We start from the raw sequence: 60,948 nt of genomic DNA, 5'->3' as shown, positions 1-60,948 counted from the left end.
AAAAGAAGGGTCCTATAGGTGAATCACACAAACCTCCCAGAGAAGGCTCCATGTCGTTGTGTATTTGTAGGCTGCCGTCTTCCAGCTCCTCTTGTGATTGATGTCAGCAGCTGTCAGATACATTTGTGTTATATTTATCTGCAGTTACATTGTGCTCACGTCCCCTTTCATACGTTGCCAGATAGTATTTTCCCCGCCGCCTCTGTCCTTAGTTGTTACCATCCTTACATCTTTAGGTTTCTGTTTTTATTTTTGTTTCAGAGGCTTCGGCTTGAGGACCAAAGAGATCTGAACCGACATGATTTCACTGGAAAGGATGAAAGCGTGAAAATGATCAAGAGAAGCGGTTCTCTTGTGATCAGCGAGCCCGGGCTTTGATAGAGCCGCCTGCTCTGCTCCCGACTACAATGCTCCCATTCAGCCTGTGCTGGCACTCATGACCCCCTTCCCGAATTTCCTTCTGTCTCTTCCCTTTCACAAGCCGGCGAGCTGCAGCCAGGTCCTCTCTAGGAGCATCCGATTTGTCTTTTCTGATGTCACATAATTAACCTCTGGGTTTCCAATCATTAAGACTGGCTTTGATGAGGGTTTATAATGTATGAATGGTAAGATTTGTATTTCTACAATATATATTTTTTTAATTCTATTTTTATACAACAAATTTGATCCTCCCTTTTCCTAAAGTATAACTGTTTTCTTTACAATATTAAAGGGGTAGTTAACAAAAAAATTCTTTAAAATCAACTGGTGCCAGAAAGTGCCAGAGATTTGTAATTTACTTCTATTTAAAAAATCTCCAGTCTTCCAGTACTTATCAGCTGCTGTATGTCCTGCAGGAAGTAATGTATTCTCTTTAGTCTGACACAGTGCTCTCTGCTGCCACCTCTGTCCATGTCAGGAACTGCCCAGAGCAGCAGCAAATCCTCATAGAAAACCTCACCTGCTCTGGACAGTTCCTGATATGGACAGAGGTGGCAGCAGAGAGCACTGTGTCAGACTGAAGAGAATACACCACTGCAGGACATACAGCAGCTGATAAGTACTTGGAGTCCTGACATTTTTTTAATAGAAGTAAATTACAGATCTCTGACACTTGCTGGGACCAGTGGATTTGAAAGTAAAAGGTTTTGGTGAACTATCCCTTTAAATGTGTAGCCTCGCTTGAGCCAGTATGTTCCATGTATTGTTTTATTTGTGGGATGGATTACCAATGAAGATGATACTGTATAGATGTCACCAAAATAGCAAGTAAGGGAACTATTACACTGAGCGATTTTTAATGACTAACGATAAACGATCGCAAACGAGATTGTTTATCATTAACCAGAAATCGTTCACCATATTACACAGAATGATGGTCGTTAATTACGATCGTTACTACTATCGTTATTGCGATCATTACTATGATCTTTTACTCCTTCTGATCCCAGCAAAACAATGGACAATGTGCAATTACACTGAATGATTAGTGAAAAAACGCGGAACATGAGCGGAAAAATGTTGAATTACAGCGAACGATTAATGATAATTTTAGGTTCAGCCCCTAAATCAACGATCAACGGCATACAAAGGATTTTTCGATTGTGGCCTGCAATTACACAGAACGATTATCGTTTTAAGTCGAACAATTTAACGATTTTTCATACGATAATCGTCCCGTGTATTAGGGCCCTCAGTCAACATCAGTACTGAGGTTCACAATATTCCAGTGTAACAACTTGTATCTCTGATGAGGCTGCTGTAGGGTCTGTAAGGATGAACCTTATAACTTTACAGCAACCAAATAATAACGATGATCTAATAGTAACGGTTATATGGCAACCCTCATAGAATCCTAGAGAGCCTGCTGGAAGGAATTAGGGCTTTTCCTAGTATAAGATTATAAATCTTATTTATAGACTGCCATATTCCTTCTCTGTGATCCACATGTTGCTCTAAGATTTAGCCGTCTATTGGAGACAAAAATCAGACTCGTAACCGATCACACTTGAATACGGCAGGCAGCCGCTGAAATTTTGCATCTTTGTATGCTGCACGAGGTTTTTCAAATAAACTTCATTTTATTTTGAATGTTTATAATGGAGTGCTGTGGGCTTTCCTACATTAGATAGATAGATATTCCATTTGTATTAGCGAATTGGGCCCCATCATACAGGCTTGGACCTTGCGTTTCCATATATATATATATATATATATATATATATATATATATATATAGTGGTACCTTGGTTTAAGAGCTCACAGTTTTTCAAAATTGTAACTTGGTGTAAGAGCATTGCTTTGGTGTAAGAGCTCCCTGTACTGGGTCGGAGGGGGAGCGGGGGAGGGGCATGGTCTGCATAGCGGGGTCTACAGCACTGTACTCTGACCCAGGAAGTCTCCATCACCTTCCAAATCATAGCAGACAGGGCTGATTCTGGGGTCTCTGCCGCCTGAGGCAAACCTCAGGCGGCCTCCCCCTGAGTGATGGCCGGCATCGCCCCAGCGAGTCCCCCACCGACCCCAGGCACCACAGCCTGGAGGTCGATGATAGCTGCAGGGTGAGGTCGCGGGACCTGACGGGATGTGGAGAGCGCAGGCGACGGGACAGGTGAGCGGCCGCTGTCATTTTTGTTAAGTGATACTTAACAAAAATGACAGCAGGGGGGACATAATGCCGCCCCCTGCCGGACCGCAAAATGTGCCGCCTGAGGCGGAAGGCTCATTCCGCCTCATGACAGAAGCAGGCCTGATACCAGATCTACTTCAGGCTGGGGCTTGCTTCAGGGGACAGGACTGTGGAGGTAATCTCTCCATAGCTGTAACCCCTCTCTCCCCGGACATAGAGTGCTGCTATATTGTGCCCACATCTGTCCTGCTCATTCCTTCATGCTCCCTGCAGTCTCTGTCCGCCCTTGTGTTTCCCATCCTCTCCATTACTGTACAGTAACTTATAATATCACAGATTCTGCTGCTTCTGAATGTTTGTTCCATCTGTTTTACATGTTATTTAGAATAATAAATCATGAGTTTTGCGGTGTGGAACCAATTGTCTGCATATCAGTGATTTCTTATGGGAAAATTTGCTTTGGTTTAAGAGTGGATTTAGATCACAAGCACAGTCCTGGAGCAAATTATGCTCTTAATCCAAGGCACCACTGTATATATATATATATATATATATATATATATATACACACAGCAGTGTAGTAGATGCAGTTACGTTAGGTGACGGGTTACATGGCTGAGTGCATTTACAGTACAGTCCAACCAAATATTCATAACAGAAGATGATGTAGTGAGGCTTAAGAACAATCCTGGTGCTAATGATCAAAACCCCCTCTTTTCTCACCCGGTCCACCCCGCCTGCCCCCTCCCACCGCCTCCTCCTGTCCTGGCATCTGTGTCACAGCATTAATGAATCGAGCAGTTTATCAGGACGCTTGGGAACTGTCCCTTCTGCCCCCCAGCCCCCCTCCTGCGCTCCTGGACATATGCAGCTCCACCAACCATGCTGCCTATTGTCTGACTGTCATCTTCAGAGGAGGCTGCAATGAGACAAAAGCAGCGGGGAGAGTGACAACACACACACAGAGCCTGCAGAGTGACAGAGAGGTAGAGACAGCGTCCATGGTGGGAGCAGTATAAAAGGGAGGGACAGGAGAGCAAACTGCAAGAGCCATACAGTAGAGAGGGATGCTGAGGAGCCCACTGCCAGGACCCAAGAGAGTGACAATCCTCTGAATCATAGACATTGGAGACAAATAACAAAGCCAAAATCTTTCATTCTTCTTGCTGTGAAATAACTGGGGTTGTATAAGATGCAGCTCCTGTGCTGGACGCTGCTTCTTACATCTCAGCTGATCTATGGCGCGCCAGTCAGTAAGGAGCAATACCGACTACCCGCCGGCGCCTTGCAAGGTAAGTCTGGGGCAACAAGTGGAACACATGAATCTCTGGACTTTTCTACATCCACATGTCTATGTTGTCATGATTTCCTAGGGGTGTCAAACGCAGGCCCCCCAGCTGTTGCAAAACTCCCATCATGCCTGGACAGCCAAAGCTTTAGCTGGAGGGCCTGAGTTTGACACCTGTGTCTAGAGGATCCACCAATCAGTAGGAGTAGAGCCAGGCCAATGAGGATGGACCACTCTGAATACTATGTTATTGCTATTAGGCTGGGTTCACACTACTTTTTTTTTTTTTTCATCCGTTTTTGGCAAAAAAATTGATAAAAAAATAGATGCATCTGTGTGCATCGGTTCGATCTATTTTTCTATTGACTTCCATTATTATTATTATTATTTTTTTTTTAAAAAAAGGATCAAAACACATCCATTTTTTTATGTGACCACATTTTGTGTTAAAAAAAAGATGCATTTTTATCTGTTTTATGTTATAATGGAAGTCAATGGACAAACAGGTCAAACCAATATACACAGATGCATCCATTCTTCCTTCTGTTTTTTTGCAAAAATAGGTAAAAAAAACCATAGAGGAACATGTGACTCTTCTAATGAAGATCGGTGGATATTTTGTTCCAATATCTTGTGATTGATTTATTAAAATGTAGCACCGCCATAGTGATTGCATCGAAGTAAAAAGTCACAAAAATTGTGCAAGCATATTTCCCTGGTAGTGACGGACGTAGGCCGGCACTTGTTGATACGACTTCTTAAAAAGTTGCAAATGATAAATTTGGTGCAAATCCATGATTATGGGAATTTTTGGATAAATACTCAAAACAGGCAGAGTAAAAAAAAGTCTAAAAAAATATTCACCCATAGAATACCGGTTCATAAATAGAACTACTAGAAATCCAATTATTCACCTAAAAATAGAAGCAAAACCCTTGATAAATTTCCCCCATAGTGTGAACCCAGACTTACTTTGCAGGAAATATTCTCAGTGATGCGACAGCAGCTCAGTCCCATTTCCCAGTATATATACCTTATACCCTATTAGGCTGATCATTCCCTGACACTTCTGTACATCCGTCAAGTAATCTGGTTTCCATCGTGTTTTCATGTGACATTGGAAATGGTTCACACTGACTGTAATTCGTGCACATGTAACTATATATACCGCCTGATGTGTGATGGATTGCCTTTATACCTTTAATTATGTTCATACATTGATGTTTTCTTGACAGCGCTCTCTAACAGGGGGACGTTAATTCTTGAAGTTGCACTTAAAGCAGCACTACAGGCCTTAGAGGGAGCGGTGACGGAGCAAAGCCTTCGCCAACAGGAGTGTGCAAGGTGCATTATCTGCCTCTTCCCGGAATGTAGAAGCCGAACTACACGATGCAGAGGTAAGTAGCATGTACTGTTCATACAAGGACTTATTCACACTTCCCGTAATGTTAAACTTACGGTTCAACTTCGATCGCATTGATTTATATGGGGCAATTTACAGAGTCCATTTTAATTTTGATCCCTAATTGGTTTCATAAAAAAAATAAAAGTTTTTATGTGCGGATTGTGATTGCGGTATGGACTCAATGGGAAACGGGATTCTTACAGATGGCTGTAAAAATCAAAGCTAAAAACGTGTTCAACTTTATTACTATTACTGTTCACATTTTACGGAAATGGATGCAATTACGGACGATTTTCCACGGATCGCAGAGGAAAAATAGCGGGAGGTTTTGTGGCTCAGAAAAATCACTGAACATTTAAAAGAGGCTGCACGCCCACAGTTACAAGCACGCTGACTTCTGTGCCTTAAAAATTCCCTCCATATTTGTTATTATCTATTCAGTCGCCTTAACCAATTTCTCAGCTGCTGCTTTCTGCTGTAAATACAAAAATCTGTGTGTGAGCTTTTCTCTCCATCTCCCCTTTCTCCTCCCCCTTCCTTCTGAGATGACTGATGTAAACAAGTCCCTGGCAGGCCTTATCTGCAACATTGTAGCATCTTCGTAATGCTGGGAGGGTTAATCACAGTGAGATCATTAGCAACTTCACCTCAGAATAATGCTCCCAGCACTACAAAGAAGCTACAATGTTGCAGATAAAGCCTGCCAGGGACTTGTTTACATCAGCTGTCTCAGAAGGGAGGGGGGAGGAGAGGGAGACAGGGAGAAAACCTCACACACAGGGGGAACTGGGAGAAGGAGTCTGAATAGATAATAACAAGTATGGAAAGAATTGTTAGTCTCATCATGGGCAGCAACATATCAAAAGTTATGTTTGAGTAGAATAGTCCTCTAGGGTGTGTTCACACATACAGGATCCGCAGCAGATTTGATGGGGCAGATTTGATTTAATTTGAATCTGCAACTTCAAATCTGCTGCAGATCCTGTACATGTAAACGCACAATTCGATCTGGGTAAATTAAGGGTGAATCATGTGGGAATATTGACTTGAAATGGACACGTCATATTAAAACATGTCACAGGGATATTTCTAGCTCTAATGCTGCATTTACACGGAGTGACAATTCGCCCAATCGTACGATTAACGATTTCGAAGTAACAATGTTTTTTATACTGATCAGGGTTTAGATGGAACGATATATAGTTTATAAAAATTTGTTATTGCGATTGTTTTAAGATCGCTTACGCCTATCTCACACATAGGGTGAATGGGTGAAAGAAGGAAAGCGATTACACAAAGCGATCTTTGAATTTTTAGCGAACGACCAACGACGAATTGTTGAAAGATCAAAATTTCTCGTCGCTTGATCGTTCGCTGTGTTTACACGAGCCGATTATCGCTCAAATGTGGGGGTTTTTTTGCGAAAATTCAAACGATAATCGTTCCGTGTAAACGCAGCATAACTTCTGCTTCTAGAATGAGCCCATTTATTTCTGCCCGCTGGCAGGTGTGACTCGTAGTAAATGAGGAGCCATGTTCCCGCCACATAAATCCGCCCCTTGTGCACTAAACTCACCATTTTTTTGTAGGATTTGTGACTTTTTTGCCCCTCTGCCCCAGACTTCTATCCCATCCCCCATAGACTTCTGTATTATAAGCTGACTGCAGGAATCGGCGTCCGGGTAAACGACTAAATCACTTGGGTTCATTCATATGCTAGACAAGTTTGTGTGGACCCTGTGAGTCGGATCTACAATTTTCTAGTCTATTGAAGGGGCAAAGTGTTATAGATTAATCACTGAGCAGGGCGCTAATCTGTGGATGTGGATCTCCGGACGTATGTGACTGATCTCAGCTGCGTCTTGTTATTAATATTTTAGTTACAAGTCGTTGCGTCCTCGTACGTCTATCCACCCATTCCTCCTGCTCCGTCGTCTCCACCGTCTCATCTGCATTCTGCCTTGCAGAAATTAATTGAGGGCTGGTGAGTTGTTTGCACAGATGGTCACCTTGACAAGTCTATATAATAGATGGCGTCCGTGTTATTAATAACAAAATAAATCCTTTTTACCGCCTTACGGAACACTAATAAATAAGCTCTTTAATGGGGATTATAGATTCCAAATATAAATTAAGTTGTAGCAAGTTGTGCACTCGTGTGTCCATCGCTTCAGGACAAATTCTTCTTCTGTGAAATTTAAAGGGATTGTCCGTGACTGATTGGGCTAAAAGTATCAAGAGGTATCACTTGCCATGATGCACAATTACCGCCATTCTGATGGTGAAGGGGATGCCTACCTACCTGGGAGACTTTCTAAAAGGAAGGGGTAGCTAGTAGCTACTTGGATGGGTACCTGCAAAGAGAGGCCTAACAACTATGTGGGTGCACAGGGAAGGATAACTACTATATGGCGGCAAAGAGGGACACAACTATTATATAGAGACAGAAGGGCCTAACTACTAGTTGGGGCACAGAGGGTCTGAATTACTTTTTGAAAGCAACAGGGGCCCCTGTGTCTACGATATGGAGACAGAGGAGCCTAACTACTATATGGGGGTGTGGAGGGGCCTAATTACTATAGGGAGGCACAGAGGCGCTTTTCTATATGAGGGCATAGATGGGGGCCTTTCTAGTGTGTAATGGCATACAGAGGGCCTAAGTGTTATTTGAGAGCCCATGTTTGGCCTCCAGGTACATCCTCTTTAATCTGAGCCCACAAATCGAACGGCGCCGTCACAGGGAAGCCAGTGCCGCGGTCCATTTTTCGGACTGCGGCCCGGTTCCCGTGCACGGTGCCGTTCTATGCACCAGAACCAGCCGGTGCTCAAGCACTGGAGGCCGCCCGAGCTGCCCCCAGTGGGAGGGAATTCCCTCCCCTCTATGACGCGGCTCCATTCATTCTAATTCCCTCCCAGTAGGCGGGCCAGCCAACCTCCAGTGCATGAGCACCGGCCGGTTCGGGTGCATAGAACGGCGCCGTGCAGGGGAACCGGGCCGCGGTCCAAAAAACCAGCTTCCCCGTGACGGCGATGTTCCATCCGTCAGTTCAGATTAAAGAGGATGTACCTGGTGGTACATCCTCTTTAACTACTACACGAGGGCACTGTTACCATGTGGACCAATACAGACACAATACTTTGTATAGAGATAAGGAGTTGTAATGGGTGAAGCAAAGAGCCTAAAATGTTTGGCAGATTTTTACAGTCAACTGTCATCATATCCATAATATCAATCTGGCCTTCCTTTTTCATTGTGTTTCAGAGAAAGAGGCAAATACAGAATCCGAGCCGACGTGTGAGGCTATCCTGACAGCAGAGAAGGAGAGCGATCCTGTGGAAAGAAGCTGGGCCCTGAGCGGAGTCTGCGGCTTTTACCAACAATCGTGCACAGAAGTGAATCGTACATCAGAAAGTTGCATTAAGATCATGAGCGGACAATGTCATCTCAAGCTGCAGGAGTGCAGTAAGGCAGTACCAGGTTACCATATAGCACATTTGTGTAGTGCAAACATCGCCACTCTTACCCACAGGCTGTATCTGGTATTGCAGAAATGGAGCTGAGCTGCAAGACTGGACACAAACTATGAACCAGTCAAGCAGAATTCTAGTGCATTTAGCTTAGTGAGTCCCTACTCTCCTCTGTGCCCTGCTGTAAAGTGCTGTAAAGCAATTATTTATTGGAGAATACCTCTATAATACAGTGTATGATTAAGTGCACTACATGTTTTTTGGCACTGTGTGAAATTAGAGGAACACAGAGGTACAGCATAGTACTATAGGTTTCTAGGAGTGCAATATTATACATCTGTTTCTGAGACTTCAAAGGGAAACTATCAACAGGTGAGAGGAATCTAACCTGCTGATATGTCCCTATTGCACAGGAGACGCCGAGGAGGAAGGTATGTCTCCTATAGGATGTCTCTTATAGTGTGTCTCTTATAGGATGTCTCTTATAGTGTGTCTCTTATAGTGTGTCTCTTATAGTGTGTCTCTTATAGCGTGTCTCTTATAGTGTGTCTCTTATAGCGTGTCTCTTATAGCGTGTCTCTTATAGTGTGTCTTTTATAGCGTGTCTCTTATATTGTGTCTCTTATAGTGTGTCTCTTATAGCATGTCTCTTATAGTATGTCTCTTATAGTATGTCTCTTACAGTATGTCTCTTACAGTGTGTCTCTTATAGTGTGTCTCTTATAGTACGTCTCTTATAGTACGTCTCTTATAGTGTGTCTCTTATAGTGTGTCTCTTATAGTGTGTCTCTTATAGTGTGTCTCTTATAGTGTGTCTCTTATAGCATGTCTCTTATAGTATGTCTCTTATAGTGTGTCTCTTACAGCGTGTCTCTTATAGTGTGTCTCTTATAGCGTGTCTCTTATAGTGTGTCTCTTATAGTGTGTCTCTTATAGTATGTCTCTTATAGTATGTCTCTTATAGTGTGTCTCTTATAGTGTGTCTCTTATAGCGCGTCTCCTATAGCATGTCTCTTATAGCTGTCTCTTATAGTGTGTCTCTTACAGCGTGTCTCTTATAGTGTGTCTCTTATAGTGTGTCTCTTATAGTGTGTCTCTTATAGTATGTCTCTTATAGTGTGTCTCTTATAGCGTGTCTCTTATAGCGTGTCTCTTATATTGTGTCTCTTATAGCGTGTCTCTTATAGGATGTCTCTTATAGTATGTCTCTTATAGGATGTCTCTTATAGGATGTCTCTTATAGTGTGTCTCTTATAGTGTGTCTCTTATAGTATGTCTCTTATAGCGTGTCTCTTATAGCGTGTCTCTTATAGCGTGTCTCTTATAGCGTGTCTCTTATAGTGTGTCTCTTATAGTGTGTCTCTTATAGCGTGTATCTTATAGTATGTCTCTTATAGTGTGTCTCTTATAGTATGTCTCTTATAGTGTGTCTCTTATAGCGTGTCTCTTATAGCGTGTCTCTTATATTGTGTCTCTTATAGGATGTCTCTTATAGTATGTCTCTTATAGGATGTCTCTTATAGTATGTCTCTTATAGCGTGTCTCTTATAGCGTGTCTCTTATAGTGTGTCTCTTATAGGATGTCTCTTATAGTATGTCTCTTATAGGATGTCTCTTATAGTATGTCTCTTATAGCGTGTCTCTTATAGCGTGTCTCTTATAGTGTGTCTCTTATAGTGTGTCTCTTATAGCGTGTATCTTATAGTATGTCTCTTATAGTATGTCTCTTACCTTCATCCTCGGCGCTGTTCTAGTGCAGTTAGTAGTTTGCTTCTTGGTCCGGTGAGACTGTTAGGAGCCCCGGATCGGCCGTATGAGGTGCCAATAGAAAGTACAGATCATGGCCGGAAAAATGACACCTCACACAGCCCCATAGACCAGAGGATAAAAGTGCATAAGGATGGGAATGGAGAGATTTTAAACACATTTAGTTTTTTTTAAAAGGTTTAAATTTTTTAAAAGCCGTCATATAAGATAAAAGTTACACAAGTTACATATTGTTGTAATCGTACTGACTTGAAGAACATAGATAACATGTTAGTTTAACCTTAGGGCAAGTGGTGTAAACATGAAACCCCCTGAAATGAAAACAAATTGCTTTTTATTTTAAATTTTACCATGCAAATGATTTTTTTTTTTGGTTTTGCTGCATATTTTATGGAAAAACTAAGTCTGCCATTGGAAAGTACAGTTGGTTACAATTGGTGAAAGAATGCGAGCGCTTTTAAACCTGAGAAGGCAAAAACGAAATCGCAAAAGATTATAATATCTGGATTATAATAGATACAAATGTGTGTACCATATTGCATTTTTTTATTAAAACAATATATTTTATGACTCTGCAAATGTCCATCAGCAAAGATAGCGGCATCATTTATACTATCTCACCTCTCACCTGTCTGCCTGTGTCTGCAGCTCTGGACCTGGGACCGACCTGACACATTCCCTTTAACATCTATGGGGTTTTTTTTTGCAGAATTAGAAAGTGACTTGGATTATCTGAACACATCGCCTGACTGGGGAAGTCCGTGTAAGTGTACTGACAGTTTTATCATGCAATAATAATTGAAGGAGAAGTCTGGGGTCAGATATTTTTTTTAAAAAGAGTCTGGGAGGAGGTGGCTGAACATAACAACATGCACTTACCTCTCTGGCTCCAGCTTAGGGATCCGCTGTGGTCCGCTATGGTTTCAAGTCCTCCGGCTGCTTCCTGTGTGAGCGGGGCCCCGGATCATGATGTGTCAGCCCCGCTCAGCCAGTCAGCAGCCAAGGTAAGACCCGCTACAGGTCCCCGCTCAGCCAGTCAGCAGCCAAGGTAAGACCCACTACAGGTCCCCGCTCAGCCAATCAGCAGCCAAGGTAAGACCCGCTACAGGTCCCCGCTCAGCCAGTCAGCAGCCAAGGTAAGGCCCGCTACAGGTCCCCGCTCGGCCAGTCAGCAGCCAAGGTAAGACCCGCTACCGGTCCCTGCTCAGTCAGTCAGCAGCCAAGGTAAGACCCGCTACAGGTCCCCGCTCAGCCAGTCAGCAGCCAAGGAAAGACCCGCTACAGGACCCCGCTCAGCCAGTCAGCAGCCAAGGTAAGACCCGCTACAGGTCCCCGCTCAGCCAGTCAGCAGCCAAGGTAAGACCCGCTACAGGTCCCCGCTCAGCCAGTCAGCAGCCAAGGTAAGACCCGCTACAGGTCCCCGCTCAGACCAGGAAGCGGCCGGAGGACTGGGAACCGGAGCGGAGGACAGCAGACCCCGGTGCTGGAGGTAGGTGCATGTTATTATGTTCATCCACCTGCTCTTTTGAAAAAAAAATATCTGACACCGGACTTCTCCCTTAAATATTCATTATTCACATTTTGTGTTGAAAGTTGTCATGGGGGGAAGGGGGGGATTCCCATAAGTAATGCCCTAATTGCAAACAAGCTAGTTCGCTCCCCGTTACCTGCTTGCTGCCGACACTGTTACACGGGTGAGAGCCGAAGTGGGAGGGCTGCGGAGACGTTCGGGGGAGGGGGGGGCGGGGAAGCGCGGGGAGCTGAGGGGGGGGTTGGTCATTGCAGGGCTGCAGAGAGTTGCGGGGGGGAGCGCGGGGAAGCGCGGGGAGCTGAGGGGGGGGGTTGGTCTGTGGAGGGCTGCGGAGAGGTGCAGGGGGCTTCTATGGGCCGCCTGGGCAGCCCATAGAAGATAGCGGCGGTCTGCTGCTGCTGCTCCTATTCCACAGGGTGTCGGCAGCAGGTCGTTGCTATCATGGTCGTTTGTCTTTCAACATGAATGATGTCGGCTGATAGTTTCCTTCTATTACACCAGACGATTATCGGCCGTAACGGCCCATATCAGCCAAATGCGCCCGATAATCGTTTAGTGTAAAAGGGCCTTAACAGTTTATTCCTCAGGCCAAATCAGATCGCTCCCCGTGTTTGGCAGCTGGTAAAAAGTTTTGACATGTCCCTGTTTGAAGTTAGGTCACTGGGAGAGCTGCACAGACAGTAAATTTTGGCAGGAATAACCATTTAAAGGGATTGTTCACCAATGTTTCTTTTCAAATCAACTGGTCCCAGAAAGTGTCAAAGATTTGTAATTTACTTCTTTAAAAAAAATCTCAAATCTTCCAATACTTACCAGCTGCTGTATGTCCTGCAGGAAGTGGTGTATTTTTTTCAGTCTGGAAAGCAGGAGAGGTTTTCTATGAGGATTTGCTCCTGCTCTTATTGGACGGCCATCATTTAAGAACAAATGATGAATGTTATATTCAGCAATGTGAGAACATAGCCTAAAGGTTATTAATACTTATTTTAGACATAATACAAAAAAAAGTTTTTTTCATGTCTTCTCATGCATTTGTGGCATATAAGTGTTTCAAAATGCATGAGAATTGCAATGAGAGGCACAATACGGCCATAAAATTAAAGGGGTAGTTCATGTAAAAACCCCAATTCTTTCAAATCAACTAGAGATTTGTAATTTACCTCTATTAAAAAAAAATCTCCAGTCTTCCAGTACCTTTCAGCTGCTGTTTGTCCTACCGGAAGTGGTGTATTCTGTCCAGTCTGACACAGTGCTCTCTGCTGCCACCTCTGTCCATATCAGGAACTGTCCAGAGCAGGAGAGGTTTTCTATGGGGATTTGCTGCTGCTCTGGACAGTTCCTGACATAAACAGAGGTGGCAACAGAGAGCACTGTGTAAGACTGGAGAGAATACATCACTTCCTGCAGGACATATAGCAGATGAAAGGTATTGGAAGACTGAAAATTTTTTCATAGAGGTAAATTACAAATCTCTGGCACTTTCTGGCACCAGTTGATTTAACCAATTAACGACGCATGATGTCATGCGGCCGTTAAGGTGGATCAGAGAGGGCTCCCGGCGTGAGCCCTCTCTGCCGCTTGCGGTCCCCGGATGCTATGTGCAGCCAGGGACCGCGGGTATTAGCCGCCGCGGCCGGCTAATTAACTATTCAAATGCAGCTGTCAAAGCTGACAGCTGCATTTGTATAGTATCTGTGCCTCCTGTCCCTGGTGTCTAGTAGGGGAGATGCGATCGCGGAGGGGAGATCCGTTCTAATGAGCCGTCCGGGGCTCAGCGTCGGAATGACGCTGTTCCCGGCTCGTCAATCCATTCAGATGGTCTGCAGCAGACAATTATAATAGAGCACCGATCTGAGGATTATTGCTCTATTATATAGACCGCATTGATCTCAATGGGAGATCAGTGCTGTGTATATAAAAGTCCCCCAGGGGGATCAGTGCTGTGTATATAGGAGTCCCCAGGGAGATCAGTGCTGTGTATATAGAAGTCCCCCAGGGGGATCAATGCTGTATATATAGAAGTACCCCAGGGGGATCAGTGCTGTGTATATAGACGTCCCCCAGGGGGATCAGTGCTGTGTATATAGAAGTCCCCAAGGGGGATCAGTGCTGTGTATATAGACGTCCCCCAGGGGGATCAGTGCTGTGTATATATAAGTCCCCCAGGGGGGATCAGTGCTGTGTATATAGAAGTCCCCCAGGGGGATCAGTGCTGTATATATAGAAGTCCCCCAGGGGGATCAGTGCTGTGTATATAGAAGTCCCCAAGGGGGATCAATGCTGTGTATATAGACGTCCCCCATGGGGATCAGTGCTGTGTATATAGGAGTCCCCCAGGGGGATCAGTGCTGTGTATATAGGAGTCCCCCAGGGGGATCAGTGCTGTGTATATAGGAGTCCCCCAGGGGGATCAGTGCTGTGTGTATATAGGAGTCCCCCAGGGGGATCAGTGCTGTGTATATAGGAGCCCCCCAGGGGGATCAGTGCTGTGTATATAGGAGTCCCCCAGGGGGATCAGTGCTGTGTATATAGGAGCCCCCCAGGGGGATCAGTGCTGTGTATATAGGAGTCCCCCAGGGGGATCAGTGCTGTGTATATAGGGGTCCCCCTGAGGGCTTCTAATTACTGTATGTAAAAAAAGAATTAAGTGTTTTTATTAATAAATAACCCCTTCCCCTAATAAAAGTCTAAATCACCCCCCTTTTACTATTTTATAAATAAAAATAAATAAATAAATAAACAAACGTTTGGTATCGCCGCATGCGTAATCGCCCGAAATATAAATTTATTTAATTCATGATCCCTCACGGTAAATGTAAATGGCGTAAGAGCAAAACGATTCCAAGGTGCAAAATTGCGCATTTTTGGTTGCATGAAATCCAGAAAATTTTATTAAAAAGCGATCAAGTGATCAAGATCAAGGTACCAAAAGAAAGTATAGATCATGGCGCAAAAAATGACACCTCACACAGCCCCATAGACCAAAGGATAAAAGCGCTAATTGGGAATAGAGCGATTTTAAGGAACATTTATCTTCTGTAAAAGTTTTTATTTTTTACGAGCCATCAATTATTATAAAAGTTATACATGTTACATATCGTTTTAATCGTACTGCATTGAGGAACATATATAACATGTCAGTTTTTCCATAGGACACACGGCGTAAAAACGAAGCCCCCCCCCCAAAGAAATTTTTTTTTGTTTTTTTCTTCAATTTCACCGCGCATATATTTTTTTTCTGGTTTCGCAGCATATTTTATGCGAAAATTCAGCCTGTCATTGCAAAGTACAATTAGTGACGCAAAAATAGGGGTTCAAGTGGGTCTGTAGGTGTAAAAATGCAACTGCTATGCCCTTATATACACAAGGAGGGAAAAATTAAAACGCAAAAACGAAAATTAGCCCGGTCTTTAAGGGGTTAAAAGAATACTACAATGATGACATAAGGCTTTTCTATCTTTATATTTGTATTTATCATTATATTGGTGCACTTGTACACCAGTATAACTGTTTTTACTCCTTTATCAGTAACTTGTGGACAATCCATCCCATCCGCCAGCAACAACACTGACCCTAAAGGTCGCATAGTTGGAGGAAGCGTCACCTCACCTGGATCTTGGCCATGGCTGGTTAATATCCGCCTGAATGGAGAGCTCATGTGTGGGGGAGTCCTGCTGGGAGACGTGTGGGTTCTCACTGCTGCACATTGCTTTAATGGGTATGAGACTCATTTTCTTTTGCATTGTCATTAGCTGCATTTTTTGATTCTGTAAGATTATAATATCTGGAGATTATAACTTATAATAATATAATTATAATACATAAAAATGTGTGTACTGTACTGAATTTTTTAAATAAAATATATATTGAAAAATAAAACTTTTTTTATTTACCATATCAGCTTAGTGAGACAAATTAGTATCTATCTGGCCAACCCATGCAAGTATAAGGCCCACAATGTAAAAATAAGGGCAAATAATGGCCGTTGCTGCAACACAACGACCGTTATTAAAGAGACTTTGTCAGTAGGTTTGTGCCGTCCTATCTCAGGGTACTATAAAATAGTGGCAGAGAAGCTGAACAGAATGATGTATCACTTACACTGTTCTGTGCAGCTGATCCAGACCTCTCCATTATGTGCATGAGCTCAGTAGTCCTGGATATTCATGAGAAGAAGAAAACTCCACCCACCAGCTGCTGATTGGCAGTTATCTATACATAATCTATATAGGCAGTCACCTGTCAATCAGCAGCTGGAGGGCGGAGGGAGGGGTGCGGCAAGAATCCTATTCTCCTGCACATTAGGAGAACGGCTAAACAGAATGATGTAAGTAATACACCGATCTTTACAGCATTTCTGTCACTAGTTTATGCTGCCCTCATTTAATGCAGAATAATCCTAGTGACAGATTTCCTGTAATGATCATAATGATTAATAATGCCCGTTATTTGCCCTTTTCTTTACATTGCGGTAACATAGCCTAAGAGTCATACTGTATGTGGACCTGGGAACTAAAAGTGCATTATATTAGCTATGTACTACTTTTGTTTTATTATTATATTATTATTATTTTTTTTTTTGCAGAAATGTTAATGAGTTGCATTGGACGGTTGTGACTGGGCAATACAACCTGAACAAAGAAGAAAATGAAAAAAAAGTCTATCAAGTGAATAGAATTATAACCCATCCAAAGGTATCGGAAGTGTCAAAGATGTGTGATAAAAGGGAGATATGCAGCTTTACAGCAGAGATGAAAGGGCAGAGCATGCGGCAGCCCTTTCCTTCTAGTTATAGGCGGGGTGCTAGGCAGTCGTACCCTGACCGATATACATTTCTGACATTTCAGAAGTTTTTTTTTTTTTAAATGGTAGTTACACTTTAATTGTTAAAGGAGAAGTCTGGGCTTGGACTTTTTTTTTTACAAAAGAGCCATGGAGGAGGTCGCTAAACATAACAACATGCACTTACCTTCCCGGCTCCAGAAATGGGGTCCACGGTCCCCCGGCTGCTTCCTGGTCTTAGCGGGGACTCTGGTCGTGACATGGCACAGTCCCGCCTCGGCCGCTGACTGGCTGAGCGAGCCTGATACGTCATAACCCGGTTCTCCACTCAGACCAGGAAGCAGCCGAGGGACCATGAACCAGAGCGGGGGACAGCGGACCTCATCTCTGGAGCCGGGGAGGTAGGTGGACGGTGTTATGTTTAGCTACCTCCTCCATGGCTCTTTTTAAAAATAAGTCTGAGCCCGGACTTCACCCTTAATGGTGGATAGTTCTGATCTTATTCTTCTATTTCCTGTACAGTTTAATCAGAAAACATTTAATAATGACCTTGCACTGGTGGAACTGACATCTGCAGTAGTAGCCTCTCCGAGAGCATCTCCCGTATGTCTCCCTGCTGTACCTGCGGACCCGGCTCCTGGAACAAACTGCTACATTGCCGGCTGGGGCTCCCTGTATGAAGGTTAGTCTAATCATGTATCTTCTTCTCATAAAAAAATTGTTGCTTTGAAATCAATGCAACAATGGCCGTTGCTTATGCATTACTGCAACGGCTGTTGCTTATGCATTGTGGGAATACAGCCTGAGGGAGTAATGCAAATTTTCGAACTAGTACTGTTAAAGGGGTAGTGCGGTGATTTTCTTTTTCTGCTTCATTACAAAGTTATACAACTTTGTAATGTGTGTTAATAAGCTGTCTGGCCCCGTTCCCGCCTTTCCCACCCCGACCCCCCTTCCGGAAGGCGCCGGGGTACCCCTTTAAAGCTGCCATGTGTAAGTCCCCATTTTCACAGGACAAAAAAGGCAGTACTATTCTGGTAGCTTGGTGAGAGAAGATTGCAGGATGACGTGCTGTGCAGGGCTGCCTTTTCTCCTCTCCATGCTCACTCATCCCCCTTGTCCCCTCTCCACAGAGCATAATGGACACAGAAATCCTGCTTCTCCTGAAGTGAGGGGGGGGGGGGGGGGTAGGAAAACAGATTTTTGAGGACAGAAGGAAACTCTTTAGTTTTTTTTAAAAAAAAAACCTATTACAGAGTTTCTTAAAATCGCTTGTACTATTGATAATTATTGATTTCTAAAAAGTGACATCTAAATGACAGATACTCTTTAAACATGGACCATATGCCCTCTAAGCTTTGTTGCTCTTGTCTTTAGTCTAGTTTGTGTAGTTTCTTTCTCGGTAACGCATATATTCGTATTATATCGTATAACGTATATTCATATTATATCTAATATTATATGACAACGTTTACTCTCCTTTTCATTAAATTCTGGAAAAGATGGCCCTCTGTCGGATGTTGTAATGGAAGCTCGTGTGCCGGTTTTGAGTCAAGAGTCATGTAGGAGTGTCTTGGGGAAGGACATGTTGACCAACACCATGTTCTGTGCTGGCTATCTGACTGGGGGCATAGACTCCTGCCAGGTAACTGTAGGATACATACATGTACTATAGATTTACAATGTATAAATAAAATATAATGTTATAATAAAAGTATCTATGTCTACTTGTAGGGAGACTCCGGTGGACCGCTGACCTGCCAGGACCCTTCCACTAAACAATACGTTATATATGGCATTACCTCATGGGGTGATGGCTGTGGAGAAAGAGAAAAGCCGGGTGTCTACACCAGAGTAACGGCCTTCATTGACTGGATTAGCAACCAGATGAAAAGTAATTATATCAGAATACTGGAAAGCTTCTGCTCAAATAATTCAAGTTTAAGTGGTAATTTTTTTTTTCAAAACAACTAGTGCCAGAAAGTTATATAGATTTGCAAGTTAAAAATCTCCAGTCTTCCAGTACTTATCAGCTGCTGCATGTCCTGCAGGAAGTGGTGTATTCTCTCCAGTCTGACACAGTGCTCTCTGCTGCCACCTCTGTCCAAGTCAGGAACTGTCTAGAGCAAGAGAGATTTTCTATGGGGATTTGCTGCTGCTCTGGACAGTTCCTGACATGGACAGAGGTGGCAGCAGAGAGCACTGTGTCAGACTGGAAAGAATACACCACTTCCTGCAGGACATACAGCATACATATAACTTTATGACATCAGTTGATTTGAAAACTATTTTTTTTTTCGCTGGACAGCCCCTCTAATAATGCTAATGATCACATTATTTATTTATAGTACAAAGCTTTAGTCTCAGATCCATCTCTGCACGATCCACTATCTAGATCAGTAACAGGTAATAGAGAAATCAAGATTCATGGGTTACCGTGACGTGAATGCTGATGGATATAGATACATTGACCAAAATGGTGAGATTAATGTGTTACTGTCATTTGAAATAACTTTTGATAAGATATCAGATATGTCAAAGTTACTGATTGCAGCTGATTTCACTGCCAAGTCTCACTTCATTCTGAAGAACAGCCAAGGAGAGAGCACGACAGTGTGCTCCACTTCCTGGCTGGCCCAAGATCCTACGCTATCCCTTTATTGACTATAGTGAAGCAAAAGAGTTGGATTTGATGTATAGTCAGGGAGAGACATGCACTGCCGCACTCTCTCCTTGGGATCGCAGTGGGTCTCAGCAGTAAGGCCTGCTGTGATCAGTAACTTTTGGCATGTCTGATGACTAAAGAAAACTTCAACCTCACCACCTTGATCCATGCACTTATACCTTTGTGTGTCCAAGGTGACCAACAAATCCTGATTTTTTAAATGACTACTGGAAAATACAGTGGAGTGAAATGTTTTTCTGCCCCATCCTCATGTCACTTCTAATGTTGCCATCCCTACAGCTCATTGGAAATTGGGGGCCTGAAGAGGTGTTCAGTTTGCCACCCCCCCCTTAAAGGAGAACAATCAGAAGGTTAGACAAATCTAACCTGATGATAGTTCCCTATTAAACCTGTCCCTGAATATAACAGTAGTTAGTTGCAGTTATTGTTTAGAGATCAAAGAGCAGAAGCCACAACTTGCAAAGACCTACGGGGATTCAGAATGCAAGGACTTAAAGGAGAACTCTGTCAACATTTTTTAGTAAAGTATTGCATTGCCCCCAAAAGTTATACAAATTACCAATATACACTTATTACGGGAAATGATTATAAAGTGCTTTTCCCCTGCACTTACTTCTGCATTGAGGCTTCACTTCCTGGATAACATGGTGATGTCACTTCCTGGATAACATGGTGATGTCACTGCCTGGATAACATGGTGATGTCACTTCCTGGATAACATGGTGATGTCACTTCCTGGATAACATGGTGATGTCACTGCCTGGATAACATGATGATGTCACTTCCTGGATAACATGGTGATGTCACTTCCTGGATGACATGGTAATGTCACGACCCAACTCCTAGAGCTGTGTGGGCTGTGGCTGCTGGAGAGGATGGTAGCAGGGGGACACTGAGGGACACAGGGCACTGGAGGAACACTGAGCATCCCTCTGCCATCATCCTCTCCAGCAGCCACAGCCGCACAGCTCTAGGAGTCGGGTCGTGACATCACCATGTTATCCAGGAAGTGACATCACCATGTTATCCAGGAAGTGACATCACCATGTTATCCAGGAAGTGACATCATGTTATCCAGGAAGTGACATCACCATGCTATCCAGGAAGTGACATCACCATGTTATCCAGGAAGTGACATCACCATGTTATCCAGGAAGTGACATCACCATGTTATCCAGGAAGTGAAGCCTTGATGCAGTAGTAAGTGCAGGGAAAAAAGCCCTTTATAAGCATTTCCCGTAATAAGTGTATATTGGGGATTTGTATAAGTTTTAGGGAGCAATACAATACTTTAATAAAAATGCTCACTGGATTTCTCCTCCTTTACAAACTTAAACAAACATAACAGCAGAAAACTAGGCAAATGGTGACTTATTTACAAATCTTTTTTATTTTGCAGAATCCACTCCAAGTCGAGAACCTTCATGCTTTGAGCTGGGAGCAATAACAGATACTCAGCAAAATAACCCAAAGTTAGAATTAAGCCCCCTGTGTTCCTTCTACAAACTTTCCTGTCCTGCCCCCCTCAGCCCAGCGGCCTGTACACGCTTAGCAGAGGAGAAGTGCAAGCAAAAGCAGAGAAGATGTGGTGAGTTCATATGCAAACTGGATCCAGATATCTTTTATATAGAGCTGTTAAGGGAGTACTCCGCAAACAAATAATTATTTTTGAATTAAGTGGTGTCAGAAAGTTATACTGATTTGTAATTCACTTCTTTTTAAAAATCCCAAGCCTTTCAGTAGTTACAGCTGCTGTATGTCCTGCAGGAAGTGGTGTGTTCTTTCCGGTCTGACACAGTGCTCTCTGCTGCCACTTCTGTCCATGTCAGGAACTGTCCAGAGCAGGAGAGGTTTTCTATGGGGATTTGCTGCTGCTCTGGACAGTTCCTGACATGGACAGAGGTGGCAGCAGAGAGCACTGTGTCAGACTGGAGAGAATACACCACATCCTTAGAGAAGGGAAGGCCCAAGAGTTGAAGTAGTCGGAGCAACATAGATGTGCTGGATGTAGATCCTCCAGAGATAAGGAAATTTAACATCTATACTTACTGTATCCAGGTCCAGTCTACTGAAGGCAGCTATATTACAGCTATACTTACTGTATCCAGGTCCAGTCTACTGAAGGCAGCTATATAACATCTATACTTACTGTATCCAGGTCCACTCTTCTGAAGGCTGCTATATAACAGCTATATTACTGTATCCAGGTCTAGTCTACTGAAGGCTGCTATATAACAGCTATACTTACTGTATCCAGGTCCAGTCTCCTGAAGGCTGCTATATAACCGCTATACTTACTGTATCCACGTCCAGTCTACTGAAGGCAGCTATATAACAACTATACTTACTGTATCCAGGTCCAGTCTCCTGAAGGCTGCTATATAACCGCTATACTTACTGTATCCAGGTCCAGTCTACTGAAGGCAGCTATATAACAGCTATACTTACTGTATCCAGGTCCAGTTTCTTGAAGCATTTTGGTCACTGGTTAAAAAAAGAGACTAAACACATGAAGTCACGGCCAGTACAGAGAGTCACAGCTCAAGGCATCCATCAATCACATAGCTGCCGTCTCTGTGAGCACAGATGACATGGACTTCATGTGTTTAGTCTTTTTTTTCAAACAGCACAAGACTAAAAAGCTTTAGGAGACTAGGCCTGGATACAGTAAGTATAGCTGTTGTATAGCAGCCTTCAGGAGACTGGACCTGGATACAGTAAGTATAGCTGCCTTCAGGAGACTGGACCTGGATACAGTAAGTATAGCTGTTGTATAGCAGCCTTCAGGAGACTGGACCTGGATACAAGTAAGTATAGCTGATATATAGCAGCCTTCAGGAGACTGGACCTGGATACAGTAAGTATAGCTGTTATATAGCTGCCTTCAGGAGACTGGACCTGGATACAGTAAGTATAGCTGTTATATAGCAGCCTTCAGGAGACTGGACCTGGATACAGTAAGTATAGCTGATGTATAGCAGCCTTCAGGAGACTGGACCTGGATACAGTAAGTATAGCTGTTATATAGCAGCCTTCAGGAGACTGGACCTGGATACAAGTAAGTATAGCCGTTATATAGCTGCCTTCCGGAGACTGGACCTGGATACAGTAAGTATAGCTGTTATACAGCTGCCTTCAGGAGACTGTACCTGGATACAGTAAGTATAGATGTTATATAGCAGCCTTCAGGAGACTGGACGTGGATACAGTAAGTATAGCTGTTATATAGCTGCCTTCAGGAAACTGGACCTGGATACAAGTAAGTATAGCTGATATATAGCAGCCTTCAGGAGACTGGACCTGGATACAGTAAGTATAGCTGTTATATAGTTGCCTTCAGGAGACTGGACCTGGATACAGTAAGTATAGCTGTTATATAGCTGCCTTCAGGAGACAGGACCTGGATACAGTAAGTATAGCTGTTATATAGCTGACTTCAGGAGACTGGAGCTGGATAAAGTAAGTATAGCTGTTATATAGCTGCCTTCAGGAGACAGGACCTGGATACAGTAAGTATAGCTGTTATATAGCTGACTTCAGGAGACTGGAGCTGGATAAAGTAAGTATAGCTGTTATATAGCTGCCTTCAGGAGACTGGACCTGGATACGTTAAGTATAGCTGTTATATAGCAGAATTCAGGAGACTGGACAGCTTTGTTCAGTCTTTGTTTTACAGCATGATAACAAAAAAAAAGAATTTAAATTGCTTAGTATAGCTTTTAAAAAAGCTGCCTTCGGGAGACTGGACCTGGGTTTCTGGTAAGTATAGCTTTGTTTTATAGCATGATACATACATTTTTTTTTTTAGTAAATTGCAAACTTGCTTTATTTCACATATACTGCTGATTTTAATGAACATGACACTTTGAAAACCTCTCCCAATATTTGCTCTCTTCTAGCTGTCTACCCAGTCATGTATACATTATTATTATAGTCTAAAGATATACAAACCTGTCTCCGCTGGGTAAGGGACATTATGGAATAATTGTAGTTTTAAGGAAAACACATTTGCTATTGGACCCAGGAGAAAAACTAAGATCAAACTATTAACTGGAAATAACAAATTCATTATATCCAACACAAATGTCCTGTGACAAGGCAGGCTAATAGGTTAGATACATAGCGCACAAGCAAGTATTGCAGAAATATTTGCCTGGGTCCTATGGGATACGGCACTGCCTTCCTTCTGACGGGTTTGGCCTATATTATTGCTGGAGGTTAATTGTTTCTCCATTGAACATTTCCACCTGTAATATATGCATGTAAGATCCTGTACTCAGCAGAGTTACTCCGCGGCAGAATAGCAGCCATGGTGAATAATTTAAGATAGCCCAGTTACCAAGTGAAAATATAGTGCTAATATAGGCTATAAATATTCATTTCAAGGCCGTATAAAAAAATGGCTGAGTTCCTACTAAGGACAGCTGTTGGAGTTGACAGATTCCCTGGGCTGAAATAAAACCCATCATGGAGTGAGTTAGTACGGGAGAAATGTGAGAGGTGTGTAAATGTGTCGGCTCTTTGTTTGATATTGGATCCTATGAAAAGTGGAATTATTATTTGGAATTATTGCAGAGCTTCGCTCCTATCTCCAGATCCTCTTAAATTTGCTGCGCAGAGCAGAGGAGTTCTTGCGGAACAACATGGATATATCCTTCTTTACTCAAACTATCCCACAGTTCATGGAGGATATGTACAGTGATATATTCCCCCCCAGAAGCCGGAGAGCTCTTACAGGTATTTTACTTGGCTGACGACCTCTTAAAATATTATCTAGTGGTTGTAGATAACAATGCAGATATTGATGGCGTGCCTTCCGAATCATTTATTGGCGATTTGCTATTTCAGTAATGTGCATTATAGCTGCGTCACCCATAACCCCTCCATTCCGCCCCATAATTCTATAGGACTCAACCTTAAAACTCTATCGATCACTTTAATGGACGTGCACTGGGTCTGGGGTGTTATGGGCCTAATACAGATACGGAAATACAAGCTCAGACATTGCAGACTCGGTGAAGTGTTCAGTCTTAGGGCCCTATCACCGATTATCGCTCGTTGTAATAGAGACAACGATCATCAGCTGATTATGTCTTTAGATCCGGACCTAAAATCATCGTCCGCCGACATCTCATTTCTACGTGTAATACCTACATGTAATAGTGCTGGCGGCTGGCGACTAACGGTTGAATAAACTGTTATACATCACCTCTCTACGCTCCCGATCTTCTCCTGCCCTCTGCTCGCTTCCTGATCCCTCGGTTGTAGCTTAAAGGCCCTATTCCACGGAACGATTATCGTTCATAAACTCGCTCCAACGACCGCTCGTTAACGATCACTAAGTGATTTTTTTACTTTAAGTTTTTCACTTTAAGTTTCCTCCATGAACAGAATGGCTCAGGGATGGTGGTGGTTTGGTCCTTGGCAATCTCCCCTCTGTGATGCCTTCCATTGATTCTAATGGAGCTGCGTCACAGAGGGGAGGGGGTTTCGTCCCACTTGGGGCCAGTGGGCCCACCCCCAGTGCTTCATGCTGGGCCGGTGCTCAGGAATAGACAGGCACCATGCTGAGAACCGGGTGGCCGTTCAAAAAAAAAGGACCACACCACCGGCATCCCTGCTCCGGCGCCGGTCTGTTCATGTAAAAAATATATTGCTTCCGTTATATAGAACATAATAGAAAATCTGATTCTTACCTAACAGCGGTGTCTTCGGGTCCCCTCTCACTGAATACTTCCACCACCACTTCTGAGACGGACTTGTCTTGGTAGAGCGCACTCAGCTGATCACTGACAAGCGGGATAGTACTGCTGCCAGTGATTGGCTGAGCGGGCGATCACTGCCCAGACGAGTCCCTCTCAGAAGTGGTGTTGGGATCTTTTGGGGTGGGGGGCCTAAAAACGCCACAGGATGGGGAGTGTTTGGTAAGAATAGGCTCTTTATTACGTTCTAGATAAGGGCAGCAATATATAAAAAAATTCTGGCCCTTTAGTGACTTACTGGCCCTTTAGTGACTGGCCCTTTAATTGTCTCTCCTATTATTATTATTTTTTTTTTTTTTTAAAGAACAGAATCCATTAACAGATGTAATGGACAAAGAACACGAGGAAATAATCTCAGATGAAACGAATAGAACAGACACAAAATCTGGAAATTATATTGACAGGTAATCTGAACAAGCTCCGCTTGGTGACACAAAAAGTTAATTGAAATTACCTGTGTTTCCTCGAATATACAACAGTGTGTTATATTAATTTTTGCTCCTAAAAATGCCCTAGGTCTAATTTTCAGGGGATGTCTTATTTTGCCATGAAGAAGAATTCAATTCACATGCACAGCAGGCATAGAGCGTATGGTATGCCGGCTTCTGGCCACTAGGGGAGCTCACTACAGCAGACTCCTACAGTACAACAGGGACAGAGCTTACTGTATGGTGGCTTCCGACCACCAGGGGGAGCTCACACCACACTCGTACAGCACAGCAGGGACAGTGGGCAATCGGAACTCACTACAGCACATACGTACAGCATAGCAGGGACATCGTATTGTATGGTGGCATGCGACGGAATAACGGCAGACTGTGTGGAGCTCTACATCTGGCGGCAGGTGACAGCACTACATCTTGCGGCAGTATTTTCGTCTGTATTTGTACACCTTTTTACTCCATTCTTCTTGATAGATGCATAGACACAAACCATGGAGGTTCATTTAATGTACTAACATTATATATCTCTTTCCTAGAGAATTGCAAAACACGTCTTTTGAATCGCTGTTTCCAGACCTGGAGCCCAGAGTAGATGATTGGACTTCACATCTTTATCATATGGTCACCGATCCAGACTCTACAAATGTGCTGGATGGAAGACAAGCCGAAGAAGAAAGCCTGGCAGTGGAAGAGCAGCTATTCCTGGAGGTACCATAATATTAGTCTGTAATAATAGCTGGAACTTTTTATCCATCAGACATTTACTATAAACAAATACTTAAGGTAAATCTGTTTTGAATATTATAAAACATATTTAATGTTTTGTATTAATTTAAAGGGAACCTTTCAGCTCCACAGGTGAACAGCAAGGGAGGAGGTATAGAGCCACAGCAGCATTCCCACACCCTCCCACCCCTCCACTTCCAGCATAGAGCCCTATGTGTCAATCAGTGAAAGCAGGACGGAGCGGATGGGAGGAGGCTGCTGTTATAGCTTAAGGCCCTATTACAAGAAGCGATTATCGTCCGTATTTGGCAGATACCGACCGTTACAGCCAATAATCGTTTTGTGTAATAGAAGACAATGCACGATATCGGCTGATCGCTGTCTTTCAACATGTTGAAAAATACAGTATAGCAGCGATCTGCGGCCGTCACACTGTGTAACAGGAGTGGTGGCAGCAGACCACCGTTATTTTCTATGGGCTGCCCGGACGATCCAGCGATCACTCGGGAAGCTCCCCGGTGCCCGCTTGACTCTTATTCGCTCGCTTGCTCCCTCTCGTCACCCGGTGTAATAGGGGCTCTAGCACGGCCTCCCTTAGGGCCCTATTACATGGAGTAATTATCTTATACACTCTGTGTATTAAAGACAACGATCAGCCGATGACAATGATCATCAGCCAATCGTGTCTTTAGGTTTGACACCAAAATCATCAGCCGCTATGTGTAATAGCTACGTGTAACAGCGATGCATGGCTGATGGGTAACGATTGAATAAACTGTTATACATTACCTCTCTTCTCCTGTCCTCTGCTTTCACTCCCGGCATCGGGGCGGTCCCAACCAGTGATTGGCTGAGCGGCCTGTCAGCTCCAAGACCGCTCTGAAGCTGAAGCTGCGGCACTGGGAAGCAAGCAGAGGGCAGGAGAAGACCGGGAGCATGGAGAACTGATGTATAACAGTTTAGGGTGAGGGCTGCAGGGACAGGCAGCGATCAAACGACCAGCGAGAAATTGTTCACCATTGGTTTGGGGCTGACACCACAATCATTGTTAATCATTCGCTGTAATTCCATATTCGTTCACTAATCGTTCAGTGTAATTCCACATAGTTCCTGGGATCAGATGGAGTAAACGATGGTAGTAACAATCATACCTACCGACTATCGTTCTGTGTAATATGGTGAACGGTTTCAGGTTAGCGATAAACGATCTGGTTTGCAATTGTTTATCGTTAAAATCGCTTTGTCTAATAGGACCCTAACTCTCTCTAGTCTGTTCGTGTAACTTGGTAAAACAAAGCCTATCCGGCAGCACATGGAGCAGATCCATCCGGCCATTGATCACTGGTGGCACATAGGGGACAATGTGGACATCTCATTAATGTATGGAGACAGCTCCGTCGCTGATCCTGACCATGAGTAACGGCCTCAGGAGTTAATCGTTGGGTCAGAGCTCGTCTTGTTAAATGTACAGTTCTCCTCAGCACTTTGAAACATTTTATTTCTCCCTGGTGTACAACGCCGGGCACAAATCACTGAGCAATGCTAGGCCTTCATAATATAATCGCACATAAAGTCTAATCTACACTGATGCTTCCTTGACATTCTAGAAGAATGATGATGCAGTGGTAGAACTCAAAGAAAAAGGACGACAGGTCCTCCACAACCTAAAGTCACAGCTCAGAAGTATCGGAATCCTGACAGATGACCCTTTACTTCTAGAAGGAGGTATGAGCTAGGCATCACTGTGCCATATTCACACTACACAGTGGCGTAGCTACCATGGAGGCATACCAAGCAACTGCTTTGGGGCCCGTGTGACAGGGCCCTCTTGGCAGAGCATGGCCTGCCTCAATGATACAGCGCTCAGAGCGGCCCTTATGGTGCGGCAATCACCCTAGTCCCCTCCCAGACGGCACCCCCAAACCACCCCTCCCCCCTGGGACAGCGTTCAGAGCATCCTGAGTGACCTGAGCCACTCTTAGCTCTGTCCTGGGGAGGAGGGGATGGTCTGTGAGCGCCATCCGGGAAAGCGCTGGAGTGTTTGCTGTGCCATGAGGGTAGCCTGGGAGGGGGGGGGGGCAGTTTGTATCTCCCATACAATACCCCCAAGTCACTAGGATTCATGGAGCCAACACTGTTTTCTGCTACGGGGCCCCTTGAATCCTAGTTATGCCCCTGGTGCTCCAGTTATCTTCACTAAATGAAGGTACAATGATAGCACAGTCTCCTGTTAGTGATATGATGCCATCGCTTTAGTAAGACCTGTGAACATATGTCCATTCAACAGAAATCCGACCTGTTCATTCTCAACCACAGAAGAGAGACGTCACAAGCGTCACCGGGAACACCATAGAAAAGGTCCAAGGTATTGTACAGAAAACTGCTATGTCTTCTCTTATTTAATAGACGCACTACAGTGATTGGTTTTAACCATGCAGAGATAGGCTATGTTCACAAAAAAGGGAAACGGCGTTAGGTTTTTGTTTTTATAGAAACTAGTGATGAGTGAATACTGTTCGATCGAATAGATATTCGATCGAACAGTGAGATATTCGAATATTCGATGTTCGGACGAATATCCCGCGAATATTCGATAAATATTCGATAAGCATTCAAATCCCCCAGCTTCCGGTTTCATCCTCCAATTGGTCAAATATATGTTTTTCACTAATCGTATACTTGTTCCCATAGACTTTAATGGGATCGAATATTCGATCGAATATTCAAATATTCGCGGGATATTCGTACGAATATCGAATATTCAAATATCTCACTATTCGCTCATCACTAATAGAAACATCCGTTATTGACCTAATCAATTGCACTAAAGTCAATGGAATGACGAACGTCCAATGCACATTGTCTATAAAATAACGCACATTGTCTGTGCGGACGTCAGAATAATGATCATGACAACTATTTTTGGACGTCTTTTGCAAACGTTCTTTCACCGTTTTTACTATTAAATTCAACTGACTTTTCAATTTATGACGAAGGGCGGTCAATCCACCTGACCTAGAATAATAGACCAACAGCCGTCACTGCACTGACCGACGGCCAAGCAGCCAAATTAAGGACTACTGATGTCATTTTAAAAAATTATAAACAGACAAGAAAAAACATTGTGGGAGCATAGCCATAAACAGATTCACATTTACTGTCCTCCTCAGTTATATATATATATAAAATTTCGACGTATATTTATATATCTATATACAGTATATATATATATATATATATATATATATATATATATATATATATATAAAAATTTTATGCTGTGCCCTGTCAGGATTGGGTTCACACTATGTTTTTTTCATCTGTTTCAAAAACGGATTATAGTCAAGAAGGTATAGTGGGAGGAAAATAGTGTTGGCTGAAATCCCAGCTAGAGTGAACATGAAGACTGTTCACGAGACAGAAAGTGGGCCAAAGTAGAGAAGGATAGCATTGACTGTTAAAAGTAGGTTTCATCATCCGAAAACACTTTAGCAGCAGGAACTGGCACAGATTAAAAAACAACATTGAAGAGGAAGCAGAATTTTTGGGACACTCATGAAATAGTTCACAATAATGGTTTCCAAACTACAGTAGGTAATGGTAAAAGGGATAGTGTCCTACTACACAGTTGTATCTGCTCCACAGTCACTAAGGCTGGGTTCACACTGCGTTATTGCAATCTATTTTTTTTATCCGTTTTATGGAAAAAAAATGGATGAATTCGTTTTGATCCATTTTCCATTGACTTTTAGTATAAAAGAAGATCAAAAAACATTTTTGTATATAAAAAATCAAAAACATGTTTGTATGTAAAAAAAAGGATAAAAAAACACTTTTGTATATAAAAAAAAATCAAAAACACTTTTGTATATAAAAAAGAGACAAAAACATTTTTGTATATAAAAAAAAGGATCAAAAAACGTTTTTGTATGTGCTTTAACAACAGCTGCAATTTAATCTTTTTTTTTTATAATGGAAGTCAATGGAAAAATGGATGCACACAAATGTGTCCGTATATTTGCATAAAACGGATGAAAGAAACGGATTGCAAAAGCGCAGTGTGAACCCAGCCTAACTGAGCCCCGAAGGAGGGATTGGCCAGTTGTGAATGTGAGTTGTTGGGAATTACTGTACATGACGGGACTATTTTTAGTTGTAGCTCCGAGCACAGGACAGGGGGGCGGCTAGCATTTGCTCTCTTAACTTGATCCTAAATTGTGTCCTGTGCACAGGCTGTCACCATTTGTCTGAAGCCATTAATGAAGTTCAGTCCATTAAAGAGAAGTACAAATGGATCCTCCAGATTCCCGAGAGAGACCTGTCCATGAAGTTTCAGGAGGTGAGAACTGTAGTTAAACATAAAACAACCAAACCAGCTGCCAGGGTCGCCATTCCCCAAAGTGATAGCTGCTGACGTAGACATCTAGTAATATGCGGCTGTAAGCGGACAGGAGCCATGTCTGCTGCACTGGTCATATAATGGTTATCATTACAAGACGACACGGAAAACAAAAGGTACAAACAGGTAGATCCTAGCTCACACGTCGCCATTTATTCACATGGAGGTGGGATCTGTACTTCAGACTTTGGCTGCTGAGTGCAGATATAAAGAAAGAAGTATAAAACAGAAATATACAGGTATAAAATACAGCCGTATTCTGAATAAATAATGTGCAACATTAAGGGTGCGTTCACACATACAGGATCTGCAGCAGATCTGCATTATGGCGCAGATTTGAAGCTGCAGATTTGCTTTGAATCGCAGATCCTGTACGTGTGAACGCACCCAGAGGCTATGTTCACACTACGTAAGTCTCCGGACGTAGCACGTTCCGTGAATAAGCGGTCGGAGATTTACGTAGTTTGCGTACAATGGAAAGTATATGCGATGTACGGCTGCACAGTTCACACTACGTACGAACTTTCGCCAGGATCGTACGTGGCGCCGTAAAAAATATGCGGCCGGACATGTACGTAGTGTGAACATAGCCCCCAGGTGTATTCCACTCAAACATAATTTTTCATAGGGAAAAAATTGGTCAGCTCTCCTAGAACACTGTTCACACTAGGCAGGAGCACGTTGCCATGGCTGAAATAGCAAACACACAAAAACACAGAAAAATGCAACAGCTCACCGCAACAGCAAGATACAGACAGGTCTGTATCTTGCTGTTGCGGTGAGCTGTTGCATTTTTCTGTGTTTTTGTGTGTTTGCTATTTCAGCCATGGCAACGTGCTCCTGCCTAGTGTGAACAGTGTTCTAGGAGAGCTGACCAATTTTTTCCCTTTTTTTTCTGTTTTCCAGTTGGGGGAGTGGCTGCCTCTATTTGGTCGTGCACTCCACCTGTCTCACCCAGGTGATGCAATTATTTTTGCAGGTATTAGACGGATCTTGCATGCCCAGAGCATAGGCGTATAATACGCCATGGAGAGGCCATAGTGTACATACAGTGTAGGGTCTGCCTCGATATGAGTCCACCTTATCGTGGTGAGGCAGTTTACGCTGTTTGCAAATAGTAACCAAGAGACTCAGTATTTTTGTGGGAATTTTTTGGGCAGTTGGGGGGGCTGCTTTTAATTATTTTCATGTCTATGGTGGGTCTGTATCTTGCTGTTGCGGTGAGCTGTTGCATTTTTCTGTGTTTTTGTGTGTTTTATAATTTTTCATATGTTGCTGCCCATGGGGAGAATAAGAATTCCTTCAATACTTCTGCTGAAGACACAAAAATCTGTATGTGAACCTTTCTCTCTGTCTCCCCCTCCTCCCCCCTCCCTTCTGAGACAGTAAACAAGTCCCTGACTGGCTGTATCTGCAACATTGTAGCTTCTTTGTAATGCTGGGAGGGTTATTCTGAGGTCAAGTTGCTGATGAACTGTGATTAGTAGGTCAGTAGGTGAGTACTTTCCATTGATTGCCTATGCCCCATATCACCGCTTTGCTTACTTGTTTTTCTGAGATGTTTTAGATGAAGATGCATTTCGTGTTTACTAGAGATCCATAAGTAATGTCTCTTCTCTTACAGATCCTGGTGGACCTGGGCTCGAAAAATGGAAAAGGTCTGTACAGAGCTCGTGTCCGAGTGTGTGTGGCCGGCAAGTCTTCATCATTTATCAGTCTGGTAGGTCTGGACAGCAGCTCCCTGTATCGTAGTATGCCCGGACTCATCGCACTTTCATTGGACAGACTAAAAACTTAAGATGCCGACAACATCATAAACGGATGAAAATGGAAGAGATCGCCGTGACCCATAAAGGCGCGGCAGCTACAAAAAAAAAGGAACTTAAAGGGAAGACTTGAGTCTTCTGCCATAGTCCTTCGCTAAACTCTCCCACGCATCAAGGATCCTAAGGATTTTTGGAATTTGCACTTAAGAAGTTGGGGATTTCTAAAGTTCGACCAACGTTATCAGGTTTCACAGCTATGACATCTGAAAGACACCAACAGGATCGATTTGTTTTTTTTCATCGCTTCAGTTTTTTACTGTTTGTTTTTTCTGTTTGTTTGTTTTTTGATCACTTAACACTGCAATTGTGCTGATTGTGAACTGTAAACAGGACGCTCCTTGGCCGCCATTTACACTATAGCACCTACCACCAATTGTTTGCACAAGTTCTGAAAACAAGGGGGGAAATTTTATCAAGGGCTTTTTCGACTATTTTTAGGTACATAAGTAGATTTCACCCATTTTTGGTCTAAGTTCTATTTATGAACCAGTATTTGACTGGTGAATATTTTTTGGATTCAACTTTTTTTTCAATCTGCCTGTTTTGAGTATTCGCCCAAAAATTCACATTATCCTGGGTTTGCGCTCAATTTATCATTTGGACTTTTTAAAAAGTCGCTCAAAGAGGTGAACGCCTACGTGTGGTCAGTACCAGGGGAATTTGCTAAATTTTTTGTGAATATTCAATGAATATTCTTTTCACAAATTTATTAAAAAGTTTGTTAAATTAGTCCAATTCAGCTGGGTAAAAAACACAAATACTCTGTAGAAAAATCACATGTTTCAGACTCAATTGTAAGTGTCCCACAAGGTGCTTTACTAAACAATCCATAATGACGCGGCCTCCTAGCTCGGGGCGCGTTATCGTGGCAGCACAATATGTTGCAGATGTCAGTTTTTATTTTATTGTTTTTTATTTTATAGTTGTTTTTTTTGTTTTCACTCTGTTGAACCTAAATTAAATTAAATAAATCTTTTAAAAGAATCCTTGAATACATTATACATGGGAGGCACATGGCACAACATGGTCACATCTGTGGGGATGCCAGACAATTGATGAGAAAGTTGTGTCCTTACATTCAGAAAATTTTTATTGCAGGGGTTGTTCACCAAATATTTTTTTCTTTAGAATCAACTGGTATCAAAAAGTAGCAGAGATTTTTTAATTTACTTCTATAAAAAAAAAACTCAAATCTTCCAGTACTTATTAGCTGCTGTATGTCCTGCAGGAAGTGGTTTATTCTTTCTAGTCTGGAGAGCAGGAGAGGTTTTCTATGGGGATTTGCTGCTGCTCTGGACAGTTCCTGACATGGACAGAGGTGGCAGCAGAGAGCACTGTGTCAGACTGGAGAGAATAAACCACTTTTCCGTTCATGTGCTCTCTCACTCCTGATCCTCTCACATTAGTTCTTGATTCCCATCTGCGGGTCGTAACCCTAGGCAATGAGCTATAAACGTCACATTATGGGTAAGTGGTTGTGGATTTTGTGGGAAACTACTAAAAAGATTTAAAGGGAATCTGTCACTAGGTTTATTCCGCCTTAAATGAGGGCAGCATAAACTAGTGACAGAAATGCTGAACATATCGGCGTATTACTGCCATCATTCTGTTCAGCCGTTCTCCTAATATGCAGGAGAATAGGATTCTTGCCACACCCCTCCCCGCTTTCCAGCTGCTGATTGACAGGTGACTGCCTACACACAGCATGGATAGATAACTGCCAATCAGCAGCTGGTGGGCGGAGTTTTCTGCTTCTCATGAATATCCAGGACTACTGGTCTCATGCACATAATGGAGAGGACTACTTATTGTCCATTGTCAGGAGGAGATCTCTGGATCAGCTGCACAGAACAATATAAGTGATACGTCATTCTGTTCAGCTTCTCTGTCACTATTCGACTCTCTTTATATAGCAATTTGAGTCTCTTTAATAGCCATATATTGAGGATTTTTACTTTGTATAATATAGTTTCAAATGCACTCTAGGGCTGGGTGCACACTACGTATATTTCAGTCAGTATTGCAACCAAAACCAGGAGTGGATTGAATACACAGAAAGGATCTGTTTACACAATGATGAAATTGAGTGGATGGCCGTCATATAACAGTAAATAACGGCCATTATTTCAATATAACAGCCGTTGTTTTAAAATAACAGCAAATATTTGTCATTAAATGACGGCCATCCACTCAATTACAACATTATGTGAACAGATCCTTTCTGTGTTTTCAATCCACTCCTGGTTTTGGCCGATTATTGAGAATACTTTACTAACTAATTCTCCCATACAATACTTTACTTACTAATTCTATTTGATGACATGGTTTGCTGAGAACCTAATTTTTATATATAAAAAACAGGTTTTTATTGTATGTACATTGGAGGGAGTATGTGCAGTGAGTCCTGACAATTCCAGGTTGCTGCAGCATTTTTCTATTCTTGTCTATATGTTAGCTGCGGCAGCGTGGAAACTGCACAGTGAGAACAAGTGTTAGTGGAGTGCTGGCTATTAGTTTGCTTTTAGTTTCACATGTGGGGTGTGTGGCTGCCTCTTTTTAGCCGTGCACCTCACCCTTCTCCTGTGGGTCTTTTGCACAGAGTTTAGTTGATCCTGTATGCCCAGCGTTGTAGATTTAGGCTATGTTCACACTACGTAAAAGTACGGCAACAACAGCCATACTTTGCACGTGTGGTCTAGCCTGATGTTGTTCTATGCGATCCCGGCCGGAGCGTATACACATAGTCAGTTTTCTGCGGCCGCAATTCAGTGAATTGGGTCCAACTCTGGGCTTCACCTTAATGTTTGCTGAGAATCTCATTTTATAGAAAAACATTGGAACAGGTTTTTATCGTATTTTTAACTTTTGACATGAGACATCATAGAGACATGTCAAAAGTTTTGATCAAAGTGTTCACACCTGTACTGATCAGGAAAACAAGCAGGGAGAAGACCGCGCTGCAGCACATCCACTCCCGCTCCTTCTCCCGATCGGTTTGGGTGAGAACACTCGGACTTGGAACGAGCAAAATTTTTTACGTTTCCATGTCAGGTTAAGTATTTTAGTTATTGTTAAAAGATGTTCTCCACCTAATTTTAAGCATTTAGAGGCGCCAAAGGGATTTGTATGCTGGGAAGTTCCGATCAACCTTGCGATCAATACCTACCTTATGTACATGGCCAGCTGCAACACCACATTGTCATGAGAGACTCTGTTCTGGATTGGCAGTGACAGGAGGAAAGCGGCTCAGCAGCGTCACTCAGCGTCATTCACCGTCTCTGTGCGATCGCTCCGATTCTTCTATAAATAAATTAAAGCTTGTATGTATTCTGTGTGTGTTCTGTGTGTATTCTCTGTGTATATTCTCTGTGTGTGTTCTGTGTGTGTTCTCTGTGTATATTCTCTGTGTGTGTTCTCTGTGTATATTCTCTGTGTATATTCTCTGTGTGTATTCTGTGTGTATTCTCTGTGTATATTCTCTGTGTGTGTTCTGTGTGTGTTCTCTGTGTATATTCTCTGTGTATATTCTCTGTGTGTATTCTGTGTGTGTTCTCTGTGTATATTCTCTGTGTATATTCTCTGTGTGTATTCTGTATGTGTGTTCTCTGTGTGTATTCTGTGTGTGTGTTCTCTGTGTGTATTCTTTGTGTATTCTCTGTGTGTTCTCTGTGTGTATTCTGTGTGTATTTTGTGTGTTTTCTGTGTGTGTTCTCTGTGTGTGTGTGTGTTCTCTGTGTGTATTCTCTGTGTGTATTCTCTGTTTGTGTTCTCTGTGTGTGTATTCTGTGTGTATTCTTTGTGTGTGTTCTCTGTGTATATTCTGTGTGTGTTCTCTGTGTATATTCTGTGTGTGTTCTCTGTGTGTGTTCTCTGTGTGTATTCTGTGTGTGTATTTTACGTGTGTATATTCTCTTTGTGTATCCTCTGTGTGTATTCTCTGTGTATATTCTCTCTTTGTGTATTCTCCTTGTGTATTTGCAGATGGTTATGGAGTGCGGTTCTCTCCATGTCTTTGTATCTGTGTGTATTCTCTTTGTGTGTTCTCTTTGTGGGTTCTCGTGTATTCAGTGTGTATTCTCTGTCTGTGTTCTCTGTGTATTCTCTTTGTGTGTTCTCAGTGTGTATTCTTTGTGTATGTTCTCTCTTTGTGTATTCTCTTTATGTATTCGCAGATGGTTATGGCGTGCGGTTCTCTCCACGTCTTTGTATCTGTGTGTGTACTCTCTGTGTGTACTCTCTGTGTGTATTCTCTTTGTGTGTTCTCATGTATTCAGTGTGTGTGTGTAGTCTCTGTGTGTATTCTCTGTGTGTGTTCTCTGTGTATTCTCTTTGTGTATTCTCTGTGTGTATTTTCTGTGTTCTCTGCATGTATTCTCTTTGTGTATACTCTGTGTATATTCTGTGTGTGTGTGTTCTCTGTGTATATTCTCTGTGTGTGTATTGTCTTTGTGTATTTTCTGTGTTTATTCTCTTTGTGTATTTGCAGATGGTTATGGTGTGCGCTTCTCTCCGCGTCTTTGTATCTGTGTGTATTTTGTCTGTGTTCTTTGTGTGTGTTCTTTGTGTTTATTCTTTGTGTGTTCTCTGTGTGTATTCTCCTTGTGTATTCTCTCTTTGTGTATTCTGTGTGTTCTCTTTGTGTATTCTCTGTGTGTTCCTTGTGTGTGTTCTGTGTGTGTATTGTCTTTGTGTATTTTCTGTGTGTATTCTCCTTGTGTATTCGCAGATGGTTACGTCTCTCCTTGCTTTGTATCTGTGTGTTTTCGGCGCGGCTCACCTGGGGTCTTGCTTGTTGTTAATCACCATAATCATCCCAATGTTTGGCGTAATTGTAGACGTGTGAGACAGAGAATAGAGAGAAATGTAAGGAAATGGGGGAATGTAATTGGCCGTGAGTAAAGAGATGAAGCAAATTGTCTCTTTAAAGGCTGTTTACCTGCGTCATTAAAGCGATAATAATGGATGCAAATGGGATGGGAGAATTTAATTCACTTCTTTTCTGATATGTTGAACATTTCTGATGGTTTCATTTAACTAATCCCTGTCTGATCAGTGTATGACTGTGTTATAGCATCATTGTAGGAGACATACACAAGCGAGACATAGGCCGTGACTCTTCAAACTGTGTAAAAGAAAAACTGGAGTAAACTGCTCTCAGCAGATCTCGGCTCTGGTTGAATTGCTTGGCGCTGGTATTTTCACAAGAACCAGCCTGCCCCGGAGCACTGGGAGCAGGCCCCCCCCCCAGTGTGGTGATATTCCCATTGATTCTAATGAAGCTGCGTCACAGAAGGGAGGGAGTTTCATCAGACTTAAGGGCAGTGGGTCTGTCTCCAGTGCTTCGAGACGAGCCGGTGCTGAGGAAAAGATCGGCGCCGAGCAGGGGAACCGGTGTCAATCAATCAGGGTAAAAAAATAGCAGCGATGTACCTGATACTACATTCACCTTACGCAGAATCACCAACAACGTGATTGTACCACAACAGTACCGCAATGAAACAATAATCAGCCTGTTCGGTCAATATTTTGCCCCGTGTAAATACCGCAAAGAAAGTTTGCCACCTGGTTGCACTCTCATTTGAAGGCTGTCAGAAATCGCTACCCCTAAATCCTTCTCTTCTGAAGTCTTTACCAACACAGAAGAAATTCATTATTGTTTTCCATTAAAATAACATGGGATTGTAAATGACTTGTAGGTAAAAATGGAAGATTGTTTTCTACATAGATGAACATAGTCCCATGTTTAGTCCTATAAAGAAGCAACAAGTGACCTTACTGATACTTTCTGAGTACTTGTAGCACCATTATTTGTGGGTCATGGTCCCAACATGAACAGAATGATAGGGCTTCCTCCAAAAAGGTTTCATTCTGTTGCTGTTCTGTGAAATAAAGATTATATTAGAAACTGGCTATACACATAGTAAAGGAAAAAGGAGACTTCAATAAAGAACACTATAGTATGAAACATGCCTTACAGGTCCTCACTTTTTCAACTTATACTCAATAAACGTAAGCCTCATGTTCACCAGTAAAAAAAAGCTGAAAAAACTATCCTCAACTGTCCAAAAAAAGTAAAAGATTATCAGCTGCTGTATGTCCTGCAGGAAGTGGTGTATTCTTTCCAGTCTGACACAATGCTCTCTGCTGCCACCTCTGTTCATGTCAGGAACTGTCCAGAGCAGCAGCAAATCCCCATAGAAAACCTCTCCTGCTCTGGACAGTTCCTGACATGAACAGAGGTGGCAGCAGAGAGCGCTGTGTCAGACTGGAAAGAATACACCACTTCCTGCAGGACATACAGCAGCTGCACACATTTCATACTGCAGCTATGTGACCTCTTTATCAGCCACCATCTTGACTTGATTGCAAACTGCACCCTCTCCCTATTAATCCCATAATGCAACACATAGGCAGTTCAAGCCATTATCATCTCTGCCTGCTTGTAGGACAGTGTATTCCTCATCTCTATATATCTCTTAATAAGCTAAGATCCTTTAAAGAGACTGTCAGTAGGGTTATGGCGTCCTATTCCAGGGTAGCATAAACTGGTGACAGAGAAGCTGAGCAGGATGACGTATCACTTACATTGTCCTGTGCAAATGATCCAGAGATCTCCTCCTGAATAACATGAATGAATAAGTAGTCCTCTCCATTATGTACATGAGCTCAGTAGTCCTGGATATTCATGAGAATCAGAAAGCTCCGCCCACCAGCTGCTGATTGGCAGTTATCTATCAATGCTATGTATAGGCAGTCCCCTGTCAATGAGCAGCTGGAGGGCGGGGGGAGGGGTGCGGCCCACATTATAATTCGCCACTAAACCCAGCTGAGAAAAGGATTCCAGGAATTTTCGGATAGGAAGGAACAACTAAAATAACACTGGCTGAATAATATGTATCGGCTGCAACAAGCTGCAACATGAGTGACAAAAAACCTTGACAGCCGTTACACTAAAAGTCTTAAGAAAATGTTGATAAATATAGAATTACTTGCTGAATTATATTGTTTTGATGTTTGTTTTTTAATCAAAAAATCATTATTTCCAGCTTTGTGAATGTTTTGATTTGGTAATTTCTTAGATGAATAAACATGATTGCAGCCATTTTCTGGTGAGGTGAAGTAAAAGAGAGGTCGGTACTCACCCCAATCATGGTGCACAAAGAAATGAGAAAACTCAAAGGTAATAAATCCCAGATGTCCCTGTAGTCTCTATAATGAGTAACAATGGTTATTGATGAATACACACAAAACGCGGAATTAATCGAGACGGATGAATATAAACACTGATCCTAACAAAAGCATCAACCTCTCACCTACATGCGCAGCAGTCTGCGCCAGCTTCAAGTTAAAGGGGTATTCTACTCAAACATAACTTTTTTTTTATATATGTTGCTGCCCATGGTGAGACTATTCCTTCCATACTTGTTATTATCTATTCAGCCTCCTTCCCCCAGTTCTTATCTGCTGCTTTCTGCTGAAGACACAAAAAACTGTGTGTGAGATTTTCTCTCTGTCTCCCCCTCCTCCCCCCTCCCTTCTGAGACAAAGATTTTAAGAAACACTGTAATAGGTTTTATTAGGCAAAAAAGCCTCTTTCTGTAGAAGTAGAATAGAAGAGAGGTAGAAGAGAGCTTTGCCCAGATAACCACGACTAGGGCTTGTATCACCCCATTAGGAAGGGTCACTCGACATTGTAGGGCACAAGGTGGTCAAACATAGTCTAAACACAGGTACAAGTAAACCTCTCACTCTACAAGTACTTTTTCAAAGTTCCGGCAGAGTACTTTGCTATATTGGGTTGGGGCTCCCTCAACAAACTTTTCTCCTCTACTGTTAACTCTTCAAGCACCGCTACAACTACCTCTCTTCTATTCTACTTCTCCAAGCACCTCCTCAAGCACAAATGAGCTAAGCACTCAAGTGTCTGTGAAGATTTATCTATTTCACTAAAGTGTATTGAGGGTTGGGGCTCCCTCAACAAACTTTTCTCCTCTACTGTCAACTCTTCAAGCACCGCTACAACTACCTCTCTTCTATTCTACTTCTCCAAGCACCTCCTCAAGCACAAATGAGCTAAGCACTCAAGTGTCTGTGAAGATTTATCTACAGTATTTCACTAAAGTGTATTGTATTACTGCGAAACTTGACAGTAAAAGTTGTTCTATTTTTTATATCACTGGGACTCTGTCATCCTTCGTCTGCACCAGCACACATACACACTAGCCGCACACCCTGGGTTATTTTTATCCTTTTCTGTGGGTGGCTGTACCAATAGCCCGAATGGGTCAGTTGCCACTCAGGACTACTGTGACAAGAGCCCAAGGGACCGATCACAAGCGGGCACTTTACTGACCATTTGGGGGTCACAGCCAGCCACAAACATAAAGCAGGTACCAACATCACACCTGTGTGCTGGACTAGCACTGGCGTCACGACATTACCATCACTGGCCGAGCTGTCGCAACAACACCTATACCTGTACAATCCCACCACAGCCGTCCATATAGTTGGGAGGTATGATCTAGGACTGTCTTGAGGCAAGTGGGCAGGGACAGCTGGGTGGGAGAAAGTCCAGGGCTTACTGCCTGTGTCCTCCCCGCACCCTTCCTGGTTGTCCAGTCCTATCTGACAGGGATCAGTTTTAACTGTGTACAGTAACCCCCCCCCCCCCCAAGAAGACACCCATCTCTTGTAAATCGCTGTATTAAGTGACACCCCCCTCCCTCCATTATGATGTTCTGTATGAAGTCTGCCCTTATAAGTAGACAATCAGATGTACTCTGAATCGGCCTGGAACACATTGTGCTGTAGATTAATTCATTGTTTTAATACATTTTAAAGTTTTCTACTCACGGACTATCTTGGAATGGGGGACCCTTGGGAAGCCATGATGAGGAGGGGAAATGAGGTGGGGAGCCATGCTGAGCAAGGGAAATGAGGTGAGGAGCCAGGCTGAGGAAGGGGAATGAGGTGGGGAGCCATGCTGAGGAAGGGAAATGAGGTGGGGAGCCATGATGAGGACCATGAATAAGATAGGAAGCCATGATGAGGACCATGAATGAGATAGGAAGCCATGATCAGGACCATGAATGAGATAGGAAGCCATGATGAGGACCATGAATGAGATAGGAAGCCATGATCAGGACCATGAATGAGATAGGAAGCCATGATGAGGACCATGAATGAGATAGGAAGCCATGATGAGGACCATGAATGAGATTGGAAGCCATGATGAGGACCATGAATGAGATAGGAAGCCATGATGAGGACCATGAATGAGATTGGAAGCCATGATGAGGACCATGAATGAGATTGAAAGCCATGTTAGGTATCAGGAAAGGAGACCAGGAATGAGACTGAGAGCCATGCTGGAAACAGAAATGAGATGGGGCAATGCTGGGAAGCTGGAATGCAATGAGGAGACAAGCATGGGACCAGAAATAGAATAGGGAGCAAGGGAACAAGGAATAAGATGGGAAACAATGCATGGGACCACAAATGAGATGGGGAGCCATGAAAGATAGAGCGGATTTCCTTTCAGTGGACGACTCATACAATGATTTCGTACATGGATACATACGTTATACTTGGATTTTTGTTAGTTGGTTAATGGAAAGTGCTGGTTAAAATTCACCTTGGTTCAATGATCTGTTCCTCAGCTTTAGCGTAGATTCACACTACGGAATTAAGCCAGGACCTTCTGGCGGAGTTAAAATGTCAATTCTTTGGGCAGATTGCATTTGAGTCAATGGGACAGGCGGAACTACAAGCAGAACCTGCCCTGTTGACTCCACTTGAAGTTCCTGGCTTAATTCCCTAGTGTGCACATAGCCTAACACGTAAAGGTTAGTAAGCTGAAGTTGGTGTCCAAGTGGCCTGGAAGTTGTCTCCTGTTCTGTCTATAATTCCTCCATGTCTGTATAGAGGATGGCTTTCATGAACACAACTACTTGCTTCCAGCTTCTCTTCCTGTATTATATATTATACTAGAAAATGGACCCGGCGCTGCCCGGGTATAAAGTGTCAGTGTGTTAATTGGATTATTTCCAAGGTCGCCCAGGCGGCAAATCTATGCCCTTGGTTTTTTTTTAAGGGGAAATCGCCAGGAGCCCTATATACCTCTTTATACACTATGAACCCCGACAGTTCTGCACTGTTTATGTAAATTGTAGCTTATGCACATTAGAAATAAACTAAACTTTAAACATCCTAAATACCTAATAGCCAAACTGAGATGTCATGTGATCAGACTGTATACAGAGCCTGGTTATATGCAACATTGGAAGTTTTATATACAGAGCCTGGTTATATACAACATTGTCAGTGTTATACACAGCCTGGTTATATGCAACATTGGCAGTGTAATATACAGCCTGGTTATATACAACATTGGTAGTGTTATACAGTATACAGCCTAGTTATGTACAACATTGGTAGTGTTATGCTGAGCCTGGTTATATACAAAATTGGCAGTGTTATACAGTATACAGCCTAGTATACAACAATAACAGTGTTATACTGAGCCTGGTTATACACAACATTGGCAGTGTTATATACCGCCTGGTTATATACAACACTGGCAGTGTTATATGCAGCCTGGTTATATACAACATTGTCAGTGTTATATGGGGCGGGCTGCTGACAAACTCGCAACGGGATGTCCATCCTGCTGCGAGTTTGTCTGCCCATAGAGTGTACAGGGCAGGGATCCGCAGCAGTGTGTTTGTACCCTTACTGTATACACTGTACACCGTTACTGTATTTATTTCTGTGGATCTGTTGGGAGACAGCTGGCCCTAGCAACCAATCAGATTCCAGTTCCCTGTGAAAATGAAAGTAGTAATCCTATTGGTTGCTAAGACTTCCAACTGCTATTTCTCCTGGGCAGCTGCAGTGCTAATTATATCACCTGTGTGTGCAGTGTGGAGATTCTCCCATTTATATCTATGGGATGTTTTCCCCCCTCCCCCTCCTCTCCTGTACATCTGGCGGGGACGGGACCTTCGCAATAACCTTCCCGGGCACCCAATGTATCTGTGGGCCAAATTTGGGGTCAAGCGGTTCAGGCATTTGGAAGTCTATACGGGACAGACAGACAGACTTTCATTTTTATGATATAGATCATGTACATACGTATAAGTATATATATATGTAGCCAAGTCTCTAGTATCTGGTGGGTGGTTTGTATCTCGCAGGCCTGGCTGGCTCTTTGATTCCTTTTCTTAGTGTATTCCCGGCATGTTATTTCTTTCCTCCTGTCCCGCACCTGCCGCTGTCCGTCCACATTGCTGGCTCACATTTCCTTTTCATAGTCCATTCCTTACTGTGAGGCGGATGTGGAGGAAGGAACAGAGACCAAAGAAGAGCAGAGGGATTGTGGATGATGGCGCGGCTATGGGTTATTGTCACTCTGGGTTTACTTCTCTATAGTCCAGGTAAGGATGATTCTATATCATTGTGCATAGTCTAAGGGGGAACTCCAACCTTGTTCCTGGTCTTACACCAACGTCATTCTAATATCTATAATATCTACCATTAAAGCCGCATTTTGTATGAAATCCTTTTCCTTTTTGGGTGTTCCTCTGGGTGTTTTTTTTTTTTTGTATTGCTGATAAGATTATAATTGACTGTTCACGTGCCTATAAAATTGTGTTTCGGGGCTTTTCTTGTGTGCGTCAAATATTATGTCAGACACAACAGTAATAATGATCTGTACATAATCAGCCCCTGCTAGTGTGTATGATAAAAATATATGATATTCCCAGGAATATCCCTCATCAGAGTGGGCCAAGGATAGGTAGATAGATAGATAGATAGATAGATAGATAGATAGATAGATAGATAGGAGATAGATAGATAGATAGATAGATAGATAGATAGATAGATAGGAGATAGATAGATAGGAGATAGATAGATAGATAGATAGATAGATAGGAGATAGATAGATAGATAGATAGATAGATAGATAGATAGATAGAAGATAGATAGGAGATAGATAGATAGGAGATAGATAGATAGATAGATAGATAGATAGATAGATAGATAGATAGGAGATAGATAGATAGATAGGAGATAGATAGATAGATAGGAGATAGATAGATAGATAGATAGGAGATAGATAGATAGGAGATAGATAGATAGATAGATAGGAGATAGATAGATAGATAGGAGATAGATAGATAGGAGATAGATAGATAGATAGATAGATAGATAGATAGATAGATAGATAGGAGATAGATAGATAGATAGATAAATAGATAGATAGATGATAGATAGATAGATAGATAGATAGATAGATAGATAATAGATAGGAGATAGATAGATAGATAGATAGATAGGAGATAGATAGATAGATAGATAGGAGATAGATAGATAGATAGATAGGAGATAGATAGATAGGAGATAGATAGATAGATAGATAGATAGATAGATAGATAGATAGATAGATAGGAGATAGATAGATAGATAGATAGATAAATAGATAGATAGATGATAGATAGATAGATAGATAGATAGATAATAGATAGGAGATAGATAGATAGATAGATAGATAGGAGATAGATAGATAGATAGATAGATAGATAGGAGATAGATAGATAGATAGATAGATAGGAGATAGATAGATAGATAGATAGATAAATAGATAGATAGATGATAGATAGATAGATAGATAGGAGATAGATAGATAGATAGATAGATAGATAGATAGATAGATAGATAGGAGATAGATAGATAGATATGCTTCAGTCTGGAGTGCACTCAAAGATCCGGTGTAGGAGTGCCAGCAACGGAGATTGGAAAAGTCTCCTCTTCAATATAGTCAAGAAGTCGCAGCACATCCAAATAGTGCAAAAAGCTGTGTCTTTATTTTCAAAGTAGCAAAATCAATAAGTGCAACGTTTCTGTCTCATCTCGAGAAAGGTCTAGATGATAGATAGATAGATAGATAGATAGATGATAGATAGGCGATAGATAGATAGATAGATAGATAGGAGATAGATAGATAGATAGATAGATAATAGATAGATAGATAGATAGATAGATGATAGATAGGCGATAGATAGATAGATAGATAGATAGATAGATAGATAGATAGATAGATAGATAGGAGATAGATAGGAGATAGATAGATAGATAGATAGATAATAGATAGATAGATAGATAGATAGATAGGAGATAGATAGATAGATAGATAGATAGATAGATAGATAGATAGATAGATGATAGATAGATAGATAGATAGATAGATAGATAGGAGATAGATAGGAGATAGATAGATAGATAGATAGATAGATAGATAGATTGATAGATAGATAGATAGGAGATAGATGATAGATAGATAGGAGATAGATAGATAGATAGATAGATAGATAGATAGATAGATAGATAGATAGATGATAGATAGGAGATAGATAGATAGATAGGAGATAGATAGATAGATAGATAGATAGATAGATAGATAGAAGATAGATAGGTAGATAGATAGATAGATAGATAGGAGATAGATAGATAGATAGATAGATAGATGATAGATAGATAGGAGATAGATAGATAGATAGATAGATAGATAGATAGATAGATAGATAGATGATAGATAGGAGATAGATAGATAGATAGATAGATAGATAGGAGATAGATAGATAGATAGATAGATAGATAGATAGATAGGAGATAGATAGATAGATAGGAGATAGATAGATAGATAGATAGATAGATGATAGATAGATAGATAGATAGATAGATAGATAGATAGATAGATAGGAGATAGATAGATAGATAGATAGATCGGAGATAGATAGATAGATAGATAGATAGGAGATAGATAGATAAATAGATTGATAGATAGATAGATAGATAGGAGATAGATAGATAGGAGATAGATAGATAGATAGATAGATAGGAGATAGATAGATAGATAGATAGATAGATAGATAGGAGATAGATAGATAGATAGATAGATAGATAGGAGATAGATAGATAGGAGATAGATAGATAAATAGATTGATAGATAGATAGATAGATAGGAGATAGATAGATAGGAGATAGATAGATAGATAGATAGGAGATAGATAGATAGATAGATAGATAGATAGATAGATAGATAGGAGATAGATAGATAGATAGATAGATAGGAGATAGATAGATAGATAGATAGGAGATAGATAGATAGATAGATAGATAGATGATAGATAGATAGATAGATAGATAGATAGGAGATAGATAGATAGATAGATAGATAGATAGATAGATAGATAGTGTTTCTCACCATACACTATAGAGAATGGTTTCTGCTGTCGGTGAATGAAGTCTAATGACTTTCTTTGTTCTATCCAGGTTCCAAATCAGAGAGTGAAGAAAGACATTTACTCAGACATCTGTTTGTGGAGAAAGGTTACAGGAAGGAGCTCCGGCCGGTGGAGAATCCTGATGAGACTGTGGATGTGTATATAGCTCTGACTCTTTCTAATCTTATCTCACTAGTAAGTGTGTATGTGGTGTGAACTATCCTACTAACTAGCCGAAACTAAGGCCCCCCCCCCTAAAAAAAAAGACACCCCTACTCTAAACTAGGGCACCCCCCGAAAATAAGGCCGCCCGTTTCCACCCAGGAATAATCTAATCCCCTTGTGGACGTTTCCCCACAATGGACGTTAAGCTTACAGGTCTATAGTTACCTGGGGAAGTTCGAGAGCCCTTTTTGAAGATCGGCATTACATTTGCCTTAGGCCAGTCCCTCGGCCCAATACCAGTAAGCAAAGAATCACGGAATATTTCATACAAGGGTAGAGAAATTACAGAACTGAGTTCCCTAAGAACTCTGGGGTGCAATCCATCAGGCCCTGGAGCTTTGGTTACATTGAGTTTGTTTAATTTATCTTGGACCATATCTATAGTAAACCAGTTCAGTACATTACATGTGTTAGCAGCACTGGCCCCACCCACCTCAGTACTGGCCCCACCCACAACAGCTCCATCCTCTTCTTTTGTATATACAGAACTGAAGAAGCCATTAAGTAACTCAGCTTTATTAATTCCCCTTCACCATTATTTAGGGGTCCTACATGCTCTGACCTTGGTTTTTTTGCATTAATATATTTGAAGAATTTTTGGGGGTTTCTTTTGCTATCTATGGCTACCTGTCTTTCATTGTGAATTTTTGCTGCTTGTGAGTATTCCGCCAAGGTCCGGGGGGTGTCTTGTTACCCTGAAAATAAGACATGGAGGGAGATTTATCAAACATGGTGTAAAGTGAAACTGGCTCAGTCACCCCTAGCAACCAATCAGATTCAATCTGATTGGTTGCTAGGGGCAACTGAGCCAGTTTCACTTTACACCATGTTTGATAAATCTCCCCCATAGTGCCTGTTTTTGAGGAAAAATTTATATAAGGCACTGTCTTATTTTTTGGGGAAACACGGTAACACTGAAAATACTGTCTATATAAACAGCATAGAACATGAATCAGGTGTGTGACTATAGGGATTATAAAGCTGTCAGTCTCACTTAGGGTCTTCTTACTAATGGGTCGCAATGGCCTAAGTGTCACATAACGATGCCGGGATTATACATGGTACTAGCTGGCCGGCCCAGTAACTGATTCTGTATTGGCCGCCAAGGCTGGCTGCCATTGGTACAACAGCCCCATTAGTAGACACCTAATATATAGTGAACAATACCTTTAAAGGGAAAGTTGAACATTTTTTTCTAAAGAGTAGGGGAGGTAGGTGCATGTTGTTATGTTTTGCCACCTCCTCCCCGACTTCAGCACTGGGGTCCGCTGTCCTCTGCTCCGGTCCCTCGGCCGCTTCCTGGTCTGAACAGGGACCTGGGATGTGACGTGCCAGCCACGCTCAGCCAGTCAGCGGCCGAGGCGGGATTCTTAGCGGAACCAGAATTGTAGTAAAGGACAGCGGACCCCAGTGCTGCAGCCGGGGAAGAGGTGGCTAAACAGAACAACATGCACCTACCTCACCGTCTCTTTTGAGAAAAATGTCCAACACCAGACTTCTCCTCTAAGTGCTATAATCTTCATTTCATACCCATTCTACACTATAATAACAACCAACTATTAGAGATGAGCGAATATGATTCGATCGAGATGGTATTCTCGATTCTAATTCAATCGAGTAGTGTGACAAATACGCGGGAAACATTGGAAAGCCCTCCCATCGCACTTGGCGCTTTTTTTTAATCCAATCTCCATGCAGGGAGGCCGTGAGGGACCCTGGGAGTACGCACGCAGCGCAAAAACGGCGTCTACCCTCATTGGATGGCTGAACCACATGACCTCGAATCTTAAATTCTTGGCTCGCGAATAACATGATGCTCTATGGTTGCACATTGGGATCATGTATGTAACCCTGCGCAAGAAATATGAAGGAAATGTGTGAACATTGCTGTAAACGTTTGTAAAGTGTTTGCAAATATTTTTCCTTCACAACTGTGGAGAGTGGCATTATACTGGGATTTTGGGGTGTTGCGTGCACCCAGGCATGGTCCCCCTGATATCCCATAGTCATTCCGGAGGTGTTGGCATCGTCTAGGGAGGTTTCAGGGGGGACTTGGTAACCTCCAAGTGGTCAAATTTGGATTTCCAAGTGCCGAGAATTTTTCCCCCATAGACTATAACAGGATTGAATATTTGTTCGAATAGTCGAATCTCAGTGCCTATTCGATTCGAATTCTCGAAAGTCGAATATTTTACTACTCGCTCATCTCTACCAACTATATGTTTATTGCAGAAAGAAGCTGATGAAACGCTTACTACAAATGTTTGGGTTGAACAGGTAAGTTACTGAAGGTAATAAATAAAATCATGTTCTTAAGTTTGTTGATGTTATGGTATAATCACCGCCCAATGTACCATCCACGTATTCTGTATAGTGTTAGGCCGGCTTCACACGTCCGTACTGCTGTCCGTAGCTATTGGCGAGTGCACTGGCCTCGACCCCTAGCACCTAGGGGCGTATGAATGGGACCATAGAAATGCCATTGAAATGAATATCAATTGCAGACAGAAATAGGGGACTGGGAACGTACTCTTACTGTAAGGTCTAATGCATTGGATTGTCCGAAACTCATAGCATGTACAGGGTAACCATTTGAAGTATTGGACCCCATACAGTCACATGGTCAATAGTCCCCATATATATTATATCAATGGATTATATACAGCAGTTCCAGTGGACACGTTAAATAGTAAATGGTAAATACAACACTATTCTAGCTGTGTATGGTCCACATTTACAACATATATAAAGGGTGATCTATCAAAAATTACCAGATCATACCAATACAGAAACTCACTTTATTAAGCATTAAAATACATAAAAAAAACTGAAAGTAAAAATACTCCAGCACTAGATCGTACAACTTGCATTATGGGTATCAAACTGTATTTACATATATCCAATTAAATAATGTATTATACATACAGAGCATCATGTAAACCAGTGCTTCCCAACCTTTTCCACCTCGGGGCGCCCCTACTAAATAATGTTCTACAAAATAAGAAAACCGTCATACAGTGACTCACAGGTGACGTCTTCTTTGATCTGAGGCGTCACTTTCCCTTTTCCTCTCCATCCAGTCCAGTCCTCCATGATGATTTCTTCCAGCTACTTTTCATCTCTTCAGAACCTGCGAGACAAACAATTTAGGCTCCGCACATTTCTAGCAACTTCCTTCCCTTTCTCCCTCCTGTCGGCTCCCAAAGTAACTGCGCTGTTTGGTGTTATGTGCAGTAAAGCGAGTAGGAATGTGGGATGCCCCCTGTATGTAGGATCCCCTGCTGTGCCCCTTGTATGTAGGATCCCCTGCTGTGCCCCCTGTATGTAGGATCCCCTGCTGTGCCCCCATGAGCTAATAGTGCCCCCAGAGGTGCCCCCATGAACTAATAATGCCCCCAGAGGTGCCCCCATGAAGTAATAATGCCCCCAGAGGTGCCCCCATGAAGTAATAATGCCCCCAGAGGTGCCCCCATATACTAATAATGCCCCCGAGGTGCCCCCCATGAACTAATAATGCCCCCAGAGGTGCCCCCATATACTAATAATGCCCCCAGAGGTGCCCCCATGAGCTAATGGTTCCCCCATGAGCTAATAATGCCCCCAGAGGTGCCCCCATATACTAATAATGTCCCCAGAGGTGCCCCCATGAACTAATAATGCCCCCAGAGGTGCCCCCATATACTAATAATGCCCCCGAGGTGCCCCCCATGAACTAATAATGCCCCCAGAGGTGCCCCCATATACTAATAATGCCCCCGAGGTGCCCCCCATGAACTAATAATGCACCCAGAGGTGCCCCCATATACTAATAATGCCCCCAGAGGTGCCCCCATATACTAATAATGCCCCCAGAGGTGCCCCCATATACTAATAATGCCCCCAGAGGTGCCCCCATATACTAATAATGCCCCCGAGGTGCCCCCCATGAACTAATAATTCCCCCCAGAGGTGCCCCCATATACTAATAATGCCCCCAGAGGTGCCCCCATATACTAATAATGCCCCCAGAGGTGCCCCCATATACTAATAATGCCCCCAGAGGTGCCCCCATATACTAATAATGCCCCGAGGTGCCCCCCATGAACTAATAATGCCCCCTGCTCTGCCCCTAAAAAAAACAAACATCCTACTCACCTAATCCGGGTTGTGTAGCTGCAGGCAGAAGCTCTCCTCCTCTTCTGGCTCCATCTTGCGAGCCGCAGGGACGGGACTTCCGGCAGGCGTGATGACGTCACATCATCACGCCTGCTGGAGAGGTCACGTCCCGGCCTCCCATAGGCTGCTGGCATGAAGTGCCGGCGGCCTATGGGAGTGAATATAGGAGCAGGATGCTGACACTTCCTGCTCCTATATTCTGCTTACTTTAATGTTCCGCAGCTTCTCGGGATGCTTAAAGTGACAGCGCACATTTCCCACCGGGATCCCGCGGCACCCCTCTGGCCGGTTCTCCCGGCACACCAGTGTGCCGCGACACCCCGGTTGGGAAACGCTGATGTAAACAAATCTTAATTAATCAGCAGAGAGGGGAGATATATCTTACATAGTAGTAGGAACGGCACCAGTAACACCGCAATCTATGGTATAGTACCAGGTTCTATGCCTATGCCTATTCCAACCCCGCTCATCAGTGAATATAAATATACATGTAAAAATATAAAACATGCTCAGTATTGCACCTTACCCACATTGTAACTGCAAGGAACCCCTGGCAACATTAAAAACATTAAAACATTTAATCCATTAGGCATAACTGTACCTAGTATTGTAATCCATCGTGTCTCTTTTTGTGCAAGAATCCTTCTACTACTATGTAAGATATATCCCCCTCTCTGCTGATTAATTAAGATTTGTTTACATGATGCTCTGTATGTATAATAAATTATTAAATTGGATATATGTAATTACAGTTTGATACCCATAACGCAAGTATTTTTCCTGTCTGTTTTTTTATGTATTTTAATGCTTAATAAAGTGATTTTCTGTGTTAGCTATGATCTGGTAATTTATTGGTGTAAAGATTATATCAATGGAGCAGAGTTGTGGTCGGTAACGTAGAATGTGTCGTGAACAATGGGAAGGAAAGAGGGGCATAAGTTTCCAAAATTCTTAAAGAGGTTATCTGAGCAAAATCAACTTTTCCCCTATCCACAGGACTGGGGAAAAGTAAGAGATCGCGGCGGTCTGACATCTGTACCCCCCGCCCATCTCCATATATCCCTGCTGACAACAGCGCTGCAAAATAGAGTTCCTAGGCTTACTGCAACTTTGCTCTATCCGGATCAGTTTCTAGCTTACTGCTGTCTCTGGATACTGTCCTGCTCTGTGACTCTCCTAGTCCACGGCATGGGCTGAGGTTGTCTCTGACTTATCTTGAAAGGGGTTTAACACTGCTTAGTGTTGTGTAGCATCTCTGAGAAGAAAACTGTTAGCTGTGTCCTGTCTTGCTTCCTACCCATACAGGGTTGTAGCTAAGACTGACTAGAGTAGGGGACCTGGCAGAGGGCCAGGGCCCAAAGAGGACTACTGTATGTCCTTCCTCTACAATGTACAACACAAAAGACTCACGTACTTCCTCTACCCATGTGACTTCCTTCGTCAACGTCTTTAAAGTGCGCTGTGAGTGGGTGAAGAGTGCAACAGAAGAGAAAAATGATAGGAGAGAAGAACAGATTCCTATTGGTTTGCAGATCCATGTGACATACAAATAAACAATAACCCTTTTCACAGGTCAGCTGTGCAGCATCTGAATACGCATAACTAATACAGCGACATCTAGTGGTGAAACTTTATCACTACGTTCATCACCACTTCTATACAACAACTACAGACTTTTCTGAACTTATATATATATTTAGATGAATGAAATATATTCTCGGACAGAATTATGGCATGTTTCTTTTATACTTTATAGTTTTCTAGTATGGAACCTTGGGGCCTTCTGGATAATTCCCAACAGTAATATGGGCCAGAGTAGTACTGAGTAACCATGTTCTCCGGGGTTATGTTCTTCTAATATCGCTGTACAATCTTTTTACAGGGATGGTATGACCTACGACTGTCATGGAATACGACAGAGTTTTACGGCATTGATATTCTCAGAGTTACCCCGGACATGGTGTGGCACCCCAAACTGATCCTAGAGAACAAGTGAGAATCCATTGTTACAAAATAACACGCAGAATATGATGACCTATTGGGGGTGTGGACTTATGGTAATGATGGTAAATTTGGGGACAGCAGAACGGTTTTGGTAAACACGTCGGGAACAAAAATGTCACACACTAGTATAGAAACCGAGTCACAGTTTATAGGATATTCATCCTGATATTGTCTTCTCATTCAGCAGCAAATAATGGACATGTCTGTGCAATATTACCTAAAATATATATACAGTGGTACCTTGGTTTAAGAGTAACTTGGTTTAAGAGCGTTTTGGTTTAAGAGCTCACAGTTTTTCAAAATTGTGACTTGGTTTAAGAGCATTGCTTTGGTTTAAGAGCTCCCTGTACTGGGTGGGAGCGCGAGTGGGGGAGGGGCATGGTCTGCATAGCAGGGTCTACAGCACTGTACTCTGGCCCAGGAAGTCTCCCTCACCTTCCAAATCATGGTAGATCCACTTCAGGCTGGGGCTTACATCAGGGGACAGGACTGTGGGGGTAATCTCTTCATAGCTGTAACCCCTCCCCCCCCCCCGGACAGAGAGCGCTGCATGTATGTGCCCACATAATCCCCGCTCATTCCTTCCTGCTCCCTGCAGTCTCTGTCAGTCCTTGTGTTTCCCATTCTCTCCATTACTGTACAGTAACTTATAATATCTCATATTCTACTGTTTCTAAATATTTTTTTTATTATTTTTACATGTTATTCAGAATAATAAATTATTATTTTTGGGGTGTGGAACCAATTGTCTACATATCAGTGATTTCTTATGGGAAAATTTGCTTCGGTATAAGAGTGGATTTGGATTACAAGCACGGTCTCGGAACGCATTATGCTCATAATTCAGGGCACAACTGTGTATATATATATATATATATATATATATATATATATATATATATATGTATTACATCATTATATTTCCTTGTTTTTAGCAATAATGGAAACTTTGAAGTGGCCTATTACTGCAACGTGCTTATCTACGCCAGTGGCTACATCTACTGGCTGCCTCCCGCCATATTCCAAACACCTTGCTCCATCAACGTCAACTACTTCCCATTTGACTGGCAGAACTGTTCTCTCAAATTCAGGTGACTATGGTCCATAGCTATATGGTGGGATTACCAGATGTCTTAGGGTACTATTACATGGAACGATAATCGGCCCTATCCGGACGATTATTGTTCCGTGTAATAAACACAACGATCAGCCGATGACAACGTCATCGGCTGATCGTTGATATAGGTTTGGACCTGTAATTGTCGGCCACCGACCGCACATCGCTACGTGTAATAGCGGTGTGTGGTTGGTGGCTGACGATTTGCAAAGTTAATAAATTACCTATCCATGGTCCAGGGCTTCTCCTGCGCTCAGTTAAGACAGGCCTCTCTGAAGCTGCAGCACGCAGGACCGAGGGAGAAGCAGAGAGCAAGAGGAGCCCTGGACCATGGATAGGTAATGTATGCCAGTTTAGCAAGGGCTGCAAGGACATCGGTAACGATGTCCCTGCAGCCCTTGTTAAACGATTATCGGGGAGTGTAATAGGCCCATTAAACGAGCGTTGATCTAGCAGATCGGTGCTCAGTTACAGTTATTATCGGGCCCCCATATGCCCGTGTAATACCACCCTTACTGTTATCCTGGGGACATGACCTACTTGACTTTCTTATTGTGGACCTGTCGCAGAGACATCTCAGAAATCCCATTGATAAGAGCCTGAGTGTTCACACCCAAACCAATCGCTAGAATAATTGTGTGTGGCCTACATAGACTTATACTGGGAGTCCTTTTTGTTCACCTGGCACACACCCTCACCGAACAAAACTTTTAAACAGTTTTTTAAAGTGACAGTGTCCCTTTTAAAGTTAATGTGCCTTCATGTACATCACTTAATCGACTGGTGTCGGTGCTGGGATGTCGGTGGCGCAGTCCTTATTTTGAGCTGCCTGCCGGTTCCCATGCGCAGCGCCAATCTTTTCGGGAGCACCGGCCCGTCCCATAATATTGGGGGTAGGCCCGCCGGCCCCCAGTGTGGCGATATCCCCTTCCCTCTGTTACATGGCTCCATTGGGCGTACCCCCAGTTCTCCGGGGTGGGTCAGTTCTTGAGAATAGACTGGCGACGAGGGCGGGTACCTGGAGGCAATTCAAGAAAAGGACCGCGCCACTGGCATCCCTGCGCCAACGCCAATCCATGAAGGTGACAAAGTGCAGCAATGTACCTGATGGTGCATTCACTTTAAGCAATCCAAAGCAATAGTAAATATTCCAGGGCATGCATATTATAGAGCCGTCCCTGCTCTATGTCCTAAATATTAGGCCCATCTGGGTGGCAAAGCAGGGATCTATTAGGGTCCGTTTTGATCTCGGTTATGGGGTCCCTTTCTTCTATGTCCATTATGTGTTTGAAGGAAATCACACACCTCGTAGTACGGCTCTGGGCTTGTCGCTTTCTTATATTCACATTATATTGCCCATGTACAATGCCCTCTATCACATATCATTGTGTGGTTGCAGCTCCCTTACTTACAGCGCTAAGGAGGTCAACCTGCAGCTAAAAGAAGAAACAGATGAAGAAACTCAGAGAAACTACCCGGTTGAATGGATTGTCATTGATCAAGCAGCTTTCACAGGTACTGCAGCCTTAAATTCTTAAAGGGATTTTTCTATTGATGAAAAAAAAAGTTCTTTAGTGGTTTTTAGGTGTAAATTGATGAAATGTATTAATTTACATTCACTTTGAAATAAAGCTTCTGCTATGTAAGAGATGTCCTGCCTGGGGGCTGATAGCGTCCCCACCTCCTGGTGACATATTGGAAGGGGATGGCTGTATAGCTCAGTTCATTAAAGAGGTACTCTGGCCCAAATCTTTTTTTTTTTTTCAAATTAACTGGTGTCAGAAAGTTATATAGATTTGTAATTTACTTCTATTTAAAAATCTCCAGTCTTCCAGAACTTATTAGCTGCTGTATGTCCTGCCAGGAACTGTCCAGAGCAGAAAAGATTTTGACATGGACAGAGGTGGCAGCAGAGAGCACTGTGTCAGACTGGAAGGAATACACCCCTTCCTGCAGGACATACAGCAGCTGGTAAGTACTGGAAGACTGGAGATTTTTAAATAGAAGTAAATCACAAATCTGACACCAGTTAATTTGAAAGGAAAAAAATCACTGGCGTACCCCTTTAACTGTAAGTGCTCATTAGGAATGCTTACAGTTAAAGGAGAAGTCCGGCGAAAATTTTTATTAAAGTATTGTGTTGCCCCCCCAAAAGTTATAAAAATCCCCAATATACAATTATTACGGGAAATGCCGATAAAGTGTTTTTTCCCTGCACTTACTACTGCATCAAGGCTTCACTTGCTGGATAACATGGTGATGTCACTTCCTGGATAACATGATGATGTCACTTCCTGGATAACATGGTGATGTTGTCAAGGTGAGATTTGCTTTTCATCTCCCTTGTTCCCAAGTGACTATTCCTGTCTAAATTAAGTAAGCTGAGCGCTAGCGACGAGGACATGACACCAGGCAAAAAGACGGTATAACCTCCTCACTCAGCTGAGTTTAGGAGTGCGCACTCACGCTTTATTTGGTTTCACAAGAAATATATATCAACTTTTAATACAGTTGGCGTTTCAAGTCACAAGACACATACATGTCACACTCTGATTGGTCAGTCCATAAATGGTCATTAGCTTCCTGTACTGCGCAGTCAGGCTAGCACAACATAATGTTTACCATAAATTGTTTATAGATAAGTGTCTCTTCCTAGCTTTGTATAATGACTATGATGTAGGTTCATGATGCTTTTCTCATGGGCCAGCATTCCTCTCCTTCTTCTAGAAGCAGTTACAAAACCGAAACCATTTTAAGGATTACAATGTTTTTACCCAAAGTAATAACCCATTAATGGCCACCTTCACAATGTCACTTCCTGGATAACATGGAGATGTCACTTCCTGGATAACATGGAGATGTCACTTCCTGGATAACATGGTGATGTCACTTCCTGGATAACATGGTGATGTCACAACCCGACTCCCAGAGCTGTGCGGGCTGTGGCTGCTGGAGATGATGATGGCAGGGGGACACTGAGGGACACAGGGCACTGGAGGGACACTGAGCATCCCTCTGCCATCATCCTCTCCAGCAGCCACAGCCCGCATAGCTCTGGGAGTCAGGTCGTGACATCACTATGTTATCCAGGAAGTGACATCACCATTTATCCAGGAAGTGACATCACCATGTTATTCAGGAAGTGACATCACCATGTTATCCAGGAAGTGACATCACCATGTTATCCAGGAAGTGACATCACCATGTTATCCAGGAAGTGACATCCCCATGTTATCCAGGAAGTGACATCACCATGTTATCCAGGAAGTGACATCACCATGTTATCCAGGAAATGACATTACCATGTTATCCAGGAAGTGACATCACCATGTTATCCAGGAAGTGACATCACCATGTTATCCAGGAAGTGACATCACCGTGTTATACAGGAAGTGAAGCCTTGATGCAGTAGTAAGTGCAGGGAAAAAAGCACTTTATGTGCATTTCCCATGATAAGTGTATATTGGGGATTTGTATAACTTTTGGGGGCAGTACAATACTTTAATAAATATTTTATGCAGATGGGAGAATCATCCAGAAGGTTCAACCATCACTGCGGCGCTCTACTAATCAGGACCGAAGAGAAGCCTCTAAGGATAATTCCTCTAAAGATACTACAGATAATCCGCTCCTTATAATCTTGTGTAGCATATGATAATTCTGTGATTCTTTTTATGTTTGCAGAAAATGGAGAATGGCAGATTGTCCACATTCCGGCCAAAAAGAACATAGACAGGAGCGTTTCTCAGGACAGCACCAAGTACCAGGACGTGACATTTTACCTCATCATTCAACGCAAACCCCTCTTCTACATTATAAACATCCTGGCCCCCTGCATCCTCATTGCTTTGATGGCCAATCTGGTCTTCTACCTTCCAGCCGACAGTAAGTGCGCTTTAATTTGTAGATGGCAGATACAACTGTAAAAAAAAAAACTTAAAGGGGAAGTATCAGCAGGTTAGACGAATCTCACCTACTGATATGACCCTATTGCACCGGAGACGCTGAGGAGGAAACTATGGGGGAGATCTATCAAACATGGTGTAAAGTGAAACTGGCTCAGTTGCCCCTAGCAACCAATCAGATTCCACCTTTCATTTTCCAAAGAGTCTGTGAGGAATGAAAGGTGGAATCTGATTGGTTGCTAGGGGCAACTGAGCCAGTCTCACTTTACACCATGTTTGATAAACCTCCCCCATTATGTCTCTTATAGTATGTCTCTTATAGTGTGTCTCTTATAGTGTGTCTCTTATAGTGTGTCTCTTATAGTATGTCTCTTATAGTGTGTCTCTTATAGTGTGTCTCTTATAGCGTGTCTCTTATAGTATGTCTCTTATAGCGTGTCTCTTATAGTACATCTCTTATAGTGTGTCTCTTATAGTGTGTCTCTTACAGCGTGTCTCTTATAGTGTGTCCCTTATAGTAGGTCTCTTATAGTGTGTCTCTTATAGTGTGTCACTTATAGTGTGTCTCTTATAGCGTGTCTCTTATAGTACATCTCTTATAGTGTGTCTCTTATAGTGTGTCTCTTACCTTCCTCCTCGGTGCCGTTCCGATGCAGTTAGTAGTTTGCTCCACAGTCTGGTGAGGCTGTTAAGAGCAATGCTATAGCCTGCTCCGGCCCGCTCCATTGATTATAATTAGGAAGGGGCGGGCCGGCTGGGGCCGGATCAGTGCTATGGGGGCGGGCAGTGCTCCTAGAGGTCTCACCGGACCATGGAGAAAACTACTAACTGCACCGGAACAGCGCCGAGGAGGAAGGTAAGGGTGATATTACACAGAATGATAATCGGCCGAATCGGCCCTATCAGGCCGATTATTGTTCCGTCCATGTAATAAAGACAACGATCAGCCGATGATGGTTGTCATCGGCTGATCATTAGTATAGGTTCTGACCTATAGTTGTCGGGCGCCGACCGTGTATCGCTACGTATAATAGCGGTGCGTGGCCGGCGCTGACGATTAGCAAAGAAGAATACATTACCTATCCATGCTGCAGGGCTCCTCTTGTCTGAGCTTTACTTCGGGTCCCCACGCTCCAGCTTCAGAGCGGCCTTTCTCAGCTAACAGGCTGCTCAGCCAATCACTGGCCAGGGCCATCGCGGCCAGTGATTGGCACAGAACAAGAGGAGCCCTGCAGCCTGGATAGGCCGGACTCATACGCAGTGTGAACATAGCCTAAAACAGCGGTGAGGCTGTGTAAGGAAACTAGAGACTGTGCTAGGGGAAGGAGAGGATGAACTGGCATGGAGACCTTATGCTTCTAGGCCTGTGCTAGGAACACTGGAGCAGAATGATGTAAGCTGATATTTCCGGCAGGTGGAGAGAAGATGACCCTGGCCATCTCTGTGCTGCTGGCTCAGTCTGTCTTCTTGCTTCTGATCTCCCAGCGCCTCCCAGAGACCTCCCTGGCAATTCCTCTCATCAGCAAGTGAGTGACTGACTGCAGTAAGTGAGCGATTACTATGGAGTTATACTCAGTAGGATTGTTGCACTGTATATATTGCTATTCATTGTTGTTGTATATAAAACTCAGATTCTGATTCCTTGACATCATACTGCAGATTTTCAAAGAGTCTGTGAGGAATGAAAGGTGGAATCTGATTGGTTGCCGGGGGCGACTGAGCCAGTTTCACTTTACACCATGGTTGAAAAATCTCCCCCCATGTTTCTCCAGAAATAAGACCTACCCCCGAAAATAAGACCTGGCTTCATTTTGCACAAGGCTTGAAATATAAGCCTAAAATATATAGCCGTATTTCTTAGGAATAGAAACTGTAGCAACAAAGTAACAGTAGAATTGGGATGAAGCTACAAAAATGAGTAAAAATTGGATTTTATTTATTTTTTTTAAAATACTGACCACAGGTGTTTTTTAAGCGGTTCGTGTAGAACTGAGTTTTCTGTCTCTTCTTTAGGTACCTGATGTTTATCATGGTGCTGGTGACTATTGTGGTTGTGAGCTGCGTTGTTGTGCTGAACATGCACTTCAGGACCCCTAGCACACATATCATGTCGGATCGCATGAAGAAGGTATGTACAGACAACGCGCCTATGTGGATTATGGCATTAATGGGGTAGTTTACAAAAAAGTAATATTTCAAAAATATTTTGAAAGATTTGAACTTCTCTAGTACTTATCAGCTGTGGTATGTCCTGCAGGAAGTGGTGTATTCTCTCCAGTCTGACACAGTGCTCTCTGCTGCCACCTCTGTCCATGTCAGGAACTGTCCAGAGCAGTAGCAAATCCCCATAGAAAACCTCTCATGCTCTGGACAGTTCCTGACATGGACAGAGGTGGCAGCAGAGAGCACTGTGTTAGACTGGAGAGAACCAGGGGCGGTCTTGGCATTTCTGGGGCCCCAAGCGAAGTTATGTCTGAGGCCCCCCCCCTCGACACGCGTTCCAAAACAATAAACCGCTGTGTGTTGCCCCCAGTAGTATATGCCCCTTGTGCGCTACCGCCAGTAA

At 42.8% G+C, this 60,948-nt stretch overlaps 2 protein-coding genes across 3 annotated transcripts in view; both read left to right on the top strand.

The window, feature by feature from the left end:
• Positions 1-539: 539 nt before the first annotated feature.
• On the top strand, positions 540-32,869 carry PRSS56 (serine protease 56). The gene is made up of 17 exons (XM_069973577.1): positions 540-605; positions 5,132-5,293; positions 8,564-8,764; positions 11,246-11,299; positions 15,596-15,785; positions 16,653-16,761; positions 17,372-17,531; positions 18,352-18,494; positions 18,584-18,743; positions 20,935-21,123; positions 24,111-24,272; positions 25,602-25,701; positions 26,277-26,448; positions 28,074-28,191; positions 28,754-28,831; positions 30,699-30,805; positions 32,490-32,869. The coding sequence occupies exons 1-17, from the start codon at positions 599-601 to the stop codon at positions 32,661-32,663; spliced, it is 2,286 nt and encodes a 761-aa protein (XP_069829678.1). The 5' UTR covers positions 540-598; the 3' UTR covers positions 32,664-32,869.
• Positions 32,870-44,028: 11,159 nt separating this feature from the next.
• CHRND (cholinergic receptor nicotinic delta subunit) overlaps positions 44,029-60,948 on the top strand; it is a 22,084-nt gene continuing 5,164 nt past the window's right edge. The window contains exons 1-9 of one of the 2 annotated variants that reach the window (XM_069973394.1): positions 44,029-44,126; positions 47,026-47,171; positions 49,434-49,478; positions 53,239-53,348; positions 54,296-54,451; positions 55,877-55,992; positions 58,162-58,362; positions 59,797-59,908; positions 60,396-60,510. In XM_069973394.1, coding sequence (XP_069829495.1) covers positions 44,072-44,126; positions 47,026-47,171; positions 49,434-49,478; positions 53,239-53,348; positions 54,296-54,451; positions 55,877-55,992; positions 58,162-58,362; positions 59,797-59,908; positions 60,396-60,510 — 1,056 coding nt within the window. In that variant the 5' untranslated portion in view covers positions 44,029-44,071. Of the gene's footprint in view, positions 44,127-47,025; positions 47,172-48,025; positions 48,158-49,433; positions 49,479-53,238; positions 53,349-54,295; positions 54,452-55,876; positions 55,993-58,161; positions 58,363-59,796; positions 59,909-60,395; positions 60,511-60,948 lie in introns of those variants that run through there. The other variant, XM_069973395.1, reaches the window with a different exon arrangement.

This window comes from Dendropsophus ebraccatus, chromosome 6, assembly GCF_027789765.1.
Source record: "Dendropsophus ebraccatus isolate aDenEbr1 chromosome 6, aDenEbr1.pat, whole genome shotgun sequence".
Classification (NCBI taxonomy): Eukaryota; Metazoa; Chordata; class Amphibia; order Anura; family Hylidae; genus Dendropsophus; species Dendropsophus ebraccatus.
This window is presented reverse-complemented; position numbering and strand designations above follow the sequence as displayed.

Bases quoted from the DNA above. Each gene is read 5' to 3' on its own strand.
- PRSS56 (XM_069973577.1), top strand. The intron at 16,762-17,371 runs GTATCGGAAGTG...TTTCCTGTACAG, and splicing joins GAATTATAACCCATCCAAAG to TTTAATCAGAAAACATTTAA. The intron at 24,273-25,601 runs GTATTTTACTTG...TTTTTTTTAAAG, and splicing joins AAGCCGGAGAGCTCTTACAG to AACAGAATCCATTAACAGAT.